Below are 72,089 nucleotides of genomic sequence, written 5' to 3'. Positions count from 1 at the left end.
CAACTGTCTGATTTTTTAAACTGATTGTTTGTTTGTGATTTTGTAGGTGATTCGAGTTGATAAACGAGGAGCATCATGGCTGAAGAATTCTACAACATGTTTTACAAGGCTTTCACATCAGAATCTTCGGAAACTTCAACAGTTACGCCAAAAACCATAACAAAGGCAATCAATGATAATATTAAACATGATAACTTCTATGGGACTTATTCGAAACCACCTAAACTTGAAAGTATTGAAGATTACACATGGTGGAAAGAACGATTTCTCAACTGGGCCAAAGCTTACGCACATGAAAGCTGGTTTTGCATGGAGTTTGGATATGATATACCTGTCGATGACAATGGAGAAGAAATCCCACTCAAAAGCTTATCCGTTGAAGACAAAAAGAACTTCTCATATGAACAAAGAATGATTGCTCTAATCCAACAGTCGATTAGAGATGATATTTTTGCATCACTTGTTCATGATGGTCCCTCTAAATCGGTTTGGGAAGCTTTAAAGGTTAAAGCTGAGGGTGGTAAACAGATTAAAAAGAATAAAATTGCTTTACTAAAAAAGGAATTTGATCTGTTTGATAGTCTAAAAGGAGGGTCGGTGAGACAAATGATTGTGCGATTTTGTCATTTAAAAATTGAGCCTAATAGATTTGGAATTGTTAAAACATGAGAGGAAATTATTGATAAAATCATAGAAGCGTTACCACGAGCTGAACAGTGGCAAACTGTTGTGTTTATTTTGAAAAATGATGTGTTGTATGAAACAATTACTCTCGATGTGTTGATTGAAAAGATTGAAACTCATGAGCTTGAATTGCAGAAACAGAACAAGATGAGTTGCTCTTCGCATCAACAGAATATCGGTCTTTACTACAAGGGCAGTGTACCTCAGGTGGCTGTAAATGAATCACCAAAGACAGCATTCAGCATTCATCAAGTTACGATCCAGGATATCATTCATCATCAACAACATCAAACTCTGAAGAACCTGAAGAGATTCTCTGCAACATCGCTTTAAAGCTAAAAAAGTCTTCGACAATGAACATCAATGTTGCTAAACAACAAATGAGTCTTCTAGGATCAATTCTGGAATCTTATGAAGATTATGACCAGATCGATCCAGAAGAGATGGAACTCATTGATCTAAGATGGTGTTTAGCAAGTTGCATTCAAAGAGCTCAGCGGTTCATGGATATTACCGGCAGATAATCAATCTGTGGACCATCAACAAAACTGGGCTTCGACAAATCAAAAGTGACCTGCTTCAAATGCAAGCAAAAGGGTCTTTTCAAATGAGAATGTAGAAACTCTGCTGTTGAAGAAAGAGCTAATCCGTTTAAAGAAGATTTCTTTCAAAAGGCGATCTATCACAAGAACAGAGAGGAATCACCAAGGTTGAAACAAATTGAAGATAATCCTGGAAAGGAGAAATCAAGAGCTTGTGTTGTGATTCAAGATGATGAAGGGTTTGACTTGAGCGAATTCCTTCCAGAAGATGATCTTATTGATGATCGGTTCACAGCTCATGGCAGAATTATATCAAAGAATAAACATCGTGCATTTGTTGCTGAGATAAAAGAGAAAACGAGAGAAGAAATTCTGAAGGAGAAAACTTACAGAGAGGGGTGTATCGCAGGATATCGTATTGAAGAGATGGAGAAGGAATATGAAGAGGCTAGGAATTATAGAAGATATGACAAGATGTGACAACTATCAAATTTGCATGCTTCCGTATAATTATTAAATAATGATTTGTGCTTAATGACTGTGCTGAATTACAATTAATGACTTAAACTGCTTTCTGAATTTTGTATCATACATACATATGCATCACATTTCATACTGTCACTCCATCTATTGCATACCAACTTTAGTGACAAACATGATGCACAAAGCACAGTTAGCACAGTGGGCGGATAACTCAGAAATATACTGACAGTGCCAGTACATAGACAGACAGTATTTTGAGGCCCAGTATGAGCCAGAGACAAGGTACTACACTAGTATGGAGTATAGGGAAGTAAGGACCATAAAACTGCGTCACTAGGTGATAGTTTAAGTGCCAGAAAGTGCCTAAAGTCACTAATAATGCAGAATTCGGCATTAATTATCAAAATTCAGCATTTTAACATGCTAGTAATGTGCAAAAATATGGCAAAATGGTCCTGTATGCTTTCCTAAGTGTCGGGAATTAAAAGTGTCACAAAAAGTTACAAAAAGGACACTGTACAGAATAACTTAGCACTTTAACGGAACGATATCTAACCGAACAACTGGACATTACCCGGAACACTAAAATATTGCTAGAAGCATTGTTTTTATTTTTCTGAGCTAGTCATGATCCCCGAACACCCTAACTCCCACTAGAATATCTTCTAACTAACACATGTAACTATATACTTGAATTTGAATTGGTTAACTAACTACTTACCATCAAAATTTACAATTAACCTCCTCCCTCACCATTCACGGTCACAAGGACCCCACCAAGATCACCACCATACTCCTAGATTTTATTTCATATTTTATTTAGATTTGGCTTGATTTGGTGAACAAAATATAGAAGAGATCATTATAAGTATGGTGCATATCTCACAAGATCATTCACTTCTCACTTCAACACTCAACTTCACCCCACTCCCTCAAACTCTCTCTCTCTCCCTCTCGGCTCTACATATTGCCGCCACCATCACCACCTTGCAACCACCTTTCACCCATTTCAAACTCCTTTCAAAGTGCAAGAAGGTGATTCATGGAGCTTGGTGCTTGAAGAACTTGAAGAACCTTCATCTATTGCTTTTATCATCCATTTTTCATCATCTTTTTCTCTAGTGATCTTCCCTAGCCTTTGAGCTAGTTGTAAGCTTCTTGCTACTAGTTTTTATTTCTTATTTTGTTGGTTAAAAAGATATATATTGTTATGAATCACAAGAACACTAAAAGAACATAAACAAGAATCATAAACATAAGCTTACATATGATGATTTATGGATGAAATGAGGTTGTTAAATACATACATGACACTTGATTGTTATTTACTTGAAATTATGATGATGATCACCATAAGGAGCTTGCTAAATTGTGATTAAACACATGATTTAGCAAGTTAGAGGATGATTATGTGTTAACCCAAGAAGATCATCCTCACTTATGAACATGAACTTGAAAATAAAACTATTTCTTGAAAAATAGTAAATGAAGTGAGCTAGTAATTTTGTAAATCTAAGATTTATGAATAAATTTCCAAGAAAATCAAGTTCAAAATATGATTTTTAGTAGAACTTGATTCTTACATAAATGTACATTGCTTTTGGTGATAAAATGAGTGTAAGAACACTTTATTTACAAGAAGGGTTCAAAAGAATAATTTTTGTAGAATATGTTTACAAGTTGTAAACATCTAAAATTTTCAGGAAGGAAGTTTATTAAGAAATAAACACACTTTAAGGGGTAACTAAGTCTACTAAACATGTTACCAAATTACTACGAGTTTGTGTGAAAGTTCATGTTCACGTTGTTATATATATTGTGTAATTTTTGCACTTGGAAAGTGTAATATTGTTTAGATTATGATTGTTGATGGTTTGAATGATTTTTGGAAAAGAAAATGATATGCTTAATAGCATGGACACCTCCATTTATAAAGGGAACTATGACGAAATTTTCTAAAAATTCCAACACTTAGAAATCATTTTCTAACAAGTGTTTACAAGTACGTTTTAAACTTTGTTTTTCAAAATAAACTTCGCCATAGGTTTTGTTACAAAAATACAAAGTGTCGGAGGTTGGTTTTCGTAAATAAAATGGATAAATATATATTTAGAATATATATTTTATAATAAGACGCTTGTGTGAATATTTGTTTACTATATGGAATAGTTATATTATTTTATGGTAAAATAATATAACGTACAAATTACCATGGAAAGTACAACCCCAAAATAATACCAAAAATCACAAGGAATAAATATTTAAGTTACACACTTGGTATTGTGAAACCGAACGCAAAAACGTAACTTATGAAATATTCCGGAAAATACTCTTACACATATATTTTTGGTAAACATTATTTTGGAAGGAGTTAACTGCCATTTTCGTCCCTGTGGTTTGGTCACTTTGGCCATTTCAGCCCATTTTTCAAAAAATGCGCCATTTTCCTCCCCGACGTTCTGGAAAGGTGCCATTTCAGTCCAAAAATCATAACCCAGTTAAGTCGGTTTGTAAATAAGGACTGATTGTGTAAATTTGTAACATAAAGGACCATTTAAGTAAAATGTATAAATATTAATATAATTATAATATATATAATAAATAAATATATATATATATATATATATATATAATATATACACACCGGGAGAGGGAACCGGAGCTCCGGTGGTCCCACCACCGCCGGAACCGGAGCTCCGGTGGTCACCACCGCCATTGCCGGAACCACCACCACCGCACACTCCATCACAAGCACCACCTGCAACTATTGTCGTTCGCTATTTCCGTAACAACCTCCATCACCACCGCACACTCCGAACACCAAACTGCGATTATCATCTCTGGTCGTCATTCATCTTCATCTACCTTCATTACCGTCGACTTGCAATCACCATTAACCACTGTTCAACAAACCTCTGCTGCAGTCGTCACCTCCGTCACCGCACCCTCCGTCATCATCCTCTGTAACGTCGGCGACCAACGACACCACCATCTTTCTTCTCCGGTCACTTTTGTCCTCCGACCACCGTACAATCCCCGACGCCGACGTCGTTACCTGCAACAACACCGACGAACCACCTCCGACGCATTTCAATAACCACCGTCGATCACCACCTTCACCATTAACTCCATCTCCGTTTCAGATCATCTTCTCCGACCATCTTGTTCACCTTCGTTCGCCTTCTCTGTTCGTTACCATCATCATCTCCGTGGTTCACCTTCTCCATCGAACCACCACCACTTCACCATTCATCTTCTTCAGCCATAGTTCCGTTCACCGTACACCGTTCATCATCTTCATCAACAGATGTTCCGGTGGGGGTCAGGCGGCAGTGGTGATGAAGGTCTGATGATGATGACGAAGATCGTGATGATGATGATGAAGGTCGATGATGATCGATGATGATGATAACAGATGATGACGTTGATGGTGGTGGTTCCGGCGGCGGCGGTGGTGACCACCGGAGCTCCGGTTCCGGCGGCGGTGGTGACCATCGGAGCTCCGGTTCCCTCTCCCGATGTGTATACATTGTATATATATATATATTTATTATATATATATTTATTATATATATTATAACTATATTAATATTTATACATTTTACTTAAATGGTCCTTTATGTTACAAATTTACACAATCAGTCCTTATTTACAGACCGACTTAACTGGGTTATGATTTTTGGACTGAAATGGCACCTTTCCAAAACGTCGGGGAGGAAAATGGCGCATTTTTAAAAAAATGGACTGAAATGGCCAAAGTGACCAAACCACAAGGACGAAAATGATAGTTAACTCTTTTGGAAGTAAAAGAAGTGAGAATATATTATTTTTGGGAAAATATATATATTTTGGAATACGTTATTTTTTACAAATAAGTTGTATATATATTTTCTAAGTGGGGCTTAAAAATGTAGGATCGTGAAACGACCTAACGAGTCGATCAGAAGAGTGCTCAAACTGAATCAGAGGCGGAATTCATTGATTCAGTCTTTGCTTAGCTTGATTTCACTATTAATTGTCTCTTTTATTGATCTGATGACAATGTACAAGCACTGGAGACGATTTGACAGGGCTTCGCCGTTACATACAAGACCTTGACTAACTAACTACTGATTTCGCTCATAACTGCCTATTTATAGGCTAGGGATTTCGCTCATAGACACAAAGTCCACAAGAGCGAAATCAGACATTGTACATGTAAGCGAAATCAGACTTACTGACTCTATAAGCGAAATCAAGATTATCATATGATTTCGCTTATAATGACAAAGTGTCATTATGAGCGAAATCAACACTATAACATGTTTTCTTGATTTTCGTGCACTGTACAATCAGCCCTACACTAATACTCTAACGAAGATGTAGTCGACAGACAACTGCACCAACAGACTCCCCCTTGAATGTTGACGGAATCTTTAGTGAGAGTCCTCAACATGACAATTCTTCAATCTTGATCGGTCTTCTTCAGGAACTCTTCCTGGAATCATATACCCGGATCTTTCTCTGGTTCAAACTTTCGTTAGACTCCCCCTATCATCGAGCTGGGATCGCTGTCTGGAATTTGTTATCACTTTTGAAATCAAATCCTGGCTTTTCAGTTTAAACTTTTTCTCAGGTTCTAATGTATTTCCTGGCTTTGCGTAGCAATAGGATCAGAAACCTACACATCTCAAACACTCTATTACAAATAAACATTATTGTGATTCAACTTAATGAATCAACTAAACCTTTGAGAACCATTTTCATTTAAAATTGATCAAGAATTTAAAACATTCCAAATTCTGATTCAACTTAATGAATCATTTTACACATTTCAAACCAACTAATCAAACCATTTGTTCATCATGTTTAGCCTTTGAGATTTTGATATCAGTTTTCCAACATCAGTTGTCGAAAATCTTTTTGGATTTTTCAAAATATGAAATATAAATGCAATAACAGAAATTAAATTTAAAAATGAAATATGTACACACATTATTTTTGTGAGTTTGCGAAAGAGAATCATATCAGTTTTTAGACACATCACAAGCACCGTTAAGCTTTCAATCGTTTTAAGTTCTAAATGATTCACATAGATTGACGATATTGTTGTCCACTTAAACTTAATCTAAAAACTTTTGACATGCTTACCGATACGTTAAGATATATTAATTTTGCACTAAATTCTTATGGACCCCACGATCTCAGCATATCCCCTCATCATGCAACACCCAGACTCAAGTAATGCCTTTAAACTTAGATCAACTGTGATTTGTGCAAAAAAAATAACGCAGAATGTTTAAACATTAACAATCGGGTCGATACTTCCGTATACGCAGAGAAAGTCCAATGTTTAAACAAAATAAGAAAATAAAAGTAAGTTGAAGTTGTTTAGGCTTTAGTCATGTGACAACTCGAGTTTTCAAAGTCGTTATCCGATTTAACTTCGTACTTATTTGCCAAGTATGTTTAATAATTATTGGATGTGAAATATAAGTGTATTCGTGATGTGTATATTGTGTATGTAATTGTCATGTATATATTGCATTAGTAGGATGATTGTATAATTATTAAGAAAATATGGAACTTGTGCCAAACACCCTACATCTGAAAACACCCCCACTCTCATGAAAACACTTCCTGATGAAAACACCTTTGTGTTTTCGTCCAGCATGCCCAACGAAAATCAATTGGGCTTTGGCCCAGTAGTTCCCTTCATATTTTATTCTTAGCCTTTACGTGATATTTCTAATCGGCAAAACCCTAAAGTCTTTCCCTGTGCGACGGCAGCTTCACGACTTCAAGCTTTTTGTTTCCTTTCGATCAATCTTGTGTCCCTCCTATCGCGGTTAGTGTGCATTGTTTGTTGTTGGATTTCCTGCTTAACCTCGTAGTATAATCATCATGTCTGTATGTATATTTTGTTGTTGAAGTTCTTGTTTGTTGATATTGTTGTGTGTGAATTGATTAATAAATGTTACTATAGTGTATGATTATATGAGTATAATCGATATGCATGAATGTGGTTGCAACTGTATTATTTGATGCTTAGATTCATAATGAGTTTTATTGTAACAGCAACTATTGGTCCAATGGGATGGGGGTTTAATGGCTGATGGAATTTAACAACTTTGAATATCAAAATGGCTGCCATGTGGAACTAATCAATGTTCTCAGTAATATTATTATTGACATGTGCTAAACTTATGATGATGATAACAGATTGTTATAAATTCCGATTTCATGATGCATGAGTGATGATGATAATTATTTTGATGATTGAGCAGTGAACTATTTTTGGTCGAATTATATGAACTGATCAATTGCCTTCGCACACACCCTGGTCGGTAAAGACTACGGTCGCGAACTAACGAACCTAATCTTCGCACACATGCCTGTGAGGCCGCGATGGAACTGATACGATATGAAACTTAATTGAACAAACGCACTATTACCCAAACTAAACTATTAACTGTGAACTCGCTCAACTAGTTTGTTGATTATCTGCTGCATGCCTTGCAGGACCTTAGGTACATATTGGAGCTTGCACAAGGAGGGAGCAGGTCGTTGTGGGAATTGGATCGCGAACGTTAATTGAACTCATAACTACATTTGAGAATTTTATTACTATGCTTCCGCTACTTAAACAATGTTTGGTTTTGAAACATCAGTCATATCTTTATGGATTGTATTAACTACTTTTGATTATTAAATACTATGTTTGATATGATTGATGGCTTGATCCTGGTCATGTCACGCCTCCAAGCGGTGGTACTCCGCGTGTGGGATTTTGGGGGTGTGACAGATTGGTATCAGAGCCATTGGTTATAGAGAACTTGGTTTTAATATGGGAAAACGTTTTTATTAAAACCAGACTATAACCAGAACAGTGCTCTCAAACGATCCACAACGACGCTTCGCTCCACGTGCAAGACTCGACATCCTAGGTAATAAGGTTTATGTTTGTTACCTGCTTGCTAGAACTGCATAGAACTTTGCTCGTAGTATGCTTACATTACTTTGCTCACAACTTGTTATTACTTGAGAACACATACGTGCTTACACTCTTCTGTCATCGCACTATTCGTGAACCATTCTTACTTATGCTACCTTTACTGTTCGATCATGTCTGGACGTGTTGACATGACTCAAGCCCAGTTGACGGCTCTCATTAACGAACGAGTTGCTGCGGCACTTGCAGCCGCACAAGCAGGAGGTATAACCTGCTATTCCAGACCTATTCTAGGATGTTAGATCCTACTCTCGTGACCCAACTCTCGCGCTTAACCTTGACCTATCTTTCTCGCGCAACGGGTCAGAACGCATAGCAACATGCCTGCACATTCAAGAACTTCATGGACTGTCGTCCAAACACATTCAGTGGCCCAGAAGGAGCAGTTGGACTACTCCATTGGTTTGGGAAGCTCGAGTCGGTATTCGAGATGTGTGAATGCCCTGAGGCTCGCAGGGTCAAGTACGCCACTGGTACTTTGGAAGAAATCGCGCTAATCTGGTGGAACGCGCAAGTACGGATACTAGGGTTGGCAACTGCTAACGCCACCCCATGAAACGAATTCAAAGAACGCATTAAAAGGGAACACTGCACACGTTATGACATCCACAAGTTGGAAGTGGAGCTTTACCATTTGAAAATGACGGGGTCAGGAATTGATGCTTATACGAAACGGACGAACGAATTGGCCATCTTGTGTCCAACCATGGGGGACCCTCCAAGCAAGCATATCGAATTGTATCACAAGGGTCTAGCCTCAGAAATTCAGAGCTATGCTACATCGGCTAACCTCGACAACATTCAAGACATTCAGTGTCTTGCTTATCGCCTCACGGATCAGGCAGTGGAACAGAACAGGCTGCCTAGTTGTATCAGCGCTATTACTACCGCTACCACTCCTGCTACTCCCGCTACTCCTAGTGACAGCAAGCGGAAATGGGATGGGTATTCCAGCAAGGGTTCAGCTACCGTTCAGTCTCAAGCACAGCAGCAACAGCAAGCAGAAATCCCATGCAAAGAAAAGAAGTTGGAAGACCATCCAGCTGTACGCGACTTTCCTCAGGTGTTTCCTAAAGATTTACCTGGTCTACCGCCTCATCGTCAGGTCGAATTTCAAATCGAGCTCGCTCCAGAAGCAGCACCCATAGCTCGAGCACCGTATCGCTTAGCTCCATCAGAATCGGAAGAACTATTGACGCAACTACAAGAACTCTTGGATACCAATTATCTGTAAAAAAAAAAAAAAAAAAAAGAAGGATGGCACCTTCAGGATGTGAAATTGATTACCGTGAACTGAACAAGATCACAGTGAAGAACCGTTATCCTCTTCCACGCATTGACGACTTATTCGCCCAGTTGTAAGGGTCGAGTTACTACTCCAAGGTTGATCTACAGGCTGATTATCGTCAGCTGAGAGTCCGGGATGAGGACGTCTCCAAGACAGCTTTCAGAGCTCGCCTGCAGTTTTTCATGGATCTTATGAACAGGGTGTGCAAACCCTACCTTGACAAGTTCGTCATTGCCTTCATCGACGCCATTCTGATCTACTCCAAGAGTCAGGAGGAACACGAGCAGCGCTTACGTCTTATCTTGGAACTTTTCGAAAGGAGCAACTGCACGTCAAGTTTTCTAAATGCGACTTCTGGCTTCGTGAAGTCCACTTCTTAGGCCATGTGGTGAACAAGGATGGGATTCATGTCAATCCATCCAAGGTTGATTCGATCAGAAACTGGCCAGCACCACGTACACCGACAGAAATACGCCAATTCTTGGGTTTGGCGGGTTACTACAGGCGATTTATTAAAGACTTCTCAAAGATCGCGCAACCACTTACTATGCTAACACAGAAAGGTGTCGTTTACAGATGGGGTAATACGCAAGAGACCGCTTTTCAGTACTTAAAAGATAGGCTTTGCAGCGCACCTATTCTCTCATTGCCAGAGGGCACGGATGACTTCGTGGTTTACTGTGACGCATCGATACAGGGGCTTGGTTGTGTATTGATGCAGCGGGATAAAGTTATTGCCTACGCTTCGCGGCAACTCAAGGTTCATGAACGAAACTACACGACGCACGATTTAGAGCTGGGAGCTGTTGTTTTCGCGCTTAAGATATGGCGACACTACCTGTACGGTACCAGGTGCACAATTTACACCGATCACAGGAGTCTCGAGCATATTCTTAAGCAAAAGGATTTGAATATGCGTCAACGGAGATGGGTTGAACTTCTGAACGACTACGAATGCGCCATCAAGTATCATCCAGGCAAGGCCAATGTCGTGGCTGACGCCCTCAGTCGGAAAGACACTCTACCTAAGCGCGTGCGAGCTTTGCAGCTCACTATTCAGTCCAGTCTTCCTGCACAGATACGAGCTGCTCAGATCGAAGCACTAAAACCCGAAAACATCAAGGCTGAAGCCTTACGTGGTTCAAGGCAACAGATGGAACAAAAGGAAGACGGCGCCTACTATGTAACGGGGCGTATTTGGGTCCCACTTTATGGCGGTTTACGCGAACTTGTAATGGATGAAGCTCACAAGTCTCGCTATTCGGTACATCCAGGGTCGGATAAAATGTACCACGACATCAGCACTACTTATTGGTGGCCTAGTATGAAGGCCCACATCGCCACCTATGTTGGCAAATGCTTAACCTGTGCGAGAGTCAAGGTTGAATATCAGAAGCCAGCTGGTCTACTTCAGCAGCCCAAGATACCGCAGTGGAAATGGGAAGAAATTTCCATGGATTTCGTTACGGGTTTACCAAGATCCCAGCGTGGGAATGACACTATTTGGGTAATCGTTGATCGACTCACAAAGTCTGCTCACTTCTTGGCTATCAAAGAAACGGATAAGTTTTCTACCCTAGCAGACGTCTATCTTAAAGAAGTTGTTTCGAGGCACGGAGTGCCCACTTCCATTATTTCGGATCGCGATGCACGATTCACGTCAGAGCTTTGGCAAGCGATGCACAAATCCTTCGGCTCACGATTAGACATGAGCACAGCCTATCATCCTCAGACGGATGGGCAGTCTGAGCGCACGATTCAAACTCTAGAAGACATGCTTCGAGCGTGTGTTATCGATTTCGGCAACGGCTGGGAAAAGCACCTCCCTTTAGTGGAGTTTTCATACAATAACAGTTACCATACCAGCATTCAAGCCGCTCCATTCGAGGCATTGTACGGACGTAAATGCCGGTCACCTCTCTGTTGGGCAGAGGTGGGGGATAGTCAAATTACGGGTCCAGACATTGTAGTGGACGCCACAGAAAAGATAGCACAGATACGGCAACGCATGGCGGCAGCACGTGACCGTCAGAAAGCCTACGCGGACAAGCGTAGAAAGCCATTGGAATTTGAGGTCGGGGACCGGGTTTTATTGAAGGTTTCACCCTGGAAGGGTGTGGTTCGATTTGGTAAAAGAGGCAAACTGAATCCGCGGTACGTCGGACCATTTGAAATCACAGAAAGAATAGGCCCAGTAGCCTACAGATTGAATCTACCAGCTGAACTCGGTGCAGTTCACAATGTGTTTCACGTGTCGAATCTGAAGAAGTGCCTGTCAGATGAGACCCTCATAGTTCCTTTTAAGGAACTCACTATCGACGAGCAGTTGCGATTCGTCGAGGAACCAGTTGAAATCACGGACCGGGATGTTAAGGTCCTCAAAAACAAGAGAATCCCTCTTGTTCGAGTTCGTTGGAACTCCCGTCGTGGCCCAGAGTACACCTGGGAACGCGAAGACCAGATGACAGAAAAGTATCCCCAGTTATTCGAAAACCGTGCAACCACTACTGAGGCTGAAGCTACTACTACAGAATTTCGGGACGAAATTCCAAATCAACGGGGGGATGATGTGACACCCCAGGAAAACCAGTAAACGATACAACTTACCTAGCTTCCTCAGTAACCACATGCTAAATTTCGGGACGAAATTTCTTTCAAGTTGGGGATAATGTGACAACTCGAGTTTTCAAAGTCGTTATCCGATTTAACTTCGTACTTATTTGCCAAGTATGTTTAATAATTATTGGATGTGAAATATAAGTGTATTCGTGATGTGTATATTGTGTATGTAATTGTCATGTATATATTGCATTAGTAGGATGATTGTATAATTATTAAGAAAATATGGAACTTGTGCCAAACACCCTACATCTGAAAACACCCCCACTCTCATGAAAACACTTCCTGATGAAAACACCTTTGTGTTTTCGTCCAGCATGCCCAACGAAAATCAATTGGGCTTTGGCCCAGTAGTTCCCTTCATATTTTATTCTTAGCCTTTACGTGATATTTCTAATCGGCAAAACCCTAAAGTCTTTCCCTGTGCGACGGCAGCTTCACGACTTCAAGCTTTTTGTTTCCTTTCGATCAATCTTGTGTCCCTCCTATCGCGGTTAGTGTGCATTGTTTGTTGTTGGATTTCCTGCTTAACCTCGTAGTATAATCATCATGTCTGTATGTATATTTTGTTGTTGAAGTTCTTGTTTGTTGATATTGTTGTGTGTGAATTGATTAATAAATGTTACTATAGTGTATGATTATATGAGTATAATCGATATGCATGAATGTGGTTGCAACTGTATTATTTGATGCTTAGATTCATAATGAGTTTTATTGTAACAGCAACTATTGGTCCAATGGGATGGGGGTTTAATGGCTGATGGAATTTAACAACTTTGAATATCAAAATGGCTGCCATGTGGAACTAATCAATGTTCTCAGTAATATTATTATTGACATGTGCTAAACTTATGATGATGATAACAGATTGTTATAAATTCCGATTTCATGATGCATGAGTGATGATGATAATTATTTTGATGATTGAGCAGTGAACTATTTTTGGTCGAATTATATGAACTGATCAATTGCCTTCGCACACACCCTGGTCGGTAAAGACTACGGTCGCGAACTAACGAACCTAATCTTCGCACACATGCCTGTGAGGCCGCGATGGAACTGATACGATATGAAACTTAATTGAACAAACGCACTATTACCCAAACTAAACTATTAACTGTGAACTCGCTCAACTAGTTTGTTGATTATTTGCTGCATGCCTTGCAGGACCTTAGGTACATATTGGAGCTTGCACAAGGAGGGAGCAGGTCGTTGTGGGAATTGGATCGCGAACGTTAATTGAACTCATAACTACATTTGAGAATTTTATTACTATGCTTCCGCTACTTAAACAATGTTTGGTTTTGAAACATCAGTCATATCTTTATGGATTGTATTAACTACTTTTGATTATTAAATACTATGTTTGATATGATTGATGGCTTGATCCTGGTCATGTCACGCCTCCAAGCGGTGGTACTCCGCGTGTGGGATTTTGGGGGTGTGACAAGTCACCAGGTCGATACTTCCGTATACGCAGAGGTGATCCAAAGCTTAAACGAAACACCAAAGAAAATAACGCAGAACGTTTAGGCAATAACATCCAGGTCGATACTCACGTATACGCAGAGGATGTCCAATGCTTAAACAAAATAAAGAAATAAAACAAGTTTAAATCTTTGCAAAATAAAATGCACAATCACAGTATCATTTTTAGCAAAGTTGTGAAAGCTCACAAACTTAACCAGTTTTTATGCTTTTTGGCATTCAGCAATTACCGAGCAGGCACACAATCAAGAAGGACAAAGCTAAGTGCTATGCTTTCGATCATGTTTCCCACTAGAACCAGGCTTTTTCATTTAAGTTTGTATCGTTATTGCAAATCTACTAGTCTAGCTTAGCCTACCATCACATCGCTTATCACTTTTTAGACTTTATATTTCTTTAGCATGCTGTGATAGTCCACTGATTTTCTATCATTTCCTCTTGTTTCAGCAAAACTCATTTTTAAATTTTTAAATGTTTATGACATTTTCAAATTTTCTAATTTTTTAAAATGTTTACTCCCCCTAAAATCAAAATATGTTTCAATTTTGATTTTCTAGGAAATTTGAAACAAACTGTACAAACTTGACAACTTGATGAGAATCACTTCAATTCTCCATCCCCCTGGCATAAACAATCAGAACTCCCCCTCACAACAAACTATTTTCCCATTATGATTTCAAAACACTTAAGTTTGTTTTAATCAAAATGGTTTTTCCGGAAAAATTAGTTTGTTTACCAATCATTTGTAGGTTCGGGGTCACTTCATCACATTGTTTTCTTCATACACATGACAGATTTTACAATTTTAGTTTTAGATCTCAAACATCACTTGTAGAAAATCAAGTACAACTTAATGTCCTTGATTAACCACTTGTAGATCGAAATATCACCAGAGTGAAATTTCTCAAGAAATATGCCGATTCATGTTCCACGCTTACCAACCTGGGAACTCCGGCAAGTCAGGTTTTTCATTTAAACAGATTCACCCAAGCCTGACTGTCCTTGGGTGATTTTGAATTCTTGTTCAACAATGGTGGAAAGTTTGCATCATCCATTGTTAAACCTGAATTCTCTATTTTTACCTCAACACCAGGCTCCTCTGGTTTTAACGAACCAGAATCATTGCCTGCACATGGCTTGTCTGACTTTGACATGTCAGATTCATCGCCGATCATTTTCTTCTTCTTCTTATCTTTTTTTGTCCTCAGATTTGTATCTGATGAATTCATCTTGCTTGACTTTGCAATCGAGGGAGTTGATTCATCAGAACTCTTATTCTTACCAACAGATGAACCCGAGGAAAATATTTTCTCGAGATACTCGCTCGCCTTCTTCCTCTTCTTTCTCAGTCTGTCTTTCTGCCCCTGTGAAAGTTTAACTTTCTTTTCTTGAATTGTCTGTTCTTGAACTTTAGGTTTTAGAACCTTCTGTTCATGGGGCTTGACGTTGACTGGAATCTTTGCCAATTTTTGAGAATTAGCCCTCAATCTGTCATTCAATCTCCTTGGGCAATCTCTGGCAATGTGACCTCTGATCTTGCAGTTAAAGCATCTCCTTGTCTCATAACTCCAACCTTGGCAGTTAACAGCAATGTGTCCTTGATAACCGCATTGGTAACACACTCTGTTATCATACCAATCACCACTTTCACACCAGATGCTCAGATCATAGCATTGTTTGGCTTGGTGATAATCTTTTTTCCTCTTCATTGCTGGATTTGACTTTTGAGCACTGTGGTCCGACCTGCACCACTTATTGTCAACAATTTTTGAGTTTTCATTTTTTAATTTTTGTGATTTTTAATTTTGATTGGATGATTGATCTGATGAGCTTTTATTATCTTTTTGAACAATTTTCTCATTTTTAATTTTTTGTTTCTATTACACTTTCTTGTTCAAAGGTTTTTGCTTAGAGCATTCTCCCTTTTCAGTTGACTGCAGAACAGTTTTCTGAAATTTTTCTTTTAATTTCAAAAACAATTTTTGTTTTTTAATTTTTTCATTTTCATCATGAGATTTCTCATCACAATCTTCAACTTTGACATTGTCAAAGTTTGTGACATTGTCACTTATCGGAACACAATTGATCGGTTTTGGACAGGGAAAATTCAAACAATCTGATGAAGTCACAAAACCTTTCAATTTCTTTTCAAGTTAATCAATCTTGTTTCTTGAATTCTCAGCTTCATTTTCAAGTTGAGATATTCTTTCAAGATGAGACTTGATTGATTCTTTATTCTCAATCTTAATGTTTTTAAGAACAGATTTTTCATTTTCCAAAACTTTTAACTGTTCTTGAAATTTTGTTTCATTTGCTTTCAGATTTTTGTTTTCCAGTTTTATCCAGAAATCTTCATTTTCTAAAGATTTCTTTTTGCTTTCAAAGTCTTTTTCTTTCTCTTTCAAAACCTTGTTTTCTGATGTCAAACTGTTCAAATTACTTAACAGTTTGTCACTTTCAGCTTTCAGCCTCTCACAATTTCCCTGTAAATCCAGAATCTGTTTTACATCAGTTTGCTTCTCAACTTTCAACTTCTTGACTTCCGATGTCAAACTGTCCGCATCCTTCGAGAGTTTGTCATTGTCAGTCTTAAGATTGTCACATTTAGTGCACTTCCTGGAAATTTGCTTATCATCAGCTTTTGTCTCAGTCTTGAAAGCTGAAATTTTTTCAATCTGTTCGTCTCCCACTTCGACACCTATATTCTTGCTTCTCTTTAGAATTGATTTTCCACTTTGACTTTTCTTCTTCTCAGCATTTCTCTCCATTTGTTTTTCAAGTTTCTCAATGAATTGACAAATTGTCAATCTAAAAGTATTCTCCAGTTCTTTTTAAATCCAGCAGATATGTACCCCATTCTTGTTGAGGCAAGGCATTGGCTAAACCCTCAACCCATTCGTTTGGATTTTTCTGAATACCTTTCTTAGACATTGAGCGAACAAGATGGCTATACTTTTCAATGATATTCTTTGTATGGACAACCTGAAAACGAATCAAATTCTTTCTTTAATACATTTATCCTATCAATTGTTTCACAAGTCATATTAAAGAAATTGATATCCATGATTTGGAAACACGTTTTTCTAAAACAGCAACTTTCGAGCGAAATAGGCCTTTTGAGCGAAATCGCTAAGCAATTTCAAGTGAAATCCCAATTTTGACCTCTTGGAGCGAAATCTGATGATTAAATGCTTCAAGAGCGAAATCAGATGTGGTGTCTTATGAGCGAAATCTGATGTCTTATGAGCGAAATCTGATGTCTTATGAGCAAAATCTGATATTAAATTTTCAAGAGCGAAATCACCAGTGTTTTGGAGCGAAATCACTTGATAATAAACCCCAGGAGCGAAATCCCAATGTTCCTTGGAGCGAAATCTCTATCAAGTGTGTCACAGAAGCGAAAATAACCTGTAACTTGAGCAAAACTAGGACACCAAGAGCGAAATCAGGTTGATACAAGCGAAATCAGAAAGTGTCCTTATGAGCGAAATCAAGTCCGAGGACAATTTTGTCCATTTTTACTTTGAATTTAGGTCTTAAACTTTCAGGGATTTATCTATGTGTCACACCCTGGCTTTGCAGAAGCGTGGTTAATTTGGTGTGACTTCTTAATACCATAGCTTAATCATAACAAGCTATATGAATTAAAAATATGCAAGATCATCCATTGATAATAAAAATATTAAACATTGTCTTAACGGGTTAACACCCAACAACCATAAACTTGTCTAAACATTACAAACCCAAACATAACATAAACATGATTCAAGGATTGTGACTTGTCCAGGAAAGAGTCACATTCCCCGAACCCTGGATGACCCTGGTGACTTATGCAGCGGAAAACAAACCATACCGCGCCAGATCGTTAATTTCCTGAAATACATGTAAGTTGAAAAAAAATCAACAATAATGTTGAGCGAGTTCATGCGAAAGTGAGTATATAAACCTTTATCTTTATCAAAAACCTGGTATGTAGCAAATAAGGAAAAAGAGATCACCAATGGTTTGCAAGGCCATTGATATGTGTGAAGTGCAAGTAGGAAGACTCAAACCTAGCGGATTTATGCGTCGGGCACTAAGTCACCCCGAGGTCCGTTCAGCTGGACCTGGGGCTGGGCTCGCTACACCCAGATAGATCTACCGCTCCTGTCCCTCGGTCCTACTATGAGGATTAATGGCCTCAAGTTTCCGCCTACCCACTCACATGATCTAAGTAACAAACCTCCTTACGCTAATCATACCATGTATAAACATATTCATAATCATTGTAACATGTATTTCACCCCCGCAGTTTAGAAATCTGAAAACAGTTAAGAGAAAAGGGGGACATGAACTCACAGTCAGTGCGTCGCTAAATCAAGCACTCCAAATGTCCGAAAGCTGTGCAACGACCTACATGTGCTAATTCTATTAGACGGATGGCCGTGCTTTAGCTTTATAGTTTAATTTTCGGGAAACAGTTAGACAACTGTTCCTTGTACATAATTGGTAGTTAATCTCCTTCCCAAGGATGGGGGATTTAATACATGTGCGTTTATGATATTAAGTCTCACTTAATATATTTTATTTCTCATTCCAAAATATGATTATTTTTCTCAAAAATAATATATTTTCTCTTCGCATAATACTTTCCAAAATAATACGTTGACAATATCCGCATTTATGAATATTTCCGGATAAGGCGTAAGTTACGTCTTGGCGATTTAGTGGTAATAATAATTACCGTTGTAACTTATATGTTTGTCGTGTAGGCGTTGGTATTATTTTGGGTTCGACAAAGTTTGTAAATATTATTTTTACTCTAAAAATAATATTTATATATTCTCACAAAATAATCATAAACAGTGTGGTGAAAAATATATTTATCGAATGAATATTTATCACGTTTAGTTTTGTGAAAAATCCCACCTCCGATTATTTAATAAATAAAGTCATGGCGAAATGTATTTTGAAAACATCTCAAAATAGTTTAACACTTGCAAATAATTCTAAGTGTTAGATTTTAGAAAAATTTCGCCAGAGTTTCCCCTGTAACTGGAGGTGGCCACGCTTTCAAGCGTATCATTTTCTTTTACAAAATCATTTCAACAATTTCTTTAATCAACCAATCAATTTCCGATACTTCAATCTAGTTTCAACACATCAATCTTGTAGACTAGTATGTAAAATCGCATTGTTACATGAACTTGTAGTTTTTCCGAAAGTCATAGTGTAGATCACCTTATATTTAGTGGATCTATGTATAAAATAGTTTAGTCTTGTAAAAACCCCGTTTTTGGAGCAAATCATCCTTTACAACTTCCCGACAACTTTTATAAAAATTGTTATTTTGTCGGATCTTTCGTTTCACAAGTGTTTATACACTTGTAGTTTGTAAAAATCATATTTGTTAACATGTCATCCAGCTTTTATAAAACATGATTTTCTCGACACTTGGTTCTACGAATGTACCACTTGTACATACGTAGATCGGCTCGTTTTAAATACTATTTTACAAGTCAAAATACTTTTACACAAGTTCATGTTTCTCGTGTGGTGGAGTTTCACCTTTTAACCCTTGTACCGATAGAAACAAGCGTATGTCAAGATTCGTGATCTTAACAAAGTCGGGTTAAACGATGATAAGAGCCACCACATCGTAGATCGGGCCTCAATAATCAACATATTCGAATACTACGACTTTTACACGCGTTATGAGCTTTTAACCAACAATATTCGAGTTTTAGTAGCCTTTAAAGATTCAAAACGCATGATTCCGACTTTTAACCGTTAAAAATCATATTAACCACTTTAGATATGTTCAAGAGTGAGTTTTAAACGTTATACCTCTAGCTCGGGGCTAGGGAAGATCTTTGGCGAAAATGGCGTGGATAAAAGCAAATGAACGAGGTCCTTCAACTTCCGCTTGCTTCAAGCTTCCTTATACGTGACCCGAACACCTTGTATAAGCTTGGAATGGATGAATCAAAAGCCGGCAATGGAGGTGTGGTGGGGGTGGGTTACGGCCGAGAGAGAGGGAGAGCAAGAGAGAGAGAGTGATGTTGGCGAAATGGTTGTGTAAACTCTTATGTGCCTAGTGTTGATTTTATAGACAATTCATGAGCCATCGTCCAATGGTTTCTTATGTTCTCTAGATATCCACACAATCAAATAAAATATTCAAAAGTTTGTACCCTCTTGTCCCTTGGTTTGGCCGAAATCTTTAGGGGGAAAGGGTATCCGGTTCGTTTCCAATCATACAGTTAGAGTTCAGTTTAGTTAAGTCAGTTAACTTTAGGGATTAACCCCGTTAGTTGCATGACGCGTTATAAAGCGGGTGTCAGGGTAATCAGGGACCCTAACTGGCTCAGAAAAAGACTAATAATATTTCTGGCAATATTTTTATGTTCCGGTTATAGTCCGGTTGTTCGGTTGGACAGTAATCCGTTAAAGTGCTTAAGTAATCTTTTAAGCGTTGTAAATAATATTTTTAGCGACACAATTTATTCTGCAAAGTGTCAGGAATATTTCCTCATATTTTGGCACTTTATTAATTAGCTAGAAGCTAGTATGTTGATAAAAGTGCTGTGTTTCGTGCTTAGAGTACGTTTTAGGCACATCCAATCTCTGTATCTTATTCCTAGAGACGCAGTTTAACAACCCTTGTATCCCTACACACACTATGGGTGTAGTAAAATATTTCTGGCTCATTAAGGCCTTTAGAGGCAGTGTTTGCCTGATGCTGGCTATATCAGCATGTTCAATAGGTTATCCGTTCAAATGCTACTGTGCTTTTGTGCATCATGTTTGTCACTAGAGTTCAGTAAGTAAATAATGTAGTGACGGAAAAATCAAAGTATGATGCAGATATGTACAAGTATCAACAATCAAGTAGCAGTTTATCAGAAATCTCAGTTAAGCACAGTAATTAGGCAACAATTAATAGTTAATTTAGTCGTACGGATACCTGGTTTTGTGAGGGTTGTCACATTCTCCCCCCGTTAAATAAATTTCGTCCCGAAATTTTAAATTCTGCTTGTAGAAGCAGGGTTCTCAGGAAATAAGTGGGGGTATTTCTCTTTCATTCGGTCTTCACGCTCCCAGGTGAACTCAGGACCATGCCTAGCATTCCAGCGAACCTTGATGAGCTTGACACTGCTCCGTCGGGTCTTGTTCACTTTCCAATCCGTGACCTCGACAGGTTCTTCAACGAAGTGGAGCGTGTCGTCAATATGAATTTCGTCGGTAGGAATGGCAACGTTAACGTGAGTTGGACTTCTCTTCAGATTGGATACATGAAATGTATCGTGAACATTATTCAGTTCGGCAGGTAGATCCAACTTGTATGCTACGGTCCCAATTCTTTCCACAACCTTGAAAGGACCAATGTAGTACGGATTCAACTTCCCACGCTTCCCAAAGCGTGCCACACCCTTCCAGGGTGATACTTTCAACAAAACCATATCCCCAACCTCAAACTCCTGAGGTTTCCTTTTCAGATCTGCGTAGGTCTTCTGACGGTCACGAGCCGCACTAATGCGATCTCGGATTTGCGCGATCTTATCTGTAGTTTCCTGAACTACATCGGGACCTACCAATTGTCTATCACCCGCGTCAGACCAACAGAGCGGCGACCTGCACTTGCGCCCATATAACGCTTCGAATGGCGCGGCATCAATACTGGTGTGGTAGCTGTTGTTGTATGAAAATTCAACCAGGGGGTAAATGCTTATCCCAGCTACCGCCTAAATCCATAACACATGCTCTCAGCATGTCCTCCAACGTCTGAATCGTCCGCTCGCTTTGACCGTCGGTCTGCGGGTGAAAAGCTGTGCTCATATTCAGCTTTGAGCCAAAAGCTTCCTGGAAGGATTGCCATATTCTTGACACGAACCTTCCGTCTCTATCAGAGATAATCGAGAGAGGTACTCCATGGCGTGCAACAATCTCTCTCATGTAGATTTCAGCCAATTTGCTTGTATTATCCTTCTCGCGGATAGGTAAGAAGTGTGCTGACTTCGTTAAGCGATTCACTATCACCCAGATAGAGTCATGGCCTTTTGGCGTTCTTGGCAACTTCGTAATAAAATCCATGGAGATTTCTTCCCACTTCTACTGGGGAATTTTTGGTTGCTGCAGAAGTCCCGAAGGCTTCTGGTATTCCGCCTTAACTTTGGCGCAAGTTAAACATTTGCTCACGTAAATAGCAACATCGCCTTTCATCCTAGGCCACCAGTAATAATCTTTAAGATCCTGGTACATCTTATCCGCTCCAGGGTGGATAGAGTACCGCGACTTGTGAGCTTCATCAAAGATAACCTCTCTTAAACCACCAAACAGAGGAACCCAAATCCTTTTCTCAAAACACAACGTTCCTTCCCTGTTTGGCACCAATATCTTCTCCATCCATGAAGATATTCTTCCTCAAGGTTTCCCTCCTTGAGAGCTTCCTTCTGTGCTGCACGAACGCGCGAGGAAAGGTCGGTTTGAATTATCATTTCCGTAGCTCTAACCCTTATGGGCTTGATTCTTTCTTTACGACTTAGGGCATCAGCGACCACATTCGCCTTCCCTGGATGATACTTGATCTCGCAGTCGTAATCGTTTAACAACTCGACCCATCGCCTTTGCCTCATGTTCAACTCTTTCTGGTTGAATATATGCTGGAGGCTCTTGTGATCTGTGAAGATCGTACACTTTGTACCGTAAAGGTAGTGTCTCCAGATCTTTAAGGCAAAAACCACTGCACCTAGCTCCAAAACATGCGTGGTATAGTTCTTTTCATGCACCTTCAGTTGGCGTGATGCGTAGGCGATAACCTTTTGACGTTGCATCAACACACAACCCAATCCTTGACGCGATGCGTCGCAGTATACCACAAAATCATTAGTGCCTTCTGGTAGAGCTAATATTGGCGCGTTACAAAGCTTGTCTTTCAATATCTGAAATGCTTCATCCTGTTTGATTCCCCAATCAAACTTCTTATCCTTTTGCGTGAGGAGTGTCAACGGTTGAGCGATCTTTGAAAAGTTCTCGATGAACCTTCGATAATAGCCAGCCAAACCCAAGAATTGCCGAATCTCAGTTGGCGTCTTTGGCGTTTCCCAATCTTTGATCGCCTCGATCTTGGTGGGATCCACGTGGATTCCATCTCCATTCACCACGTGTCCAAGGAATTGCACTTCTCTTAGCTAAAACTCACACTTAGGGAATTTGGCGTACAACTGTTCCTTCTTTAGCAGCTCCAGAATGGCTCTAAGATGCTGCTCGTGCTCAGCCTTTGTCTTCGAATAAATCAAGATGTCGTCGATGAATACAATCACGAACTTATCCAGGTATGGCTTACAAACTCGGTTCATCAGATCCATGAACACTGCAGGTGCGTTTGTCAGACCAAACGGCATAACGAGAAACTCGTAGTGTCCATATCGAGTTCTGAAGGCTGTCTTCGGGATACTCTCCTCCTGTATCCGTAGCTGATGGTACCCAGATCGAAGATCGATCTTTGAATAGAAGCTTGAACCTTGAAGTTGGTCAAATAGATCATCGATTCTTGGCAGGGGATACCTATTCTTGATCGTCAGCTTGTTCAACTCTCTGTAGTCAATGCACATACGGAAACTACCGTCCTTCTTATTCACAAACAATACTGGAGCTCCCCAAGGCGAGAAGCTCGGTCGGATAAACCCCTTGTCTAACAACTCTTGAAGTTGTGTCGATAGTTCTTTGCATCTCAGACGGAGCAAGTCTGTAGGGTGCCTTAGCCACAGGCGCGGCGCCTGGAACTAAGTCAATGCGAAACTCCACTTGCCTTTGAGGCGGCAATCCAGGCAAGTCTTCTGGAAAAACTTCTGGATATTCCCTCACGACAGGGATGTCTTCGATCTTCGGCTCAGCAGCCTTTTTATCCACAATGTGTGCTAGAAAAGCAACACATCCTTTCTGCAAACACTTTCTTGCCTTCAGGCAGCTAATAATCCTCAACGGCGTCTCCCGCTTCTCTTCGTGAACAACAATGGTCCCACCATCATCGGTCGGGATACGAACGACCTTCTCATGACCAACTATCTTGGCCTTGTTACTCAATAACCAATCCATCCCTACCACCACGTCGAAGCTTTCCAACTGGACTGGTAGTAGATCGAGAGCAAACTCACGCTCTCCCAACTCGATTACGCAACCTCGAATCGCCTCGTTAGCTTCTACTAACTTCCCATTCGTCAATTCAATTGAGTATGGAATATCTAATTTACTATCGGTTAAACCAAGCATAGTCTTAAATTCTAATGATACGAAGCTATAATCGGCACCAGTATCAAACAAGATAGATGCGAAAGTTTTGGTTGTTAAAGAACGTACCAGTAATCATGCCTGGATCCTGGCATGCTTCATAAACTCCGATGCTGGGTGTTCTCTCACGGTCTTGTTTCAACTCCGGGCATTCTCTCTTAAGATGTCCAATGTCCCCACAATGGAAGCATCCTAGCACTCGGCCATTTCCTTTCCTGCTTCCACCTTGAGCGTTGTTACGGTTTTCTCCTTGTTTGGGACTCTTCATCCCACAACCATCCTTGTTGTGCCTTTTCCTCCCGCACCTAGGCTTCCGACATCCACATTCATGGTGATACTTGCACCCAACACGTCTTGCTTTAGTTTCTAAGCAAATCTTATCATTGGCCTGTCTGTTGTTAGGGCAATCTTTCTTGAAATGCCCTTTGTCTCCGCAGTCAAAACAACCTCGAATAGATCTTTGTTCATCATTATTTGTTCGGGTATCTTCGGTAAGCTTCCTTTTGTTCTTTCCAGATGACTCTACCTGAGTCTCCCTATCAGGGTTTGCAAGTTTTTCTAGTCTAATGGCTTCCGTAACGAGTGCCAAACCCATCTTGCTTGCAGCAATAGTTGTTGGTGGCGTAGATGCTGCCATTAAGCTCATGACTTGTGGTGCCAGTTCCCAAATGAACTGTCCCAATTTCCTCATTTCTGGTTCCGCTAAGTGGGGAATAACTCGTGCCAAGTCATGAAGTCTTTGCATGTATCCCAACATTTTTGGACCTTCCATTATCAGGCTCTGGAATTCTCCTTCCAACTTCTGGGTTTCCTCTTGGGAGCAATACTTCTCATGCATCATTCCCTTCAGTTCATCCCATGATAATGCATATGCTGCGGTTTCGCCCTTCATTTGAACCTGAAGGTACCACCATAGTCGAGCTCCATCTTGAAACAACTCAGAAACGTATAGGACTTGTTGTTCTGGCGTACAACCACTCATTTGAAAGATGGAATCCATACTTTCAATCCATTTCACAAAAGCTATGGCACCTCCAGTGCCGTCGAACTTCGGAGGCTTGTAGTTGAGGAAGTGCCAGTAGGAACAACCGTTATTTTCCGAGGTACCTCTGCTAGGTTCAGAGCGTAGGGCCTCGTGTTGTGCTAGAACTGCAGCAATTATCTCTTGAAGTTCCGCCTCTGAGGTGGGCATGCGCATTCCGCGTCTTGGTGGCATCTTCTAAAAGATGTTTCACTTAGGTTATTTCGTAGCAGGTAAAATGTACGTATGTATTCAACAATATCAGCACATAACATCTCATGCTATCAATAAATTAGTCACATAACATCTCATATCATAGAACATAAACCATAGATCAAGCATCACAAGTGATGAGAATACTGCGATTGCATTACCACAAATCGAGACCACAGTGTAAAGCGTATACGTACATAACTGTATCATACAACAATAGTGACTTAGTAGGGGACGACCCTAGGCAAGTCGTGCGATTGCTGGACATGTTAAGGAATCTCTGGTCTCTCCATTTTCAAATTCCAGAACTCCACCTTAAGCTTCTGAATTCCAGTCCTAGAACAACATTTCTTCTCAATCATTTCCTTGAGCTCGTCCTAGCTCAGTGCATAAGCAGCATTCTGTGCTAAGGGCCTGATCCTGATGGTCCCACCATGAGAGTGTGCCGTCTAGAAATGACCCCAAGGTAAAGGTATCACTCTGTTTGGGGCGATCAGTTAGTCTTTCGTAGAATGGAGTCAATCTTTTCGGGCCAACGAACAAATGCAATGGCGCTTTCTGTTTCGTCGAAGTTCAAAGGCTTGCAGTTTAGGAACTGCTTATAGGTGCGGTCAGCTAGGGATTATTTCCAATAGTGCCATTGTTGTGCTAAAAGCGGAGAGCTTCATGTCGTGCAATTGCCTGTGAGTTGCGTTTTTGCAGCTCGGCTCCTATCCTTGGCAACATACTGGTGTTTGTGTCACGCCTGGGTGGCATTCTCCTCTGCCGAAATGGCATGAAGTGGGTTAGACAACTTCCCAATTGTCTATGAGATACATAGCACCATAAGCTATCATGTACTCACCTAATTTTACACGTAAATATACTCAACGTATGGGTGGGGAAATAAATGTTCTGAGCCTTCACATAGGCTTGCCAATGGCTTGTTGCTTGAAATAGAATGAACTCGAGGCTTCATCGCCTTGGTCATTCGTGTTCGAGTTATTTCCTGCTACATTGGTTGTCATTAGCTTGACCCGCAGAGTCAACCAGGACTTCTGTGCACTACAAGTCGTTATTACGTGGGCCCCCGTAATAATAAATTGTCTTGCACAGTTACCCCAAATTTTCTCTCGTCCAAGCAGATGATCAATCAAGGAGCAACAGCAGGTGCATTGGCATGAACAGGGTCATGCTCTAATGCGGTGTTAGGAGCGACGCCTGGCTCAGGGGCCACGGCTGGCTCCGGATCAACAAACCCCATCTCAAAATCAGCTGGATCAACCATCACAGGGGGTTACAAGATCCTCCAAGGGCTGGCCTAAGCGTATGAACTCAAGGTCATGGTCTGGATCAAAACTAGATGGAAGAACAGGATCACCCTCAATACTGTGATCAAACTCAAAGCTGTGTGCGGGAAACGGTGCAGCTGATGATGCCGTATCAGGGTCGGCGTCGTGTGAATGGTGCTGCAATCCCTGTATATGCGAAAATGCGGATGTCAGGAACTCAAATGAGTCCGGGACAGGGGAATGGGCATGAGTTTCCCCTGCAGGAGCGTCCGCAAGCAGTAGGCTAATACCAGCAGCAATAGGGCCTCGCCCTCGAATGGATCCTCCTCTAGTAGATCGTTATCGTCGTCAAAGGCCACGTCGGGGGCATATCAACAATGGGATAAGCGGCAAGGGGGCACAGGAGCAGGGATCACCGCGAGTGGCAAATTCCCAACAAGATGGCCATCAGTAGGCTCTGCTACGACTTTAGGCAGCGCAAAGGGCTGAATGTCGTCATTGTCTGTGCCGGTAGTATCGGAATTGTGCACCTCGTGCTTCGGAATTGTGTCCATCCTTCTAGTACATGATGAAGGCATGATGTTTGTAACACAAACACACATACGTATAATAATCAATCATATATTCATATAAACATGTAAGTCAACAATAAACAATCAAATAATTCTCCTAGTCCCACTAGCCAAATTCCTTCCAGTCTCTAAGACTGCTCTATCATCCACCTCAACCTCTTAGATCGAGCCTCGGCCTCCATGACCGAGCCTCAGCCTTCATGACTAAGCCTACTCTTCCTAGTCTTACTAGCCATCTACCTCGATCTCTAAGATCGAGCCTCGGCCTCCAAGACCGAGCCTCAGCCTCCAAGACTGAGCCTAACATAAATAACATCTACCTCGATCTCTAAGATCGAGCCTCGGCCTCCAAGACCGAGCCTCAGCCTCCAAGACTGAGCCTAAAAATAATAAATAAACATCTTCCTCGATCTCTAAGATCGAGCCTCGGCCTCCAAGACCGAGCCTCAGCCTCTAAGACTGAGCCTAATAATGAATAAATAAAATGTGCTCAACATGGGTTTGTAAAAACGTTTTGGATCTGGACTTAAGTGGTATGCAGTAAAAATGTTTTCGTGAGTGCCCTAGTGATCATAGTCTAGACTCAAGAAGGAATCCTAGTTCGCTATGATCAGAGCTCTGATACCAAGCTGTCACACCCTGGCTTTGCAGAAGCGTGGTTAACTTGGTGTGACTTCTTAATACCATAGCTTAATCATAACAAGCTATATGAATTAAAAATATGCAAGATCATCCATTGATAATAAAAATATTAAACATTGTCTTAACGGGTTAACACCCAACAACCATAAACTTGTCTAAACATTACAAACCCAAACATAACATAAACATGATTCAAGGATTGTGACTTGTCCAGGAAAGAGTCACATTCCCCGAACCCTGGATGACCCTGGTGACTTATGCAGCGGAAAACAAGCCATACCGCGCCAGATCGTTAATTTCCTGAAATACATGTAAGTTGAAAAAAAATCAACAATAATGTTGAGCGAGTTCATGCGAAAGTGAGTATATAAACCTTTATCTTTATCAAAAACCTGGTATGTAGCAAATAAGGAAAAAGAGATCACCAATGGTTTGCAAGGCCATTGATATGTGTGAAGTGCAAGTAGGAAGACTCAAACCTAGCGGATTTATGCGTCGGGCACTAAGTCACCCCGAGGTCCGTTCAGCTGGACATGGGGCTGGGCTCGCTACACCCAGATAGATTTACCGCTCCTGTCCCTAGGTCCTACTATGAGGATTAATGGCCTCAAGTTTCCGCCTACCCACTCACATGATCTAAGTAACAAACCTCCTTACGCTAATCATACCATGTATAAACATATTCATAATCATTGTAACATGTATTTCACCCCCGCAGTTTAGAAACCTGAAAACAGTTAAGAGAAAAGGGGGACATGAACTCACAGTCAGTGCGTCGCTAAATCAAGCACTCCAAATGTCCGAAAGCTGTGCAACGACCTACATGTGCTAATTCTATTAGACGGATGGCCGTGCTTTAGCTTTATAGTTTAATTTTCGGGAAACAGTTAGACAACTGTTCCTTGTACATAATTGGTAGTTAATCTCCTTCCCAAGGATGGGGGATTTAATACATGTGCGTTTATGATATTAAGTCTCACTTAATATATTTTATTTCTCATTCCAAAATATGATTATTTTTCTCAAAAATAATATATTTTCTCTTCGCATAATACTTTCCAAAATAATACGTTGACAATATCCGCATTTATGAATATTTCCGGATAAGGCGTAAGTTACGTCTTGGCGATTTAGTGGTAATAATAATTACCGTTGTAACTTATATGTTTGTCGTGTAGGCGTTGGTATTATTTTGGGTTGGACAAAGTTTGTAAATATTATTTTTACTCTAAAAATAATATTTATATATTCTCACAAAATAATCATAAACAGTGTGGTGAAAAATATATTTATCGAATGAATATTTATCACGTTTAGTTTTGTGAAAAATCCCACCTCCGATTATTTAATAAATAAAGTCATGGCGAAATGTATTTTGAAAACATCTCAAAATAGTTTAACACTTGCAAATAATTCTAAGTGTTAGATTTTAGAAAAATTTCGCCAGAGTTTCCCCTGTAACTGGAGGTGGCCACGCTTTCAAGCGTATCATTTTCTTTTACAAAATCATTTCAACAATTTCTTTAATCAACCAATCAATTTCCGATACTTCAATCTAGTTTCAACACATCAATCTTGTAGACTAGTATGTAAAATCGCATTGTTACATGAACTTGTAGTTTTTCCGAAAGTCATAGTGTAGATCACCTTATATTTAGTGGATCTATGTATAAAATAGTTTAGTCTTGTAAAAACCCCGTTTTTGGAGCAAATCATCCTTTACAACTTCCCGACAACTTTTATAAAAATTGTTATTTTGTCGGATCTTTCGTTTCACAAGTGTTTATACACTTGTAGTTTGTAAAAATCATATTTGTTAACATGTCATCCAGCTTTTATAAAACATGATTTTCTCGACACTTGGTTCTACGAATGTACCACTTGTACATACATAGATCGGCTCGTTTTAAATACTATTTTACAAGTCAAAATACTTTTACACAAGTTCATGTTTCTCGTGTGGTGGAGTTTCACCTTTTAACCCTTGTACCGATAGAAACAAGCGTATGTCAAGATTCGTGATCTTAACAAAGTCGGGTTAAACGATGATAAGAGCCACCACATCGTAGATCGGGCCTCAATAATCAACATATTCGAATACTACGACTTTTACACGCGTTATGAGCTTTTAACCAACAATATTCGAGTTTTAGTAGCCTTTAAAGATTCAAAACGCATGATTCCGACTTTTAACCGTTAAAAATCATATTAACCACTTTAGATACGTTCAAGAGTGAGTTTTAAACGTTATACCTCTAGCTCGGGGCTAGGGAAGATCTTTGGCGAAAATGGCGTGGATAAAAGCAAATGAACGAGATCCTTCAACTTCCGCTTGCTTCAAGCTTCCTTATACGTGACCCGAACACCTTGTATAAGCTTGGAATGGATGAATCAAAAGCCGGCAATGGAGGTGTGGTGGGGGTGGGTTACGGCCGAGAGAGAGGGAGAGCAAGAGAGAGAGAGTGATGTTGGTGAAATGGTTGTGTAAACTCTTATGTGCCTAGTGTTGATTTTATAGACAATTCATGAGCCATCGTCCAACGGTTTCTTATGTTCTCTAGATATCCACACAATCAAATAAAATATTCAAAAGTTTGTACCCTCTTGTCCCTTGGTTTGGCCGAAATCTTTAGGGGGAAAGGGTATCCGGTTCGTTTCCAATCATACAGTTAGATTTCAGTTTAGTTAAGTCGGTTAACTTTAGGGATTAACCCCGTTAGTTGCATGACGCGTTATAAAGCGGGTGTCAGGGTAATCAGGGACCCTAACTGGCTCAGAAAAAGACTAATAATATTTCTGGCAATATTTTTATGTTCCGGGTATAGTCCGGTTGTTCGGTTGGACAGTAATCCGTTAAAGTGCTTAAGTAATCTTTTAAGCGTTGTAAATAATATTTTTAGCGACACAATTTATTCTGCAAAGTGTCAGGAATATTTCCTCATATTTTGGCACTTTATTAATTAGCTAGAAGCTAGTATGTTGATAAAAGTGCTGTGTTTCATGCTTAGAGTACGTTTTAGGCACATCCAATCTCTGTATCTTATTCCTAGAGACGCAGTTTAACAACCCTTGTATCCCTACACACACTATGGGTGTAGTAAAATATTTCTGGCTCATTCAGGCCTTTAGAGGCAGTGTTTGCCTGATGCTGGCTATCAGCATGTTCAATAGGTTATCCGTTCAAATGCTACTGTGCTTTTGTGCATCATGTTTGTCACTAGAGTTCAGTAAGTAAATAATGTAGTGACGGAAAAATCAAAGTATGATGCAGATATGTACAAGTATCAACAATCAAGTAGCAGTTTATCAGAAATCTCAGTTAAGCACAGTAATTAGGCAACAATTAATAGTTAATTTAGTCGTACGGATACCTGGTTTTGTGAGGGTTGTCACACTATGTTCAATTTCCTATAGTCTGTGAAATTTTGATCCAATTTTGACCAATAAAACTCGTTCTGATGAAGAAAGAAGGTGTAGAAATCAGAATATTCCAGCGAAAACGAGCTAAACAGTAAGAACTCTTCCTCCTGAGCTCTGATACCACTTGTAGGATCGTGAAACGACCTAACGAGTCGATCAGAAGAGTGCTCAGACTGAATCAGAGGCGGAATTCATTGATTCAGTCTTTGTTTAGCTTGATTTCACTATTAATTGTCTCTTTTATTGATCTGATGACAATGTACAAGCACTGGAGACGATTTGACAGGGCTTCGCCGTTACATACAAGACTCTTGTAGGATCGTGAAACGACCTAACGAGTCGACCAGAAGAGTGCTCAAACTGAATCAGAGGCGGAATTCATTGATTTAGTCTTTGTTTAGCTTGATTTCACTATTAATTGTCTCTTTTATTGATTTGATGACAATGTACAAGCATTGGAGACGATTTGACAGGGCTTCGCCGTTACATACAAGACCTTGACTAACTAACTACTGATTTCGCTCATAACTGCCTATTTATAGGCTTGGGATTTCGCTCATAGACACAAAGTCCACAAGAGCGAAATCAAACATTGTACATAAAAGCGAAATCAGACTTACTGACTCTATAAGCGAAATCAAGATTATCATGTGATTTCGCTTATAATGACAAAGTGTCATTATGAGCGAAATCAGAGACACTTCGACGGCGCTTCGCTGTCGGAAACAAGACCACTCCTATATGATTTCGCTTATATGTCACACCCCGACCACGTAAAACAACAAAACGTGGCGGAAACGTCGGGGAGTGTTGTAACAGAATCATTGTTTCACAACCATGGATTAAACAAATTTCGTTTTATTGAATTAAATGAGTTACAATGTCTTAACAATAAAGAAACATAACAAAAATTAACTAGTCTTGCATCTTTTAATGTCAATAAGGTCTCGTCCAATCCTATGTGAGCATGCATCAATATCATCATCAAATATCATCAACTATTGTACCTGAAACACATGTGAAAATACGTCAGCATAAAAATGCCGGCGAGTACATAGGTTTTATGAAAAATAGGATCCATGACTTAGGTTTAAGAAAATGTTTAACCAAAAACTTGTCATGAATCCAGTTTAAGTGTTTGCTTTTACAAAACGTTTGAAAATCGATGATAGATATGTATAGTTAAAAGAAGGATGTAAGGTTAAATGAATAACCAAGTAAAAATGAGTTTGTATAAAACAAACTATTTTGTAAAACAATGTCTTGTGAAAAATATGTTATTTGTGTAAAAATGTATAAATCCAAATGAATGATTTAAATAACGCTACGCCATGTAATATAATACAAGCACTTATATATAGCAAGTACCAGCGGCGTATCCACCATGCTTGTATCACATTACACACGTCTCGTTACTCAAATCACTTACCCACATAAACCACCAATGTAAATTGCCCATGTCTAAACCGTTGTCAAATGTCAATCAAGTATTGTGTAAACAAAATGTCATGTATGGCAAGTGAAATATGTAACAACCAAACCATAGGTAAGAATGTACAAACAATGTACTAAGTATGCGACGGATGGACATACATAGCATGATACCAAGTATAAGATGTCTTGTAAAACGATGTACTAAGTATGATGAACATACATAGCATGAAATGTTATGTAAAACGATGTACTAAGTATGCACACAATGGGCATACATAGCATGTGATGTAAAATGTACTAAGTATGATGAACATACATAGCATGAAATGTTATGTAAAACGATGTACTAAGTATGCATACAATGGGCATACATAGCATGTGATGTAAAATGTACTAAGTATGATGAACATACATAGCATGAAATGTTATGTAAAACGATGTACTAAGTATGCACACTGTGACAACTCGAGTTTTTGACTTTCACTTTCGCGTCAAATACGCGCTGACTTTGACTGTTTAGTTGCTTGGATTGTGGACTTGAATTGTACAAGTTGTGTGTTAATGAAATGTATTGTCGTTTTGTCTATATGTGATTATTTGCTGTGATAGAATATAATATTAGAATTATTATTATTATCATAATAACTTTTGGTCTAGACCTCGAAAGATAACATACAGATCGAAGGACTCGAAGGACCACGAAGGATATCCTTCGATTCGAAGACCACGAAACATATCCTTCGTGCACGAAACATAACCTTCGAGCTCGAAACATATCCTTCGGCATTGTTCGATATGTTTCGGCCCAGTTACTCTAATGGGCTTGGCCCATTTCTGTGAAAGGTTTAAATACGTAATACTTGTAACCGGCAGTTAGTTTTTCAAAAACCCTAGTTTTCTTTTGTGTGTGTGTCGGCAATCACAAACAACCGGAAATCACCTGCTGATCAATCCCCTTTGCTTTCATTCCCGGTTAGTGCTAGTTGTATGGTTTTAATTGATTGAATGATGATATTGTTGCATGTTTTGGATTATATGATCGCATGATTTGAATAATTAAGGATGTCTGACTAAGCTTGTTTGAATCGGCTGCCATGTTATAGATCTGGATTGTTGTATAGTAACATTAGATTTCATGCTTGATAATCGACTAGCATGATGATGACTAATATGATTTCATGATCAATGCTGTGAATTGGTTGTTAATCGGCTGGGTAATCAGGTCAGGGTGATCGATATGTATTGATGTTTGATAATCGGCCATACGTGTATGCTTATGAAATTGGATCATAACATGATTAAGTGATTTTGTTCTTATGATCGAATTAGGGTTCTTGAGTGAAACATTGTGATTATGCTTGTTTGATCTTGTTGGTGTTGGTAGAATTGTGAAATCGGTGTTAAATGATAATCGGGTAAACTTGGAATAAACGTAACTGCTATGACCGAAAGATATCAATGGCTCGAAACATAGTTTGACCGAAAGATACTAGTTTGACCGAACCATTATTGGACCGAAAGATGGTTGGACCGACAGATAGGTTGGCCGAAAGATGACATAGGATTCGGAACATAACATTGGTCCGAAGGATAATTGTGATAATTGTTTCCGAAAGATAATTGTGATTACTGCTGTCGAAAGATAGTGACTGGATTCGAAGGATGTTAGGGATTATGAACATACTTTGACTTATTGATTATATGCTGGATTTAATTGGCATGCCATGCTTAGAGATGAATGTTAGCATCTGTATTCGTGCAAGGTGAAATAATACGTGTGTGCTGTTATGCAACTGACTGTTATGTGAACATTAAACTGCATGCGTACAATTGCGAACATGAACTGATTTGTTATACGTGCATACACTAGGACGTGATTAATTACTTGTGAGTGCATAACTTAGCATACCGAGCAAACCAAGGTGAGTTCACACTCCTACTAAGGCATGGGATTCCCGGGTTGTGGGAATGGGTTAAAGGTTATTATTGAAAGGAACGTACATATGCTTTACTAGACTATCACCTATCATGTCCTCGGATGTCAGGACGGTTACGTAGGTTGGGATAACACCTACGGGTTCACATGCCATTCTATCCTCGGTTACGAAGGATACGCACGTAAAACCTACGTGTACGCATTACTTACTTCTATCCTCAGGTTACGAAGGATACGTGCGTAAAACCTACGCACACTTTATACACACTTCTGTTCTCGGACGAAGAACAGGGATAATAATACGAACAGTCTAGTGGTCACTTAACATGGGAAGCCCCCACCAGCATAACTTACTATCGGCCCTGTAGAGCCACCTGTTACTTACTGTTACACATTTACTTACTGTGAACTCGCTCAACTAGTTTGTTGATCATTCTGTTACATGCCTTGCAGATCGTTAGGTACTGGGAGCTTGCATTGGAGAGGCGGGTCGTTGTGGACGAGGATCGTGTTTCTTATGTTGAACTGTTACAACGCTTAAACTATTTACTACTGTTGTTTTCTTTACTATGCTTCCGCTACACTTTAAAACGATGATATGTTTTGAACACCTTTTGTATTGAATGGATGGTTTTCTTTTATCTTACTTAATATTAAATGCATGTTCAATATGATTGGTGGCTTGATCCTGGTCAGTCACGCTCCCAAGTGGTGATACTCCACAGATGGATTTTGGGGGTGTGACAGATTGGTATCAGAGCCATCGGTTATAGAGAACTTGGTTTTAATATGGGAAAACGTTTTTATTAAAACCAGACTATAACCAGAACAGTGCTCTCAACGATCCACAACGACGCTTCGCTCCACGTGCAAGACTCAACTTCCTAGGTAATAAGGTTTATGTTTATTGCCTACATGCTAGAATTAGCATAGGACTTTGCTCGTAGTATGCTTACATTACTTGCTCACAACTTGACATTGCATGAGAATACTTATGTGCTTACACTCTTCTGTCATCGCACTATTCGCGAACCTTTCTCACTAATGTTGCCTTTGATGTGAAGATCAATGGCCGCACGAATTAACATGACACAAGCCCAGCTAGAGGCACTCGTTGCTGCGGCGGTTGCAGCCGCACAAGCAGGTAGTATACCCTGCAGTATAGACCCTAGGATCTTTAGATCCTACATTAATTCCTGTACTTAACTTTGCCCTATTCGTACACAAGCAGGTCAACCCGCTCAGCAACAACCTGGGTGCACTTTCAAGAACTTTATGGACTGTCGCCCAAGCTCTTTCAGCGGCACAGAGGGAGCGGTTGGACTCCTCCACTGGTTCGAGAAGCTAGAATCAGTATTTGAGATGTGCGAGTGCCCTGAGGCTCGCAAGGTCAAGTTTGCCACCGGTACTTTAGAAGGAATCGCGCTAACCTGGTGGAACGCGCAGGTGCAGATTCTTGGGTTGGCAGCTGCTAACGCCACCCCATGGAACGATTTTAAGGAACTCATTAAACGTGAGTATTGCACGCGTGAAGATATTCACAAGCTAGAAGATGAGCTGTATAATCTGAAGATGGTTGGTTCGGAAATTGAAGCTTACACCAAGAGGTCAAATGAGTTGGCTGTGCTGTGCCCAACTATGGTAGATCCTCCATACAAGCGAATTGAGTTGTATCTCAAGGGGCTCGCGCCAGAGATCCAGAGCCACGTAACGTCGGCTAACCTCAACAACATCCAAGAAATTCAGCGCCTCGCTCATCGCATCACAGATCAGGCAGTAGACCAGGGCAAACTGCCAAAGCGTATCAGTGCTACCGCTACCGCTACTGCTACTACTACACTTGCCACTCCCAGCGAAAGTAAGAGAAAATGGGAGGGGGATTCTAGCAAGGGATCAGCATCGGTACAGTCACAGTCTCAGCAGCGAAAGACGGATAGTTACCAAAGTCCCAGTCAGCACTCATCGAGCAGCCACAGACAGGGAGGGTATCGAGGAAACCTTCCAAAGTGTAACAACTGCAACAGGCATCACAGCGGCCAGTGCAATAAGGGCCGTTGTCAAAGGTGTTTAAAGATGGGTCACGAGGCCAAAGATTGTAGAAGCGCTCGCCCTGCAAATCAGAATCAGCAGCCTCAGCAACCAGCTCCACAGAATCAGCAGAATCAGCAACAGGGCAACAGGGGGTGTTATAAGTGTGGGGCTGAAGGTCACTTCAAACGCGATTGCCCACAGTTGAACCAGAACCGCAACAACAACCATCAGGGCAACGGGAACCATAACAACAATAATGGGGGCAACAACAACAACAACGGCAATGAAGCTCGTGGTCGAGCATTTGTGTTGGGTCGAGGAGATGCAGTGAATGATCCTAACGTAGTTATGGGTAAGTTCCTTCTCGACGATATTTACGTTACTGTCTTATTTGATTCGGGTGCTGATACAAGTTATATGTCCATGAAAATGAGTAACTTATTAAAACGTACACCAACACCTCTAGACACTAAACACGTCGTAGAACTAGCAAATGGTAAAAGTGTAGAAGCCGCTCATGTAGTCAAGGGTTGTAGCATTGTTCTAGCGGGTCAGACTTTCACGATTGATCTTATACCCATAGTCTTGGGTAGCTTCGACGTCGTCATCGGCATGGATTGGTTATCTCAACATCACGCAGAGATCTTATGCAAGGAAAAGGTTATTCGTATTCCTCGCTCCAGTCAAGAACCTCTCGAAGTTCAGGGCGACAAGAGTGGTGCTGTGGTTGGCATCATCTCTTACTTGAAGGCGCAGAAATGTTTACGAAAGGGGCATACTGCCATTCTGGCTCTCGTTACTGATGCATCAGCAAAGGAAAAGAAGCTGGAGGATATCCCAGTTGTACGTGACTTCCCTCAGGTGTTTCCTGAAGATTTACCAGGCTTACCGCCTCATCGTCAAGTCGAGTTTCAGATCGAATTGGCACCTGGAGCAGCGCCAATAGCCCGCGCACCATATCGTTTAGCTCCAACCGAACTGGAAGAACTGTCGAAACAGCTGCAAGAGCTCTTGGAAAAGGGCTTTATTCGTCCAAGCTCTTCGCCTTGGGGAGCTCCAGTGTTATTTGTGAAGAAGAAAGACGGTACGTTCAGGATGTGCATCGACTACCGTGAACTCAACAAGGTGACGGTGAAGAACCGTTATCCTCTTCCACGCATAGATGACTTATTCGACCAGTTGCAAGGGTCGTGTTACTATTCCAAGATCGATTTGAGGTCAGGGTATCATCAGCTGAGAGTCCGGGATGAGGACGTCTCCAAAACTGCTTTCAGAACTCGTTATGGTCACTACGAGTTTCTGGTCATGCCATTCGGGCTTACAAACGCACCTGCAGTCTTCATGGATCTCATGAACAGGGTGTGCAAACCGTATCTCGACAAGTTCGTCATCGTTTTCATCGACGACATTTTGATTTACTCCAAGAGTCAGGAGGAGCACGAGCAGCATCTACGTATTATTTTGGAACTTCTTCGAAAAGAGCAACTGTACGCAAAGTTTTCAAAATGCGACTTCTGGCTTCGTGAAGTCCACTTCTTAGGCCATGTGGTAAACAAGGATGGGATTCATGTCGATCCATCCAAGGTTGATTCGATCAGAAACTGGCCAGCACCACGTACACCGACAGAAATACGCCAATTCTTGGGTTTGGCAGGTTACTACAGGCGATTTATTAAAGACTTCTCCAAGATCGCGCAACCACTCACTATGCTTACACAGAAAGGTGTCGTTTACAGATGGGGTAATACACAGGAGACCGCTTTTCAGTACTTAAAGGATAGGCTTTGCAGCGCGCCTATTCTCTCACTGCCCGAGGGCACGGATGACTTCGTGGTTTATTGTGACGCATCGATACAAGGGCTTGGTTGTGTATTGATGCAACGGGATAAAGTGATCGCATACGCCTCTCGGCAACTCAAGGTTCATGAACGGAACTACACGACACACGATTTAGAGCTGGGAGCTGTTGTTTTCGCGCTTAAGATATGGCGACACTACCTGTACGGTACCCGGTGCACGATTTACACCGATCACAGGAGTCTCGAGCATATTCTTAAGCAAAAGGATTTGAATATGCGTCAACGAAGATGGGTTGAACTTCTGAACGACTACGAATGCGCCATCAAGTATCATCCAGGCAAGGCCAATGTTGTGGCTGATGCCCTCAGTCGGAAAGACACTCTACCTAAGCGCGTGCGAGCGCTACAGCTTACCATTCAGTCCAGTCTTCCTGCACAGATACGAGCAGCTCAGTTAGAAGCACTGAAACTTGACAACGTCAAAGCTGAAGCCTTACGCGGCTCGAGGCAACGCATGGAACAAAAGGAAGACGGCGCCTACTATGTAACGGGGCGTATTTGGGTCCCACTTTATGGCGGTTTACGCGAACTTGTGATAGATGAAGCGCACAAGTCTCGCTACTCGGTACATCCAGGGGCAGATAAAATGTACCACGATATCAAAACAACATATTGGTGGCCTAGTATGAAGGCTCACATCGCCACCTACGTTGGAAAATGCTTAACCTGTGCGAGAGTCAAGGTTGAATATCAGAAACCAGCAGGCCTACTGCAGCAGCCCAAGATACCGCAGTGGAAATGGGAAGAAATTTCCATGGATTTCGTTACGGGCTTACCTAGATCCCAGCGTGGGAATGACACTATTTGGGTAATCGTTGATCGACTCACAAAGTCTGCTCACTTCTTGGCTATCAAAGAAACGGATAAGTTTTCTACCCTAGCAGACGTTTACCTTAAAGAAGTTGTGTCGAGGCACGGAGTGCCCACTTCTATTATTTCGGATCGCGATGCACGATTCACGTCAGAGCTTTGGCAAGCGATGCACAAATCTTTCGGCTCACGATTAGACATGAGCACAGCATATCATCCTCAGACGGATGGGCAGTCTGAGCGAACTATTCAAACTCTAGAAGACATGCTTCGAGCGTGTGTTATCGATTTCGGCAACGGCTGGGAAAAGCACCTCCCTTTGGTGGAGTTCTCGTACAATAACAGTTACCATACCAGCATTCAAGCCGCTCCATTCGAGGCATTGTACGGACGTAAATGCCGGTCACCTCTCTGTTGGGCAGAGGTGGGGGATAGTCAGATTACGGGTCCAGATATTGTTGTGGACGCCACAGAAAAGATAGCACAGATACGACAACGCATGGCGGCAGCGCGTGACCGTCAGAAAGCCTACGCGGATAAGCGTAAGAGACCGTTGGAATTTGAGGTCGGGGACCGGGTTTTATTGAAAGTTTCACCCTGGAAGGGTGTGGTACGTTTTGGTAAACGGGGCAAACTCAATCCGCGGTACGTCGGACCGTTCGAGATCATTGAGAAGATTGGCAAGGTAGCCTACAGATTAAACCTACCTCCTGAACTCGGTGCAGTTCACAATGTATTTCACGTGTCGAATCTGAAGAAATGCCTATCAGATGAGACCCTCATAGTTCCTTTTAAGGAACTCACTATCGACGAGCGGTTGCAGTTCGTCGAGGAACCAGTTGAAATCACGGACCGGGATGTTAAGGTCCTCAAACACAAGAGAATCCCTCTTGTTCGAGTTCGTTGGAACTCCCAGCGTGGCCCAGAGTATACCTGGGAACGCGAAGACCAGATGAAAGAAAAGTACCCTCACTTATTCGAAACCAATGCATCCACTTCTGAGGCTGAAGCTACTACTACTGAATTTCGGGACGAAATTCCGAATCAACGGGGGGATGATGTGACACCCCAGGAAAACCAGTGAACGATGTAACTTACCTAGCTTCCTCAGTAAGTGCGTACCAAATTTCGGGACGAAATTTCTTTTAAGTTGGGGATAATGTGACAACTCGAGTTTTTGACTTTCACTTTCGCGTCAAATACGCGCTGACTTTGACTGTTTAGTTGCTTGGATTGTGGACTTGAATTGTACAAGTTGTGTGTTAATGAAATGTATTGTCGTTTTGTCTATATGTGATTATTTGCTGTGATAGAATATAATATTAGAATTATTATTATTATCATAATAACTTTTGGTCTAGACCTCGAAAGATAACATACAGATCGAAGGACTCGAAGGACCACGAAGGATATCCTTCGATTCGAAGACCACGAAACATATCCTTCGTGCACGAAACATAACCTTCGAGCTCGAAACATATCCTTCGGCATTGTTCGATATGTTTCGGCCCAGTTACTCTAATGGGCTTGGCCCATTTCTGTGAAAGGTTTAAATACGTAATACTTGTAACCGGCAGTTAGTTTTTCAAAAACCCTAGTTTTCTTTTGTGTGTGTGTCGGCAATCACAAACAACCGGAAATCACCTGCTGATCAATCCCCTTTGCTTTCATTCCCGGTTAGTGCTAGTTGTATGGTTTTAATTGATTGAATGATGATATTGTTGCATGTTTTGGATTATATGATCGCATGATTTGAATAATTAAGGATGTCTGACTAAGCTTGTTTGAATCGGCTGCCATGTTATAGATCTGGATTGTTGTATAGTAACATTAGATTTCATGCTTGATAATCGACTAGCATGATGATGACTAATATGATTTCATGATCAATGCTGTGAATTGGTTGTTAATCGGCTGGGTAATCAGGTCAGGGTGATCGATATGTATTGATGTTTGATAATCGGCCATACGTGTATGCTTATGAAATTGGATCATAACATGATTAAGTGATTTTGTTCTTATGATCGAATTAGGGTTCTTGAGTGAAACATTGTGATTATGCTTGTTTGATCTTGTTGGTGTTGGTAGAATTGTGAAATCGGTGTTAAATGATAATCGGGTAAACTTGGAATAAACGTAACTGCTATGACCGAAAGATATCAATGGCTCGAAACATAGTTTGACCGAAAGATACTAGTTTGACCGAACCATTATTGGACCGAAAGATGGTTGGACCGACAGATAGGTTGGCCGAAAGATGACATAGGATTCGGAACATAACATTGGTCCGAAGGATAATTGTGATAATTGTTTCCGAAAGATAATTGTGATTACTGCTGTCGAAAGATAGTGACTGGATTCGAAGGATGTTAGGGATTATGAACATACTTTGACTTATTGATTATATGCTGGATTTAATTGGCATGCCATGCTTAGAGATGAATGTTAGCATCTGTATTCGTGCAAGGTGAAATAATACGTGTGTGCTGTTATGCAACTGACTGTTATGTGAACATTAAACTGCATGCGTACAATTGCGAACATGAACTGATTTGTTATACGTGCATACACTAGGACGTGATTAATTACTTGTGAGTGCATAACTTAGCATACCGAGCAAACCAAGGTGAGTTCACACTCCTACTAAGGCATGGGATTCCCGGGTTGTGGGAATGGGTTAAAGGTTATTATTGAAAGGAACGTACATATGCTTTACTAGACTATCACCTATCATGTCCTCGGATGTCAGGACGGTTACGTAGGTTGGGATAACACCTACGGGTTCACATGCCATTCTATCCTCGGTTACGAAGGATACGCACGTAAAACCTACGTGTACGCATTACTTACTTCTATCCTCAGGTTACGAAGGATACGTGCGTAAAACCTACGCACACTTTATACACACTTCTGTTCTCGGACGAAGAACAGGGATAATAATACGAACAGTCTAGTGGTCACTTAACATGGGAAGCCCCCACCAGCATAACTTACTATCGGCCCTGTAGAGCCACCTGTTACTTACTGTTACACATTTACTTACTGTGAACTCGCTCAACTAGTTTGTTGATCATTCTGTTACATGCCTTGCAGATCGTTAGGTACTGGGAGCTTGCATTGGAGAGGCGGGTCGTTGTGGACGAGGATCGTGTTTCTTATGTTGAACTGTTACAACGCTTAAACTATTTACTACTGTTGTTTTCTTTACTATGCTTCCGCTACACTTTAAAACGATGATATGTTTTGAACACCTTTTGTATTGAATGGATGGTTTTCTTTTATCTTACTTAATATTAAATGCATGTTCAATATGATTGGTGGCTTGATCCTGGTCAGTCACGCTCCCAAGTGGTGATACTCCACAGATGGATTTTGGGGGTGTGACACACACAATGGGCATACATAGCAAAAACATAATGAAATCATGTACTAATAGTGTACTAATGAACATAGCAAGTATATGATATAAAAGCATGAAATCATGAAAGTAACAAGTAGGCACATGTGTTTCACCCCAAAATGTTTGAAAAACAGTAAAAGAGGGGTCTATGTACTCACTTGAGGGTGCTTAGAAGTCTTAGGTTAACCACCAAGCAAAGCTAGAAGATCACGGAATCAAACGGCACCTATATAGGTATCTACATTAATAAACGGACCTATCGGAGGATCGGGTAGTACAAGGGTTCGTAAACCAAATAAGTATGGGAACTTATGTAATATGGTTTAACAAAGCCTACGTACTAAAACGAAACCTATCCTAAGTGCTTTTGACCCATTACGACCCGTTTAGGTAGCTTGCGCCACTTTAACGCGTCGTTTGCGTAAAACGCATTTGGGATGCCTAACTAGTCCTATGACAAGCAAGATATGCCTTAACATGTTTAATATTGTTGTTAAATCAGTTTAGATGTCAAAAATTTCGTTACATAGACTTAAAATGAATTTATGCGTAAAAAGGGCATTTTGGTAATTTACCTAAGGCATATAAACTACCTGTCATATAACTAACTAAACGTCGTGACCATAAGGTATAACCTCGGAAGGTTATTCCCTATACAACTATGGTCACCTAATGTGTTTGGTCGGATCCTAAAGATCGACCAATGGGTCGGGTTCGTAAGCATAAGCGATTGATTAGTTCGCTTACCTTTACGACCCTAAACAAGCACAAATCTAAAAGCGACGAGCTAAACATGCTAGAACATGTTTAGTAAAGTTAGAAAACAGGTTTGGTATTAAAACAAACGGTTTTAATACCCTAGAGTAGTTTGGTTACAAAATACGCGAGAAAACGCATTTTGGCCGAAACTACGACTCGTCACTGAGCCTAGATAACGTGGTAATCAGTAGGTATAGTTACTAGGGACTATAACCATCGTGATTACGCTCACGTTATGAAGTTCAAACGAACTTCGCATTGACCATAAACTGGTTAATGCAGAAAGTCAAACGCAGTTTGACTTTAACGCTAAAACGAATGAAAAACGCGAAAGAATACTTACAGAAGGTCCCCGCAAGATTCAAACCCGATTCACTCTCAGGTAGGAAGCATATACTTCCACTTAGAGAGTGTAGAATCAGATTCAAATGTGAGGAAGAATGAAATGGGTGAGGGGTATTTATAGATTTCCTTGAACCGTTAAGATCGTTCGTCGAAAAACGTGATTTGATCTAGACCTTACATGTAGGCACATGGTTTTCAAAAACCACGGGAGCCCCTAATGTGGACTATGTTCATTGAATACCATCCCATGGTTTTGCAAAACCATGGGTGAAAACCATTAACACTTCAAAATGGACTAGGTTCATTGAATCTGCCAGAAATTTCAAAAATGGTCCCTACACTTGTAAAACTTGATTTTTTTTTGGCACTCTTAAACCCCTTTAACCTCATTTCAAGGCTCTAAAATGATATTAAAGTATAGGGAACTTAAAATATGCTCAAAGACATCACGGATGTCGGTTCGTTTGGTCGTACGGTTGCGTTATTCGCTTAATTACGACAGGAGTCGTAACGAACGCAAAAACGATCCAAATTAAGCGACGAATGGAATTTATTATACCAAACACTAAAATAAAATATTTTAATGCTTACATAAATTTTTGGAAGTCCGGAAGTATTCAGAACGTAAAATATGCGCGAAAATGCAAACTTATGCACTTTTTGACGCTTTTAGTCCCTAAATGAGCATAAAGTTTATTTTTGCGCACCAAACACTTCAAAGCCTATTTCTAAGCTATGTAAAGAATATTTAGGGCATACTTAACTAATGATCAAGTTCCGGAAGGTCTGTTAAAGTACAAATTGACATACTTTCGCAGTTTGTCGAATTTAGTCCCTGTAAGCGAATAAACTTGATTTCGGCATACCAAACCATCCAAAACTTATTTCTAAGTTATGTAATGGTTATTTAAGGTATGTTAAGCCTATTTCACTGTTCCGGAGTGTTTGTTGCATTAAACTGGTTATATTTACGCATCAGATCGCGTATAACCTTCCAGAAAGCGATTTAAAGCGCGAAATCGAACAAGAATTGATACGTGCAAAAGATACACATATTTATACAGATCCCAAGTATGAAATACAATATTTCATTGGCTTGGTATTTGTTTGATGGTGGTGGTGACACAGGTGTCACAGTCTCCCCTACTTTAGGAAATTTCGTCCCGAAATTTATTCGTAGGAGTCTATCTGTGACTTTGTGTCAAAAAGCCACCAAAGATATGCAAGGCAATATCCTGTCATTTCCTTAACGGAGACTCTTCAGAAACGGAAATGAAGGAAAGATCAGGGATATTCATTTCCCCTCGAGGGAAATTTTCAGAAACGAAAAATGCATAGAATGAGTCATTTTCCTTAATGGGTATCCTTTAGAAACGAAAATGCACGGAATGAGTCATTTTCCTTAACGGGTATCCTTTAGAAACGAAAATGCATGGAATGAGTCATTTTCCTTAATGGGTATCCTTTAGAAACGAAAATGAACGGAATGAGTCATTTTCCATAATTTCTTCAGAAACGAAAATGAACGGAATGAGTCATTTTCTACGATTTCTTCAGAAACGAAAATGAACGGAATGAGTCATTTTCCACACTTTCTTGAGATACGAAAATGAACGGAATGAGTCATTTTCCACAATTTCTTCAGATACGAAAATGAACGGAATGAGTCATTTTCCACAATTTCTTCAGATACGAAAATGAACGGAATGAGTCATTTTCCACAATTTCTTCAGATACGAAAATGAACAGGGTTAACTCTAGATACACGACAAAACTTGCTGTGGTTTCTGTGCACTAAATTCCATAATTATGTATGCATCCATAATTACGTAATTCCTTGCACAGTCCGCACAGTTTGTTTTGTAATGTTTTGGGGAAGAATATCAAACTTGTGATGAGGGTGACTAGACTACCATAGGGTCCTTTTAATTAGATCGACAGATGATCTTTTTAACTAGGCCACCAAGGAGTCCTTTCAGCTATATCATCACATGATATTCCTAACTAGATTTTTGGATCAATCTGTTTAACTAGACCACTCAAGGGGTCTAATTATGGAATAGTACAATATAATCCATGGGTCTTTAATGTCACGTAAAAGCCCATTGAGGATTTAATATAGTACCTTTGGATATCCTACTATGAATCCCTTATACGAATGATATGGAAGATTCTACGAGGAATTGGATAACAAAAACTTGGATTACACCGAAAACATAAAAGGGAACACATAAGCACATAATCACATAGTTGCTTAACTCAGTTATTAATTTGTTATCTTTGGACGTGGATACTTAAAGTACACCAGGAATCCATTCCGTGGATTTCATTTGGCATTTTAATCATTTTCAAGAATCTATCTATGAAGATAGAGAAATCTTAATAGGAATTCGGCTTTGTCCTTATTGAATTGTAATGTACGTATTGAATCATAAAGAGAATTCAATTAAGGACTCCGATGAATGTTACTCACCCACAAGGATCTAATTATGAGGATAGAAAGATCCTATATGGATTTTGGAGTTTGTGTAACGAGAGGTGTTCCGACACCTTGCACTAGGCGTGCTTACGTCGATACACAAGGTAGAAAGTTCATGAGGTTGAGGCGCTAGAAATTCCAAGGCAACATATGAAGCAGAAATTGAAGGTTAAGCAGCAGGGTTTGTAATAGCTTTGCTTTGGATTGCAAAGCGGCACATGTTAACCAAATGTCCCCATCGTCTACTGTGGGTACATTTGAAACAGGGTATTCGATTCGGATGATGACGGTGGCATTGGTTGCACCAAGGAGCAGTTCCCTTATACAGCTTCATCCCTGAGGCGAGTCATGGTGATAGCTAAATCAACGGTTCTTTGGAGTACGACGCCTATTCGCTGGGTAATTGCAGCATCAGGTTTAGACATTTGAGTATTGTTGCGATGAAGAGGCATATTGAAGACAATGGAAGGCATAGGAGGAAACAAGCAAAAGATAGTCAAAAGAGAATGACAACGCATGAAGATTGTGACCATTTGTTTGTTACCAAAGGCAAACAAATGAGATAGTGACTAATCAAAGTAAGCGGGTCAATATAATGTATCGCGAAGACATGCTCGCCTATAAGTGGACACTCACCCCAAGAGTTCCCAGGTAAGAGTGACTGGTCCGATACTGCGGATTTGTACGAACACTCTAGCCTTAGACAGAAAACTCAGGGTACAGGCACCCACTCTTCCAGTTTGCACGTGTTCACATTATTTAGACCCAAACTTTGACGAAATTTTGAAAACTTAAAGGGTTCGAAACCTTATAACAAAGGGTTCAAAACCTAGTAATCAATCATCCTAGAACAGATGATTAGTTTTCAAAGCAGATCAAATTTATGTTCTTGTTGTGGTTGTCACCTAAGGATAAGTGACGGTATTGTTTTATGACTAAACGCAAGTAAACTCGCGTTAGGGTCCTAGGAAGGTTATAGTCTAGGTCAAAGCGTTACTAATAACCTAATTCTCTATAACCATTGGCTCTGATACCAACTTTTCTGTCACACCCCGACCACGTAAAACAACAAAACGTGGCGGAAACGTCGGGGAGTGTTGTAACAGAATCATTGTTTCACAACCATGGATTAAACAAATTTCGTTTTATTGAATTAAACGAGTTACAACGTCTTAACAATAAAGAAACATAACAAAAATTAACTAGTCTTGCATCTTTTAATGTCACTAAGGTCTCGTCCAATCCTATGTGAGCATGCATCAATATCATCATCAAATATCATCAACTATTGTACCTGAAACACATGTGAAAATACGTCAGCATAAAAATGCCGGCGAGTACATAGGTTTTATGAAAAATAGGATCCATGACTTAGGTTTAAGAAAATGTTTAACCAAAAACTTGTCATGAATCCAGTTTAAGTGTTTGCTTTTATAAAACGTTTGAAAATCGATGATAGATATGTATAGTTAAAAGAATGATGTAAGGTTAAATGAATAACCAAGTAAAAATGAGTTTGTATAAAAGAAACTGTTTTTGTAAAACAATGTCTTGTAAAAAATATGTTATTTGTGTAAAAATGTATAAATCCAAATGAATGATTTAAATAACGTTACGCCATGTAATATAATACAAGCACTTATATATAGGAAATACCAGCGGCGTATCCACCATGCTTGTATCACATTACACACGTCTCGTTACTCAAATCACTTACCCACATAAACCACCAATGTAAATTGCCCATGTCTAAACCGTTGTCAAATGTCAATCAAGTATTGTGTAAACAAAATGTCATGTATGGCAAGTGAAATATGTAACAACCAAACCATGGGTACGAATGCACAAACAATGTACTAAGTATGCGACAGATGGACATACATAGCATGATGCCAAGTATAAGATGTCTTGTAAAACGATGTACTAAGTATGATGAACATACATAGCATGAAATGTTATGTAAAACGATGTACTAAGTATGCACACAATGGGCATACATAGCATGTGATGTAAAATGTACTAAGTATGATGAACATACATAGCATGAAATGTTATGTAAAACGATGTACTAAGTATGCACACAATGGGCATACATAGCATGTGATGTAAAATGTACTAAGTATGATGAACATACATAGCATGAAATGTTATGTAAAACGATGTACTAAGTATGCATACAATGGGCATACATAGCAAAAACATAATGAAATCATGTACTAATAGTGTACTAATGAACATAGCAAGTATATGATATAAAAGCATGAAATCATGAAAGTAACAAGTAGGCACATGTGTTTCACCCCAAAATGTTTGAAAAACAGTAAAAGAGGGGTCTATGTACTCACTTGAGGGTGCTTAGAAGTCTTAGGATAACCACCAAGCAAAGCTAGAAGATCACGGAATCAAACGGCACCTATATAGGTATCTACATTAATAAACGGACCTATCGGAGGATCGGGTAGTACAAGGGTTCGTAAACCAAATAAGTATGGGAACTTATGTAATATGGTTTAACAAAGCCTACGTACTAAAACAAAACCTATCCTAAGTGCTTTTGACCCATTACGACCCGTTTAGGTAGCTTACGCCACTTTAACGCGTCGTTTGCGTAAAACGCGTTTGGAATGCCTAACTTGTGACAACCCTCACTAAACCAGGTATCCGTACGATTTAATTAATTTATAATTGTTGCTTAGTTACTGTGCTTAACTGAAATTGCTAATGAACTGCTACTTGAATTCTAGTACTTGTATATTCATGCATCATACTTTACATACTGTCACTACACTATTTACATGTTGAACCTTAGTGACAAACATGATGCACAAAAGCACAGTAGCATTTGAACGGATAACCTATTGAACATGCTGATAAAGCCAGCATCAGGCAGACACTGCCTCTAAGGGCCTGTATGAGCCAAAAATATTTTACTACACCCATAGTGAGTGTAGGGATACAAGGGTTGTAGAACTGCGTCTCTAGGAATAAGATATAATGACTGGATGTGCCTAAAACGTACTCTAAGCACCAAACACAGCACTTTTATTAACATACCAGCTTCTGGCTAACTAATAAGGTGCCAAAACATGAGGAAAATATTCCTGACACTTTGAGAAATAAGTTGTGTCACTAAAAATGTTATTTACGACACTTAAAAGCTTATTTAAGCACTTTAACGGATTACTATCCAACCGAACAACCGGACTTTACCCGGAACATGAAAATATTGACATTAACAATATTGGCCTTTTTCTGAGCCAGTTAGGGTCCCTGAATACCCTAACACCCGCTATAGAGCACATCACACCACTAACCGAGTTAACCCCTAAATCTAACTTGGTTTAACCTAACTAATACTTAACATCTAGTTGGAATTGAACTAGGAACCCCCCCCCCCCCCATCCTAACCGTCCCAACTAGGAGGGGACACCCATGGTACAAATTTGATTATTATAATTAGAGATGTTGGATATCTAACCTACATATGATCCAATGGATCAAGAACTTGTAATTGTCTATAAGTAACCTAGGTTAGCACACAAGATTAATCACTCCACACAACGCCACTCAAACACACCCTCTCCCTCTCTCTCAAGCTACGGCCGAGACCCCCCTTGGACACCCATCCATTTTCGAGTTTAGTCTTTAAGAGTCCAAGCATATACAAGTGATAAGGGTCACATACGAGGAGTCTTGGAGCAAACGGAAGACAAAGGACCTCTCTATCTCGCTTTTATCCACCACTTCTTCGCATAGATTCTTCCCTAGCCTCGAGCTAGAGGTATAACACTTAAAACTCATACTCGAACTAATCTAAGGTGGTTAATAAGATTTGTAACGGTTAAAAGTCGGAAACTTGCGTTTTGAAACATTAAAGTCTACTAAAAACATGAATATTGATGGTTAAAGGCATAATAGTTGTGTAAAAGTTGTAGTACTTGAAAGTTGTGATTATTTAGACCCGATCTACGTTGTGGTAGCTCGGATCACCATTTAACCCGGTTTGGTTAAGATCATGGATCTTGACATATGCTTGTTTCGGACGGTACAAGGGTTAAAAGGTGAAACTCTACCAAACGAGAAACATGAACTTGTGTAAAAGTATTTTTACTTGTAAAATAGTGTTTAAAACTAGCGGATCTACGTATCTGCAAGTGGTATTTTCAAAGGACCAAGTGTCGAGGAAATCATGTTTTCTAAAAGTCGGATAACACACTAACAAGCATGATTTTTACAAACCACAAGTGTATAAACACTTGTGAAATGAAAAGTTTCGACAAAATAACGATCTTTGTAAAAGATGACGGGAAGTTGTAAAGATGGATTTATTCTAAAAACGAGGTTTTTACGAGATTAAACTATTTTATACAAAGATCCCCAAAATATAACAGGATCTACACTATAATTTTCGGAAAAACTACAAGTTCATGCGATTATGCAATTTACATACTTGTCGACTAGTTTGATGTGTCAGAAATTGTTTGATTGAATCAAGAAGTTTTTGAAATGATTTTGTAAAAGAAAATGATACGCTTGAAAGCGTGGCCACCTCCAGTTACAGGGGAAACTCTGGCGAAATTTTTCTAAAAACCTAACACTTAGAATTATTTACAGGTGTTAGAATTATTTTTGATATGTTTTCAAAATATATTTCGCCATGACTTTATTTACAAATATTCGGAGGTGGGATTTTCACAAAATTAAACGCGATAAATATATATTTGGTAAATATAATTTTTCACAACACTGTTTATGATTATTTTGTGAAGATACACAAATATTATTTTTAGAGTAAAAATAATATTTACAAACGTTGACGAATCCAAAATAATACGAACGCTTTCACGATAAACATATAAGTTACAACGGTAATTATTATTACCACCCGATTACTAAAACGTAACTTACGCATTATGCGGAAATGATTATGAACGAATATTTTATCAACGTATTATTTTTGGGGAAAAATTATGTGAAATGGAAATATAATATTTTGAGAAAAATATTTATATTTGGAATTAGAAATGAAAATATATTAAGTGAGACTTAATATTATAAATTGAACGCACATGTATGAAATCCCCCATCCTTGGGAAGGAGATTAACTACCAAGTACATGCAAAATATAAACACGGAATAGTTGTCTAACTATTTCCCAAAAACCTAAACTATAAAGCTAAGGCACGGCCATCCGTCTAATAGAATTAGTACATGTAGGTCGTCGCACAGCTGACATTCGGAGTACTTGGTAGAGACGCACTGACTGTGAGTTCATGTCCCCCTTTTCTCTTAACTGTTTTCAGTTTTCTAAACTGCGGGGGTGAAATACATGTTACTTTGATTACGAATACTTTATACATGGTATGGTTAGCGTAAGGAGGTTTACTACTTAGATCATGTGAGTGGGTAGGCGGAAACTTGAGGCCATTAATCCTCAGGGTAGGACCGAGGGACAGGAGCGGTAGATCTATCTGGGTGTAGCGAGCCCAGCCCCAGGCCCAACAGTACGGACCTCGGGGTGACTTTGTGCCCAACGCATAAATCCGCTAGGTTTGAGTCTTCCTACTTGCACTTCACACATATCAATGGCCTTGCAAACCATTGATCTCTTTTTCCTTATTTGCTACATACCAGGATTTTGACAAATACAAAGGTTTATTTACTCACTTACACATGAACTCGCTCAACATTATTGTTGATTTTTCAACTTACATGTATTTCAGGGAATTAAAAGATCTGGCACGGTATGGCGCGTTTTCCCGCTGCACTAGTTTCCAAGGTCATCCGGGGTTTAGGGAATGTGACTCTTTCCTGGACAAGTCACAGTCCTTAAACTGTGTTTATGTTATGTTTAAGTTGTAATGTTTGTTGAACAAGGTTATGGTTGTTAGGGTGTGAATCCCGTTTTAAACAATGATACTGTATTTGGTTTTTAAAACTTAATGGATGATTCTTGCATATTTTAAATTCATATAGCTTTGTTATGATTAAGCTATGGTATTAAGAAGTCACACCAAATTAACCACGCTTCCGCAAACCCAGGGTGAGACAGCTTAGTATCAGAGCTCTGATCATAGCGAACTAGGATTCCTTCTCGAGTCTAGACTATGATCACTAGGGCTCTCACGAAAACATTTTTAGTGCATACCACTTAAGTCCAGATCCAAAACCTTTTTATAAACAAATGTTGAGCGCATTTTATTTATTATTTTTAGGCTCAGTCTGGGAGGCTGAGGCTCGGTCTGGGAGGCCGAGGCTCGATCTAATAGATCGAGGTAGTTGTCTAGTGGGACTAGGGAGTCAGTCTGGGAGGCTGGGAGAATTGGCTAGTGGGACTAGGGAGTCAGTCTGGGAGGCTGGGAGAATTGGCTAGTGGGACTAGGGAGTCAGTCTGGGAGGCTGGGAGAATTGGCTAGTGGGACTAGGGAGTCAGTCTGGGAGGCTGGGAGAATTGGCTAGTGAGACTAGGGAGTCAGTCTGGGAGGCTGGGAGAATTGGCTAGTGGGACTAGGAAGAGCAGTCTGGGAGGCTGGGAGGCAAGTGGGACTAGGAGAATTATGTGATATCTTACTTGGTGACTTATGTGATTATTTGATTGTATGACTGATTATTTGTGCACATTTGTGTCTATGTTACAGACTCATGGACTCAGCCGGTACTGGTGACTCGGACACCACCGGACCCCTACCTGTAGTATCTGACGACCTCGTATCCTCAGAGCACGAGGAGCACACTTCTGACTACACCAGCACGGACGATGATTATTTCCAGCCCTTCGCACTACCCGAGGGTGCTGATGAGCCTGCAGATGGCCCTCCTGCTGAGTACCTACCTCTAGTTGTGATTCCGGCTCCTATACCTTTAGCCGTTTATCCAGCATATGACTTACTTCTTGACGCCGAGGCTGACGGCGATATTGACCTGTTTGAGGATAAGCCTATCGAGGATGAGATCCCGGACGCAGCCCTACTTCCTGCTGGCGATCTTCTGATGATCGCTGATGCTCCTGCCGAGGACTCACCCGCACATTCGCCGGTCCCAGACTCCTTTGAGTCTGTGGCATCCGCACCATCTCACGAGGTGAGCGCACAGCACTTTGCACACGATTCGGATCCTGACCAGGCATCCTCTGCCGCACCCATTCCTAGCTTTGCATTTGACCATGATGACATAGAGGATTCTGATCCCATCTTTCCTCCGGGATTCGACCCGGATCATGATATTGAGTTTATCCCGATGGACCAGCCCATGGAGGATCCCGCTGATCCAGTTGATCCTATTGATCCCGAGTTCGATTTCGAGATGGCTTTTGATGACCCTGAGCCTGCCTTGGCTCCTGAGCAGGCAGCCGCTCTAGACCCTATGCTTGAGCATGACCCCGTACATGCTGACATCCCTGTTGAGCCTGTTCTAGCTGACCCACCTGTTGGTGATCTTCCTGTGGATGTTCCTTTGTTAGATGGTGATCAGGTTATTGCTGTCGATCCTGTTGTTCCCCCACCTATTGTTGATATACCTGTTGACCATCCTGTTGATCACATTGCACCAGTTGATCCTGTTGTTGCTCCCCCATTTGATCCCGTTCCACTTGAGCCTGAGCACGCACTGTTTGCAGACCACATGGATCCACCGGATGAGCATGCACAGCACGGTTGGATACCTGCTGATGAGGATGTTCCACCTTTGCCTCCTCAGATCCCTGTTACACGACATGTTGATTTTTCTTTTCAGTTTCCTCAGATTGTACCTCCAGCGAGGCCTGGAGAGGGTTCTTCAGCCCATCCTTTTGGGCACGTACCGATGTCTATCCCCTTCATGCCCCAGATGTCATCTGTTCCACCCTCTACTTCACCGTTTCATGTGGCACCGTTTGACCCCACCAGTGAGCCTTTGCTTTGGTCGAGACCACCAGTCATGCCACCTACTGATCCTTACCATCCATTTCATGTGGGACACACTATAGAGGATGTTTTGATGTCCTTCGTTTATCAGCACGAGTCACACACGCAGCGTATCCAGGAGCTTGAGAGAGCTCAGCTGCCACCATGTTCATGCCATGGTCAGACACACTCTCCTCTTCAGCCATGTCGATCATTACCCCCAGATTATGCTGCTCGCCTTTTTACACTAGAGCAGCAGGTTGCTTCTGTTATCCGTACTCAGCGAGCTATGGAGGAGGACTGGCTCCAGTTACGTCGCTTGCTTTACACTTACTTTCCCCCTCCCCCTCCTCCACCGCCATCTGTATAGAGCTCATCAGTACTGCTTGTGTAGACGTTGGTGAGAGGACCGCGATTGCTTTTGATTGCACAGCATTTTGGAGACTACATGATGATTCTGACTTTTGACACATACTTGATGTATTTGATGTATTTGACACTGACTTAATATAGCTTTTGGACAGGGGTGATGTAGCCCCTAGTTGATTGATGATTGTATGACACAATGATGTACTGATACACTTACGTTGTGGTCTCGATATATATGGCAATCGCAGTATTCTCATCATATTTGATTCGCTTGATTGCTTATTTATATTTTTATGACATGGGATGTTGTGTGTATAATATTTATGACATGGGATGTTGTGTGTATAATATTTGTGACATGGGATGTTGTGTGATTAGTATTTGTGATATATTGATAACATGAGATGTTATGTGCTATTACTATTACTATATACGTACGCTTCACTATGGCCTGACCGACATAAACACATCTTTAGAAGATGCCGCCAAGACGTCAACAACAGCAAATGCCTACGACCCAGGCGGAACTACAGCAAGTCATTGCTGCTGCTATTGCTCAATATGCTGCCTCTCAAGGAGGAATGAGTGGAAGCAACTCTGGCAACACTGGCAACAACAACAATCCACCTCATGGTAACCCTAAGTCATTAAGACATACCATGACCTAAATGGATTCCCTTAGCAAGAGTGCTAATGCCAATCATATGTTATAATGTATGTGCAGGGTGCACCTACAAACAGTTCTTGGACTGCAAGCCCGTAAACTTTGATGGCACAGGAGGTGCTGTCGCTTTTGTCCGCTGGGCTGAGAAAACAGAATCCGTTCTTCGCATGAGCAAATGCGCATTGGATCAGCAAGTCACTTATATCTCTGGGCTATTTTTGGATGGAGCCCTATCCTGGTGGAACTTGCAAGTTCAGACACTTGGCGAAGCTGCTGCTTACGCGCTGACCTGGACCGAATTGAAGGAACTCATGCGCAAGAAGTACTGTTCCCGCGCTGAAATCCAGAGATTGGAGACCGAGTTCTGGCATCTGAAAATGGAAGGTCCTAAGATAGCGGAGTATGTTCAGAGATTCCACGACTTGTCGCATGTGGTACCTTACATGGTCACTCCCGAGTTCAAGAGAATTGAACGCTTCATTTGGGGATTAGCTCCTCAAATCATAAGCATGGTGACCTCCTCCAAACCTGCGACTATCACTGAAGCCATTGATTTAAGCGTGGCTCTCACCGAGGAGGCAATTCGTTTGAACAAGTTTGATGAAGCGGAGCCAAAGAAGAAGGAGACTCATGTGGAGTCATCAGGGGGAAACAAGCGGAAGTTTTCAAACTTCAAGCAGGGCACCGGGGTGGTGGTTAAGAAAGGAGAGCAGAATGCGCCAGCACAGGATACAGCTGGTAATAGGAGGAAAGGTAAGGGATATATGGGTACACATCCCAAGTGCAACTCATGCCAACGACATCACTCTGGTCGTTGCGGGCTAAAAGTATGTGAAGCTTGTGGATAGACTGGCCATTCGAAGGATTCTTGTTGGGCTAGTGCTGGCCGGGGAAGCCAAGGAGGATTTGGGAATAGAAATAATCGTTGTGGTAATGGGAATCGCTCCCAAGGAAACAATGGAGGTGATGGGAATCGGGTTAATAATGCTAATCAGGCAGGTGCTGTGAATCGAAACCAGAGAAAAAACCAAGCTGGAAGCGGTGGTGGAAATGGGCAGAGGCCCGGATGTTTCAACTGCGGCGACACTGGGCATTACAAAAGAAACTGCCCGGAGTTGAACCAAGCCCGCGGAACGGTTTTCAACATTGAAGCAAGGGAAGCGCGCAAGGATCCCAATGTTGTCACTGGTACGTTCCCTGTAAACCAACGCTATGCATCCGTTTTATTTGATACTGGCGCCGATTATAGCTTCGTGTCGTTAGAATTTAAGAATATGCTTGGTTTAGCCGCTAGTAAGTTAGATACTCCGTACTCGATCGAATTGGCGAATGGGAAGTTGGTAGAAGCTAATGAGGTGATTCGAGGCTGCGTAATCGAATTGGGAGAGCGTGAGTTCGCTCTAGATCTACTACCAGTCCAGTTGGGAAGCTTCGACGTGGTAGTAGGGATGGATTGGTTATCGAGTAACAAGGCCGAGATAGTTTGTCATGAGAAGGTCGTTCGTATTCCGAATAAAGATGGTGAGACCATTGTTATCCACGGAGAGAAGCGTGAGACGCCGTTGAGGATTATCAGCTGCTTGAAAGCAAGAAAGTGTTTGCAGAAAGGATGTGTTGCTTTTCTGGCACACATTGTGGATAAGAAAGCTGAAGAACCGAAGATCGAAGACATCCCTGTCGTGAGGGAGTACCCAGAAGTCTTCCCAGAAGATTTGCCCGGCTTGCCGCCTCAGAGGCAAGTGGAGTTTCGCATTGACTTAGTTCCAGGCGCCGCGCCTGTGGCTAAGGCACCCTACAGACTTGCTCCGTCTGAGATGCAAGAACTGTCGACACAACTTCAAGAGTTGTTAGACAAGGGATTTATCCGACCAAGATTCTCGCCTTGGGGAGCTCCAGTTTTGTTTGTCAAGAAGAAGGACGGTAGTTTCCGTATGTGCATTGACTACAGAGAGTTGAACACGCCGACGATCAAGAATAGGTATCCCCTGCCAAGAATCGATGATCTGTTTGACCAACTACAAGGTTCAAGCTTTTATTCAAAGATCGATCTTCGATCTGGATACCATCAGTTAAGGATACAGGAGGAGAGTATCCCGAAGACAACCTTCAGAACTCGATATGGACACTACGAGTTTCTCGTTATGCCGTTTGGTTTGACAAACGCACCTGCAGTGTTCATGGACTTGATGAATCGAGTTTGTAAGCCGTATTTGGATAAGTTCGTGATTGTATTCATCGATGATATTTTGATTTATTCAAAGACGAAGGCTGAGCACGAGCAGCATTTAAGAGCCATTCTGGAGCTGCTAAAGAAAGAACAGTTGTATGCCAAATTCTCTAAGTGCGAGTTTTGGCTACGAGAAGTGCAATTCCTTGGGCACGTGGTAAACGGAGATGGAATCCACGTGGATCAAACCAAGATCGAGGCGATCAAAGATTGGGAAACGCCAAAGACGCCAACCGAGATTCGGCAATTCTTGGGTTTGGCTAGCTATTATCGAAGGTTCATCGAGAACTTTTCAAAGATCGCTCATCCATTGACGCTCCTCACTCAGAAAGACAAGAAGTTTGATTGGGGAATCAAACAGGAAGAAGCATTTCAGATATTGAAAGATAAGCTTTGCAACGCGCCAATCTTAGCCCTACCAGAGGGTACAGATGATTTTGTGGTATACAGCGACGCATCATTGGGTTGTGTGTTGATGCAACGCCAAAAGGTTATTGCCTACGCGTCACGCCAGCTGAAGGTACATGAAAAGAACTATACCACTCACGATTTGGAACTTGGCGCAGTAGTTTTTGCTTTAAAGATCTGGAGACACTACCTTTATGGTACGAAGTGCACAATCTTCACAGATCACAAGAGCCTCCAACACATATTCAACCAGAAGGAGTTGAATATGAGGCAAAGACGATGGGTAGAACTGTTGAATGACTACGACTGCGAGATTAAGTATCATCCAGGGAAGGCGAATGTGGTCGCCGATGCCCTAAGTCGAAAGGAGAGAATCAAGCCCATAAGGGTTAGGGCTTTGGAGATGGTTATTCGAACCGATTTTCCTCTGCGCATTCGTGCCGCGCAGAAAGAAGCTCTCAAGGAAAGAAACCTTGAAGAAGAGTATCTCCGTGGGATGGAGAAGTTATTGGTACCAAACAAGGAAGGAACGTTGTGTTTTGAGAAGAGGATTTTGGTTCCTCTGTTTGGTGGTTTAAGGAAGGTTATTTTCGATGAAGCTCACAAGTCGCGGTACTCTATCCACCCTGGAGCGGATAAGATGTACCAGGATCATAAAGATTACTATTGGTGGCCTAGGATGAAAGGCGATGTTGCTATTTATGTGAGCAAATGTTTAACATGCGCCAAGGTTAAGGCGGAATACCAGAAGCCTTCGGGACTTCTGCAGCAACCAGAGATTCCCAAGTGGAAATGGGAACAAATCTCCATGGATTTTATTACGAAGTTGCCAAGAACGCCAAGAGGCCATGACACTATTTGGGTAATAGTGGACCGCTTAACGAAGTCAGCACACTTCCTACCTATCCGAGAGAAGGATAATACGAGCAAACTGGCCGAAATTTACATGAGAGAGATTGTTACACGCCATGGAGTACCTCTCTCAATCATCTCCGATAGAGACGGAAGGTTCGTATCGAGGATATGGCAATCCTTCCAGGAAGCTTTTGGCTCAAACTTGAATCTGAGCACTGCTTTCCACCCGCAGACCGACGGCCAAAGCGAGCGGACGATACAGACGCTGGAAGACATGCTGAGAGCATGTGTGATGGATTTGGGCGGTAGCTGGGATAAACATTTGCCTCTGGTGGAGTTTACATACAACAACAGCTACCACACCAGTATTGGTGCCACGCTGTTCGAAGCTTTATATGGGCGCAAGTGCAGATCACCGCTTTGTTGGTCTGACGCAGGTGATAGACAGTTGGTTGGTCCTGACATGGTTCAGGAAACCACAGATAAGATCGCACAGATACGAGAACGCATCAGTGCGGCTCGTGACCGGCAGAAAGCCTACGCAGATCGAAGCAGAAAACCTCTAGAGTTTGAGGTTGGTGATATGGTTTTGTTGAAGGTATCACCCTGGAAGGGTGTGGCACGCTTCGGGAAGCGTGGGAAGTTGAATCCAAGGTATATTGGACCGTTCAAGATCTTGGAAAGAATCGGGTTAGTAGCATACAAGTTGGATCTACCTGCTGAACTAAATGGTGTTCACGATACATTCCATGTATCCAATCTGAAGAAGAGTCCAACATAAGTTACCGTTGCCATTCCCACCGACGAAATTCATGTTGACGACACGCTCCATTTCGTTGAAGAACCTGTTGAGGTCACGGATTGGAAAGTAAACAAGACCCGCCGGAGCAGTGTCAAGCTCGTCAAAGTTCGTTGGAATGCTAGACTTGGTCCTGAATTCACCTGGGAGCGTGAGGACCGAATGAAAGAGAAATACCCCCACCTATTTCCTGAGAACCCTTCTTCTACAAGCAGAACTTAAAATTTCGGGACGAAATTTTTCTAACGGGGGGAGAATGTGACAACCCTCACTAAACCAGGTATCCGTACGATTTAATTAATTAATAATTGCTGCTTAATTACTGTGCTTAACTGAAATTGCTAATGAACTGCTACTTGAATTCTAGTACTTGTATATTCCCGCATCATACTTTACATACTGTCACTACACTATTTACATGTTGAACCTTAGTGACAAACATGATACACAAAAGCACAGTAGCATTTGAACGGATAACCTATTGAACATGCTGATAAAGCCAGCATCAGGCAGACACTGCCTCTAAGGGCCTGTATGAGCCAGAAATATTTTACTACACCCATAGTGAGTGTAGGGATACAAGGGTTGTAGAACTGCGTCTCTAGGAATAAGATATAATGACTGGATGTGCCTAAAACGTACTCTAAGCACCAAACACAGCACTTTTATTAACATACCAGCTTCTGGCTAACTAATAAAGTGCCAAAACATGAGGAAAATATTCCTGACACTTTGAGAAATAAGTTGTGTCACTAAAAATGTTATTTACGACACTTAAAAGCTTATTTAAGCACTTTAACGGATTACTATCCAACCGAACAACCGGACTTTACCCGGAACATGAAAATATTGACATTAACAATATTGGTCTTTTTCTGAGCCAGTTAGGGTCCCTGAATACCCTAACACCCGCTATAGAGCACATCACACCACTAACCGAGTTAACCCCTAAATCTAACTTGGTTTAACCTAACTAATACTTAACATCTAGTTGGAATTGAACTAGGAACCCCCCCCCCATCCTAACCGTCCCAACTAGGAGGGGACACCCATGGTACAAATTTGATTATTATAATTAGAGATGTTGGATATCTAACCTACATATGATCTAATGGATCAAGAACTTGTAATTGTCTATAAGTAACCTAGGTTAGCACACAAGATTAATCACTCCACACAACACCACTCAAACACACCCTCTCCCTCTCTCTCAAGCTACGGCCGAGACCCCCTTGGACACCCATCCATTTTCGAGTTTAGTCTTCAAGATTCCAAGCATATACAAGTGATAAGGGTCGCATACGAGGAGTCTTGGAGCAAACGGAAGACAAAGGACCTCTCTATCTCGCTTTTATCCACCACTTCTTCGCATAGATCCTTCCCTAGCCTCGAGCTAGAGGTATAACACTTAAAACTCATACTCGAACTAATCTAAGGTGGTTAATAAGATTTGCAACGGTTAAAAGTCGGAAACTTGCGTTTTGAAACATTAAAGTCTACTAAAAACATGAATATTGATGGTTAAAGGCATAATAGTTGTGTAAAAGTTGTAGTACTTGAAAGTTGTGATTATTTAGACCCGATCTACGTTGTGGTAGCTTGGATCACCATTTAACCCGGTTTGGTTAAGATCATGGATCTTGACATAAGCTTGTTTCGGACGGTACAAGGGTTAAAAGGTGAAACTCTACCACACGAGAAACATGAACTTGTGTAAAAGTATTTTTACTTGTAAAATAGTGTTTAAAACTAGCGGATCTACGTATCTGCAAGTGGTATTTTCAAAGGACCAAGTGTCGAGAAAATCATGTTTTCTAAAAGTCGGATAACACACTAACAAGCATGATTTTTACAAACCACAAGTGTATAAACACTTGTGAAATGAAAAGTTTCGACAAAATAACGATCTTTGTAAAAGATGACGGGAAGTTTTAAAGATGGATTTATTCTAAAAACGAGGTTTTTACGAGATTAAACTATTTTATACAAAGATCCACAGAATATAACGGGATCTACACTATAGTTTTCGGAAAAACTACAAGTTCATGCGATTATGCAATTTACATACTTGTCGACTAGTTTGATGTGTCAGAAATTGTTTGATTGAATCAAGAAGTTGTTGAAATGATTTTGTAAAAGAAAATGATACGCTTGAAAGCGTGGCCACCTCCAGTTACAGGGGAAACTCTGGCGAAATTTTTCTAAAAACCTAACACTTAGAATTATTTACAAGTGTTAGGATTATTTTTGATATGTTTTCAAAACATATTTCGCCATGACTTTATTTACAAATATTCGGAGGTGGGATTTTCACAAAACTAAACGTGATAAATATATATTTGGTAAATATAATTTTTCACAACACTGTTTATGATTATTTTGTGAAGATACACAAATATTATTTTTAGAGTAAAAATAATATTTACAAACGTTGACGAATCCAAAATAATACGAACGCTTTCACGATAAACATATAAGTTACAACGGTAATTATTATTACCACCCGATTACTAAAACGTAACTTACGCATTATGCGGAAATGATTATGAACGAATATTTTATCAACGTATTATTTTTGGGGAAAAATTATGTGAAATGGAAATATAATATTTTTGAGAAAAATATTTATATTTGGAATTAGAAATGAAAATATATTAAGTGAGACTTAATATTATAAATTGAACGCGCATGTATGAAATCCCCCATCCTTGGGAAGGAGATTAACTACCAAGTACATGCAAAATATAAACACGGAATAGTTGTCTAACTATTTCCCAAAAACCTAAACTATAAAGCTAAGGCACGGCCATCCGTCTAATAGAATTAGTACATGTAGGTCGTCGCACAGCTGACATTCGGAGTACTTGGTAGAGACGCACTGACTGTGAGTTCATGTCCCCTTTTCTCTTAACTGTTTTCAGTTTTCTAAACTGCGGGGGTGAAATACATGTTACTTTGATTACGAATACTTTATACATGGTATGGTTAGCGTAAGGAGGTTTACTACTTAGATCATGTGAGTGGGTAGGCGGAAACTTGAGGCCATTAATCCTCAGGGTAGGACCGAGGGACAGGAGCGGTAGATCTATCTGGGTGTAGCGAGCCCAGCCCCAGGCCCAACAGTACGGACCTCGGGGTGACTTTGTGCCCAACGCATAAATCCGCTAGGTTTGAGTCTTCCTACTTGCACTTCACACATATCAATGGCCTTGCAAACCATTGGTGATCTCTTTTTCCTTATTTTCTACATAGCAGGATTTTGACAAATACAAAGGTTTATTTACTCACTTACACATGAACTCGCTCAACATTATTGTTGATTTTTCAACTTACATGTATTTCAGGGAATTAAAAGATCTGGCACGGTATGGCGCGTTTTCCCGCTGCACTAGTTTCCAAGGTCATCCGGGGTTTAGGGAATGTGACTCTTTCCTTGACAAGTCACAGTCCTTAAACTGTGTTTATGTTATGTTTAAGTTGTAATGTTTGTTGAACAAGGTTATGGTTGTTAGGGCGTGAATCCCGTTTTAAACAATGATACTGTATTTGGTTTTTAAAAATTAATGGATGATTCTTGCATATTTTAAATTCATATAGCTTTGTTATGATTAAGCTATGGTATTAAGAAGTCACACCAAATTAACCACGCTTCCGCAAAGCCAGGGTGTGACATAACTAGTCCTATGACAAGCAAGATATGCCTTAACATGTTTAATATTGTTGTTAAATCAGTTTAGATGTCAAAAATTTCGTTACATAGACTTAAAATGAATTTATGCGTAAAAAGGGCATTTTGGTAATTTACCTAAGGCATATAAACTACCTATCATATAACTAACTAAACGTCGTGACCATAAGGTATAAGCTCGGAAGGTTATTCCCTATACAACTATGGTCACCTAATGTGTTTGGTCGGATCCTAAAGATCGACCAATGGGTCGGGTTCGTAAGCATAAGCGATTGTTTAGATCGCTTACCTTTACGACCCTAAACAAGCACAAATCTAAAAGCGACGAGCTAAACATGCTAGAACATGTTTAGTAAATTTAAAAAACAGGTTTGGTATTAAAACAAACGGTTTTAATACCCTAGAGTAGTTTGGTTACAAAATACGCGAGAAAACGCATTTTGGCCGAAACTACGACTCGTCACTGAGCCTAGATAACGTGGTAATCAGTAGGTATAGTTACTAGGGACTATAACCATCGTGATTACGCTCACGTTATGAAGTTCAAACGAACTTCGCATTGACCATAAACTGGTTAATGCAGAAAGTCAAACGCAGTTTGACTTTAACGCTAAAACGAATGAAAAACGCGAAAGAATACTTACAGAAGGTCCCCGCAAGATTCGAACCCGATTCACTCTCAGGTAGGAAGCATATATTTCCACTTAGAGAGTGTAGAATCAGATTCAAATGTGAGGAAGAATGAAATGGGTGAGGGGTATTATAGATTTCCTTGAACCGTTAAGATCGTTCGTTGAAAAACGTGATTTGATCTAGACCTTACATGTGGGCACATGGTTTTCAAAAACCATGGGAGCCCCTAATGTGGACTATGTTCATTGAATACCATCCCATGGTTTGGCAAAACCATGGGTGAAAACCATTAACATTTCAAAATGGACTAGGTTCATTGAATCTGCCAGAAATTTCAAAAATGGTCCCTACACTTGTAAAACTTGATTTTTTTGGCACTTTTAAACCCTTTAACCTCATTTCAAGGCTCTAAAATGATATTAAAGTACATGGAACTTAAAATATGCTCAAAGACATCACGGATGTCGGTTCGTTTGGTCGTACGGTTGCGTTATTCGCTTAATTACAACGGGAGTCGTAACGAACGCAAAAACGATCCAAATTAAGCGACGAATGGAATTTATCATACCAAGCACTAAAATAAAATATTTTAATGCTTACATAAATTTTTGGATGTCCGGAAGTATTCAGAACGTAAAATATGCGCGAAAATGCAAACTTATGCACTTTTTGACGCTTTTAGTCCCTAAATGAGCATAAAGTTTATTTTTGCACACCAAACACTTCAAAGCCTATTTCTAAGCTATGTAAAGAATATTTAGGGCATACTTAACTTATGATCAAGTTCCGGAAGGTCTGTTACAGTACAAATTGACATACTTTCGCAGTTTGTCGAATTTAGTCCCTGTAAGCGAATAAACTTGATTTCGGCATACCAAACCATCCAAAACTTATTTCTAAGTTATGTAATGGTTATTTAAGGTATGTTAAGCCTATTTCACTGTTCCGGAGTGTTTGTTGCATTAAACTGGTTATATTTACGCATCAGATCGCATATAACCTTCCAGAAAGCGATTTAAAGCCCGAAATCGAACAAGAATTGATACGTGCAAAAGATACACATATTTATACAGATCCCAAGTATGAAATACAATATTTCATTGGCTTGGTATTTGTTTGATGGTGGTGATGACACAGGTGTCACATTATAACTGCCTATTTATAGGCTTGGGATTTCTCTCATAGACATAGAGTCCACAAGAGAGAAATCAGACATTGTACACAAAAGCGAAATCAGACTTACTGACTCTATAAGCGAAATCAAGATTATCATGTGATTTCGCTTATAATGACAAAGTATCATTATGAGCGAAATCAACACTATAACATGTTTTCTTGATTTTCGTGCACTGTACAATCAGCCCTACACTAAGACTCGAACGAAGATGTAGTCGACAGACAACTGCACCAACAAAAAATATATTATTTCGGAACTGCAGTATACGTGTATAAATACCCCCATCCTTGGGAAGAAATACGGAATTAAAATACTTGAGAAGTATTATTACAAAAATTATTGGTTAAACAATTATTCCAAAACCAAATATAATTTAAAGTTAAAATAATTATTTTAACTAATAATTATAACTTGTAACAATATTCGGAGACTTAAGAAACACAATTCAAAACATTAAACTCTAAGTCAAGGCATGGCCCGTTCGTCTAATAGATATTAGTACGTTGTAGGTTGTCGTGTAGCTGACAGAGTTTGAGTTGCCGGTACAAGACGCACTATTGTGAGTTCATGTCCCCCTTTTCCTTAAACTGTTTTGTTTACTTACTTCGGGGTGAAATACATGTTACAAAGGGATACTTACAATACTATTGGTATGATTAGCCTAGGAAAGAACCATAGATCATGTGATAGGGTAGGCGAATACTTGGGACCATTAATCCTCGTATCAGGACCGAGGGGCATGAGTGATAGATCTATTTGGGTGTAGCGAGCCCACACCCCTGTGGCCAGGGTGGCCCATTATGGTGACTATGTCTTCCAGCCGGGAGCCCGGTACAACTTTGCTAGGTTGAGTCTTCTTACACCGTCACACATATCAGTGGCCTTACAAACCATTGGTGATCTTTTCCTTGCTTGCTTTCATACCGGGACATACATACATATACTATTTACAAAGGTTTATACATACTCACTTACACATGAACTCGCTCAACTTTTGTTGATTTTTCAAACTACTTGTATTTCAGGGAACTAGTAGATCTGGAAGGGTGTGCATGTGTCGTCAAGCTGCGTTTAAACAAAAAGGATGTTATCCAGGGTTGTTGAGTTTAGAGGGTGTATCCCTTTCCTGGACGGGATACATGATTCTAAACTCAGGTTTTCCTTTAAGTACTTTTGTTGAGTCTTGTGAACTCATTTAAACACGTCTTGGGTTGTAACTTAATTCGGTATTGATGTTTTCAAACAATGGTATTGTGGTAGTTTATAAACTTTATTAATGGATAAACATCTTGTGTTTTTATCATATAACATTGTTATGCTTGATTGCTATGGTATTAAGAAGTCACACCAAATAACCACGCTTCCGCAAAAGTCAGGGTATGACACAAGAAGCGAGAGTGTTATGTCAACAGCAATGGTGAACCAGTTGTTCATCCAAAAGAAGTGGTTTTTGATGATGTTCTTGCAGTAATCCCTCTTTCCGGCGAGTACTTCCCAAATGTTGAAAAATACAAACATTATAAGAAAAAGATGGATAAAATCATCAGAGATGTCTTGACAGCAAGTCTGAAGAAGAGGGGTGAAGAAAGAATGAAGAAAAATGTTGATGAGTTAGTGAATGATTTAAAGAAGATAGCTGAGGAAGAGAAAGAAAAGAAAGACGAAGCAGTTGATGAAAAAGCTGTTACTGAAAAACATCAGAACGAAGATGATCTGAAAAAGGTTAGGAGAAGATGATGAGAAGGTTGAAAGTTCAGTTGAAGTGGATGGTGCTAATGGTGTTGGTGAAGAACAGAAGAAGAAAGAAGTTGATCAGACACAGACGGAAGCGAAAGCCAAAGTGCCAATCACTGAGGTAAAAACTGAATCTGAAGTCATAAATAAAACTATTGAACAGTGCAAGAAATGCATGGAAACGTGCAGTGCTTGTACTAAAAAAGATGAAAAATTCAGAACAAGAGATCTTGAATTTACTAAAATTGAAGAAGTTTTCAAAAATAAATGCAAAGAGATGTTAGAAAACGAGAAAGTTTTGAAAGATAATGACAAAAAGCTCACACAAAAATGCAAGTATTTAGAAAAAGAAAATGAGATTTTGAAAGAAAAGGTTTCGAAAATGACAGAAGATCGTTTACAAAAAGAAAGTGCATTTCAAGAAATGAAAAAGGAATACGATTCAATAAAACTTGCATACCATATAACGAAAGAGTCATATGAAGACGTGAAAAGTCATATGAAACTTGTTCAATCCAGTTTGAAATATTGTTCTAAAACAACTGATACGCTTAAGCGACAGTATGAAATAAAGCAACAAGTTGTAAACTCTTATATTGAGGATGTTGCTAAGCTAAAGCGTCAAATAGCTGATTTAGAACAAGATAACAACAAGTTACATAGCTATCATGCTTCATCATACGTGCTTGAACGTATTTTCAATCTAAAACCGGATGGTAAAGATTCTAAGCAAAATAAGAAAGGAATTGGCTCAGAGTATCATCAGGTTCCACCACCGTTTGAGGAAAAATTCACGTTCTATGATGACGAGAAGGTGGAAAAAGCTTTCAACATGGTTGATCAATTGCCAGATAACATTGACGTAACCTATTCCAAATTTGATGATTCTAGTGATTCAGAGGTAGTAGGTAAGGTCGTTGAAAGTGTCTTGAAAGACGAGTCCATTGAAACAGGTAAATCTGAATCACAGGATGAAAATGAAGGCAACTTTCATGAAGGTTATCTGAAAAACTCAAAATCTGAGAAAAACGCGAATGAGGATTCAAAAGGATTGGTGTATACCCTGATTGGATCGGACAAATTATTCTCAGATCTTGAAGTCCCGATTCAGAATGTGATTTAAGAAAAGAATGACAAAGTTTTCAAGATGATTGAAATTGAAAAGTCTGAGATTCCAAAATTCGCTGGAAAAGGTCATAAACCTTTTTATAACAAACCTGGTGTCACACCCCGGCCGTGGTAAAACAAGGAAAGCCGCGGCGGAAATGCTGGGGAGGTGAGTCGCGACAGAATTATTGTTTCAACAACCATGGCAAATAAAGTTTTGTATTATTAAAATTAAAGTTACATTGTCTTTGAGTTCAACTAAAACTACATAATAACTGTCTTTTAAGTCACTAAGGCCTGAGTCCGCCTAAGTGAAGCACAAACACCATCATGCATTAGCACCTGAAACACATGTAAAAATAGGTACGTCAGCATAAAAATGGTTGTGGGATACATAGGTTTTGTTTATGCAGATTCATGACTTGTATTTGAAATAAGTGTTTAATAAAGTGTAGTCATGAACCTTATAAAATGTTTTCCTTTGTAAAACCATGTGAAAATCAATGAAAATCAAATGATGATGAAATGATAATGCATGGTTAAATAAATAACCAAGTAGAAGTGAATTTGTATAAAATATTAAATTTGTAAAACAATGTCATGTTTATGTATGAAATGTTTCATGTCCTGCCCAAGTGGTTTATATAACGCAACGATGTATAATACGATAAAAGCACTTATATATAGGAAGTACCAGCGGCGTATCCACCATGCTTTTATCATATAACACATAGCCCCGTTATATAAGTCACTTATCAATAACTAACCGAAATGTCATGTTCAAAGTCAAAATGTTCGTGTATAAACCATGTATAATGTCATGTGTAATATGTATCATGTATAACCAATGAAATGCATAGCAAGTAGGAAATCATCTACTTAACTATGTAATGATGTCAAATGTGAAAACAAATGTCATGTATGGTGAATAACTAGAAGTTACTCAACCCCATAGAAAATGTACAAAACAATGTTTTTGAATAAACCTAAGTTTAAATCAAATGTTATGCTTTGTAGAAAAACAATGCTTTATGATTACAAACATTTATGGAGTAATGTTAATCGCATACATTCAAGCCTTGCGACTGTGGCGACAAACCCTTAAACGAATTAAAGGTTTATCTAAAGTTATGTAGTCGGATTCTGTCATTCCCAACTTCCAAACAAACCTAGGAAGTCGGAAACGGGAGTTGTCAATTCCTATGGTACCATTACATAAGTCCGAGTGGCGTGAGCAATGTTAATGAATGTATTATTGTCCCGATTTAACATACTAAATGTCATAACCAATGTAGCATGTGAAAACCATGTACTAGGAATGCTAAGTAAACATGCCTAGTAGAAATGTTCATGTAAAACAATGTGCTAGCATGCTGAGTAAACATACATAGCAGAAATGTCATGTAAAACAATGTGTTCCATATGCTAAGTAAACATATGCAACAAATGTGTAACAAATCAATGTGCTAGCATGCTTGACATTGTTGGAATTCGTGTAACTTTTAGAAAATAATTTTTATCAATTTGTCAAACAAACTGAACGCAGCGGAAAACATGTACACGAGGTTCGGTTCTAAACCGTTTCCACCAGTGATCTCTTTACAATCAAAATAGGTTATAATAAAATTAAAGAATCGTGACATCCAAGAAAGACACCTTGGTTCAACGAACGATCTCGCTAGATGATCGTTGACCACGAAATTTGATTTGTTCGTTTGAAACGATTTCAAACGAAACCTTTAAACTAAAGAAAAATAAAGTTCAAAAAACTTTACTTACCTTTTTGCGTAATCAAAGAAACTAAACTTTGGTTGTGCTCCACGGTTGAGACCTACTTCTTTGAACAAGTCTACCTACTCAATTTATTTTGCTTTGGTTTCTTTTTAAACCACTTTCAAAACGTCCAGGAGCAACAACTTCAAATTGAGAGTTCCAGTTCCGTATCCTTATATTTCCTTCTGTTTCTTTTAGAACTTTTTTAAAAGCATATAATCTTCAACTAAAAGGTTCCGTATATACATATCTATTAAGTTGAGAGTTCCATTTGAGATTTATATGGGAGTAAATATATATAAAAGATATATATCTTTTATTTTAAACCAATCGTTTTCTAAATACAACTCCTCCATAATTATCTCATAATTAAAACAATTATCTATTCTTTTAATTATCTAGATAATTTATAATATATATATATACAATTTATTATAATTAACAAGTTAATTATAATATTAATCGGCTCTCCGTAATTATTCCAAATAATTACCCGTTTCTTTCATTACGCTTATAATTTCGTGATCCGGTGATTAACGATTAAAACACCGCTAAATGTTCGTTGCCCAAAGTGTAACTCTTTGGGTCGTACCTTGACGGCAACATTGAATTATAATCGACAATTGAACATTATATCCAACAATCTCCCACTTGGTCGATTGGCCAATTATGTTTCAATGTAGACAATAGTGGGTGCCTAGCTGCTGTCACACCCTGGCTTTGCGGAAGCGTGGTTAATTTGGTGTGACTTCTTAATACCATAGCTTAATCATAACAAGCTATATGAATTAAAAATATGCAAGATCATCCATTAAAAATAAAATAGTAAAACATAGTCTTAACGGGTTAACACCCAACAACCATAACTTGTCTAAACATTACAAATGCAAACTTAACATAAACATGATTCAAGGACTGTGACTTGTCCAGGAAAGAGTCACAAGCCTCGAACCCTGGATGACCTCGGGCCTAATGCAGCGGAAAACAAGCCATACCGCGCCAGATCGTTAATTTCCTGAAATACATGTAAGTTGAAAAATCAACAATAATGTTGAGCGAGTTCATGCGAAAGTGCGTAAACAAACCTTTATCTTTATCAAAAACCTGGTATGTAGCAAATAAGGAAAAAAAAAGAGATCATCAATGGTTTGCAAGGCCATTGATATGTGTGAAGTGCAAGTAGGGATGACTCAAACCTAGCGGATTTATGCGTCGGGCACTAAGTCACCCCGAGGTCCGTTATGCTGGACCTGGGGCTGGGCTCGCTACACCAAGATAGATCTACCGCTCCTGTCCCTCGGTCCTACTACGAGGATTAATGGCCTCAAGTTGTGCCTACCCACTCACATGATCTGAGTAACAAACCTCCTTACGCTAACCATACCATGTATAAACATATTCATAATCATTGTAACATGTATTTCACCCCCGCAGTTTATAAAACTGAAAACAGTTAAGAGAAAAGGGGGACATGAACTCACAGTGAGTGCATCACAATACCAAGTAATCCAAATATCCAACTGCTGCGCAACGACCTACATGTGCTAATTCTATTAGACGGATGGCCGTGCCTTAGCTTTATAGTTTACATTTTCGGGAAACGGTTAGACAACCGTTCCGTGTATATACTTGGTAAAAAATCTCCTTCCCAAGGATGGGGGAATTAATACATGTGCGTGTTTATAATATTAAGTCTCACTTAATATATTTTGTTTCTCATTCCAAAATATATTTATTTTTCTCAAAAATAATATATTTTCTCTTTACATAATACTTTCCAAAATAATACGTTGACAATATCCGCATTCATGAATATTTCCGTATAAGGCGTAAGTTACGTTTTGGCGATTAAGTGGTAACAGTAATTACCGTTGTAACTTATATGTTTGTCGTATAGGCGTTGGTATTATTTTGGGTTCGACAAAGTTAGTAAATATTATTTTTACTCTAAAAATAATATTTATACATTTTCACAAAATAATCATAAACAGTGTTGTGAAAAATATATTTATCGAATAAATATTCATCACGTTTAGTTTTTGTGAAAATCCCACCTCCGATTATTTAATAAATAAAGTCATGGCGAAATATAGTTTGAAAACATCTCAAAATAGTTTAACACTTGTAAATAATTCTAAGTGTTAGATTTTTAGAAAATTTCGCCAGAGTTTCCCCTGTAACTGGAGGTGGCCACGCTTTCAAGCGTATCATTTTCTTTT

This window comes from Helianthus annuus, chromosome 5 (genome assembly GCF_002127325.2).
Source record: "Helianthus annuus cultivar XRQ/B chromosome 5, HanXRQr2.0-SUNRISE, whole genome shotgun sequence".
In the NCBI taxonomy this organism is placed as follows: Eukaryota; Viridiplantae; Streptophyta; class Magnoliopsida; order Asterales; family Asteraceae; genus Helianthus; species Helianthus annuus.
The sequence above is the reverse complement of the archived record's forward strand: the minus strand, read 5'-3'. Positions refer to the sequence as shown.